Source organism: Triticum urartu, chromosome 7 (assembly GCF_003073215.2).
Source record: "Triticum urartu cultivar G1812 chromosome 7, Tu2.1, whole genome shotgun sequence".
Lineage (NCBI taxonomy): Eukaryota > Viridiplantae > Streptophyta > Magnoliopsida > Poales > Poaceae > Triticum > Triticum urartu.
The window spans coordinates 686359015-686429697 of NC_053028.1; the positions used below are offsets into that span (position 1 = coordinate 686359015).

Consider the following 70683-nt stretch of genomic DNA (forward strand, 5'->3'; position numbering starts at 1 on the left):
CAAGTCTCCTGGATCACGTTTGTTGAGAAAATCACGTTCCCGAAGGTTCCATTCCGTTTGGACTCCATTTGATATTCCTCTTCTGCGAAACACTGAAATAGGCAAAATACAACAATTTGGGCTGGGCCTCCAGTTAATAGGTTAGTCCCAAAAATAATATAAAAGTGTATACTAAAGCCCATTAACATCCAAAATAGATAATATAATAGCATGGAGCAATCAAAAATTATAGATACGTTCGAGACGTATCAGTATCCAAGGGATCTGAGCATAAATTTTCTTTTGGTCATGAAATCCTTAATACTTCTGTCTTGGGGTTGCTTCAATTAAATGCATGCCTTCTGGTTTCAATAAATGCTGAGAATTAATCATGGCCATCTTATGACGGGATCTGACTGCCCATAGGTGGTACTGATTTTGATTTATTTCTTTGGCTCGAGCATGAGATATGTACCAAAGATCTGACTGCCTTTGTCAGGAGTAATATAACGGTGTATGGAGTTATAGCCGTGTCATATCCCGAGTATTTATATCTTGAGACTGGCCTGCCAAGGGCTGATGGACAATTACTTTTTCTTGACAGACTGACCGTGTACTTGATTTCGTCGGTGAGTATACCGGGTCTGAGCTGATTGTTCGGCTTTTGAGTTTCTCATTTTGTTAGTATACCTATTTGGATTTTCCATATTAACCATTCCCAATGGGTCAGCGGGATATGATATCCTTGTAAAACAGAGTAGGCCGCTGAGAGTATGCCTTTGTGGATCCATATGGAATTATGGCCTCCAACTGATTTGGGTATCCGGACCCTGATGGTCGTGCGAAAATCATCATACCTTTGTTGTTAGTCTCACCCTTTATTGGTCATGATTTTCTTTGTTAGGATACCTTACTGAAATAACTTTGCCACACCTGTCCTTGATTCTTCGTATGACCATGGATGTGATTAGTGCAAGATTTTTGACATTATTCCTTGTGCCTATTTTCTGACTTGGGTCCGCACACATATGACATATACCCAGGGTTTGTAGCTGTACGGAGCTCATTGCTGAGTCCAATCATACAAGAAGGTGACAAGGTTTTAGGACATCCCTTTGTCAGTTGCGGGAATAATGACCTTGATAACCATTGTCAAGGCCGTTGATTCTGTGATGTCATCTCCAGATCTTGTCGATCATTGTATTATATGAAATGTATCTCTGTGTATCTTCATTTGCGTGATTCATGAGGCGGTGGGATCCGTACTTTCCTTTAGGCATATCTATTGGATCCTTGTCGTACCTCGTATGAGTGACTGATATGGTTGGGGATGCATGCTCACCATATGTATAAGAAGAATATGCCACCGAACACTCGATCCTTGCGGTAGGCATATGTTTTGACTGCATTGTACCTCTGACAAAATTATTGCAAATCTGATCCTTGCACTGCAGAGAAAAGCCATTTGTGTAGCTTTCCAAGGAAGGCTCATTAGCTTCTGTTCGAAGCTTTTGCCTGGGTAGCGTGCAGAAGAAGCCTCGATAGCTTACACACGAAGCTTGACATGAGTATTGTGCAGGAGAAGCCGGGTTTTCGTACTTGAGAAGTTTCTCCTCGGGCTGCTTGTTGAGAAAGATTCATTTTCCGTCTGTCAGAAGCTTTTACTAAGGTATCTTGCTGTGTAAGACCGGGTATCTTGGACCAGAAGTTGTGCACATATCAGGCTGAGGAAAATCAAGGAGCCTTGCATCATAAATTTCTTCCGACAGCATGTGAAAGAATACTGAGTTTCTTACATCCAAAGCTTCATACTAATATGCAGACTGAAATCTACACACACGCCCATAATATTCTATGGCTGATTATTTGCATGAGAAAATTTGTTTGACGGTCTTCCTTGAGCATATCACATTCTGACTCTATTTCGGATGATAACATATTTCAAACACCATGCATTGCTAAGCCAAAATTTTGTATATGACCCATACCTTTGACTGAAAAATATATCGTTGGTCTTGCATCTGACTTGTCTTGCTGTTGGCTGGATCATTACTGTTGTGTGGATTTTGTACTGATGTAGTCTTGAGTTTATCCGTACTTTTGTGAGGAGTGCACACTAATACAAAATTGATTATCATCCTCAAAATCAAATATTCCCCATTTCACTGTAGTCGGCTGAGAATTCCATTCTATTTAGCTGAGTTTCCAAATATTTGAACTCCCTGCTGATTCTTCGGGTTTGGTGTCGGTTGATGAGCAACTCTTTATAGGGGAGAAATAATGTAACACCGGGGCCCAAAAGAAAGAAGCAAAAGAAAACTCAACTAAACAAAAGCACACAACAACAATCAATTCACACACAATCAGTGTCACATATTACTGCTAGTCACACAATATGCATGCCTACTTAAGCACACAAATCTCGCGGAATCTCCGGTTCTACGATCTAGCATGCTGTGACGATGTGCACGAGGACAAATAAATGTGTGGAAGAATTGGTGTAAACAGTGCTACACCAAGTGCTAGCTTAGCCAATTAGCAACCTGGACTAGCTCGGAGGCGAGGACGTACTTGGTAACCATGTAGCAGGACACAAATGTCGTTGCCACATTATTATCAAGTGGACGGAAAATATCCGTACTCGTCCAAGAAATAAGGATAGCGTGGAAACTGAGTCTGCTAGCATTGCCCTTTCTTGATTACTAAGACCATTAATGGTTGCCAACACGACAAGAAAAAGGACGGTCCGGGGTAGAAGCATGTCTACCACCGAAACAAAATGGGGCTGAAGGAAGGAATTCAGCGCAATACTTGAGCACAATTTTTGCAAACAGTGTCGGGATCACTTGGCATCACTCTGCTGGGACAGAAATGACGCCAAACACCGAAGAACAAGCAAGAAAAGAAAACTGGAGAAATGCAAAGGCTGGGCTGTAGTGGATCCGAGCTGATACCAGCTACACTCACCAGATAAATCATTAGCAGAAAATCAGGCTATATGCATGTTATGCACAAACAAATGCAGCAACCAAATGCAATAAACAAGCCAGACTCTATACTACCGATTTCTACCGCTCGCGCTGACTAGGGCGTCCTACAGCCAGACCTGCTCTGATACCAAGTGCTATGGCACCCCGGCTCAGAGAAACCGGAACGCCCCGTATTCCAGCACAGAGATCGAGGAGAAGTCTCTAGAATACGACACTGCTTGACATAGAACAAATCAGCTTTTATTTGAAGAATAATAATACAAGGATCTGATGTTACAAAGAAGCACATCAGCACGGCGACACTACGCCTGCGATATGATGACCCACAAGTATAGGGGATCTATCATAGTCCTTTCGATAAGTAAGAGTGTCAAACCCAACAAGGAGCAGAAGGAAATGATAAGCGGTTTCCAGCAAGGTATTCTATGCAAGTACTGAAATAAGTGGTAACAGATAGTTTTGTGATAGGATAATTTGTAACGAGCAACAAGTAACAAAAGTAAATAAAGGGCAGCAAGGTGGCCCAATCCTTTTTGTAGCAAAGGACAAGCCTGGACAAACTCTTATATAGATAAAAGCGCTCCCGATGACACATGGGAATATCGTCAAGCTAGTTTTCATCATGTTCATATGATTCACGTTCGGTACTTTGATAATTTGGTATGTTGGTGGACCGGTGCTTGGGTACTGTCCTTACTTGGAAAAGCATCCCACTTATGGTTAACCTCTATTGCAAGCATCCTCAACTACAACAAAAGTATTAACCTAACCATAGCATGAAACATATGGATCCAAATCAGCCCCTTACGAAGCAACACATAAACTAGGGTTTAAGCTTCTGTCACTCTAGCAACCCATCATCTACTTATTACTTCCCAATGCCTCCCTCTAGGCCCAAATAAGGCTGAAGTGTTATGTAGTCGACGTTCACATAACACCACTAGAGGAGAGACAACATACATCTCATCAAAATATCGAACAAATATCAAATTCACATGACTACTAATAGCAAGACTTCTCCCATGTCCTCAGGAACAAATGTAACTACTCACAAAGCATATTCATGTTCATAATCAGAGGGGTATTAATATGCATATAGGATCCGAACATATGATCTTTCACCAAATAAACCAACTAGCATCAACTACAAGGAGTAATTAACACTACTAGCAACCCACAGGTACCAATCCCGGACTTGGAGACAAGAATTGGATACAAGAGATGAACTAGGCTGTTGAGAGGAGATGGTGCTGGTGAAGATGTTGATGGAGATTGCCCTCTCCTGATGAGAGGGGCGTTGGTGATGACGATGGCGATGATTTCCCCCTCCCGGAGGGAAGTTTCTCCGGCAGAACAGCTCCGCAGAACCCTAGATTGGTTCCGCCAAGGTTCCGCCTCATGGCGGCGGAGTTTCGTCCGAGAAGATGGCTTATGATTTTTTCCTCATCGAAAGACTCCATATAGCAGAAGATGGCCACCGGAGGGCCACCAGGGGGCCCACGAGGTAGGGGCGCGCGCCCAGGGGGGTAGAGCGCGCCCCCACCCTCGTGGGCAGGGTGTGGCCCCCTGGTGAACTTCTTGTGCTCAATATTTTTTATATATTCTAAAAACATCTTCCGTGAAGTTTCAGGACTTTTGGAGCTGTGCAGAATAGGTCTCTAACATTTGCTCCTTTTCCAGCCCAGAATCCCAGCTGCCGGCATTCTCCCTCTTTATGTAAACCTTGTAAAATAAGAGATAATAGGCATAAGTATCGTGACATAATGTGTAATAACAGCCCATAATGCAATAAATATCGATATAAAAGCATGATGCAAAATGGACGTATCAACTCCCCCGAGCTTAGACCTTGCTTGTCCTCAAGCGAAAGCCAAAATCGAAAAATATGTCCACATGTTTAGAGATAGAGGTGTTGATAAAAGTAAAATATGGACATGAGGGCATCATGATCATTCTTAGAACAACAACTTACATAATTCTTGTCATATGATTTCTTATGCTAGGGTAATAATTCAATCACAATTTCAAGTATGAATCGTAAACTTCATTGAAAACTAACAAACTATAATCTCAGTCATTGGAGAAATTGCAATTTATCATAACATAGGAAAGAGTCAATATATAAGAGCTTTTCAGCAAGTCCACATACTCAACTATCATATATTCTTTCACAATTGCTGATACTCACGCAATACTTATGGGTATGGAGTTTTAATCGGACACAGAGAAATATAGGGGCTTATAGTTTTGCCTCCCAACGTTTTACCTCAAGGGTAATGTCAACAATAATAGTTCATGAAAACTCACATCCGATTAGACATATATACCAGGATCTTTCCAACATACTGTGCTTGCCAAAGGATAAAATATAAAAAGGAAGGGTGAAGATCACCATGACTCTTATGCAAGGTAGGAGATAAAAGTAAAAGATATGCCCTTCGCAGAGGGAAGCAGAGGTTGTCATGCGCTTTTATGGTTGGATGCACAAAATCTTAATGCGAAAGAACGTCACTTTATATTGCCACTTGTGATATGGACCTTTATTATGCAGTCTGTGGCTTCCATTTCTTCCATATCACATGATCGTATAAAGCTTATTTTCTCCCACACTAGTAAGTCATACATATTTAGAGAGCAATTTTTATTGCTTGCACCGATGACAACTTACTTGGAGGATCTTACTCAATCCATAGGTAGGTATGGTGGACTCTCATGGCAAAACTGGTTTAAGGGTATTTGGAAGCACAAGTAGTATCTCTACTTGGTGCGATGAATTTGGCTAGCATGAGCGGGAAAGGCAAGCTCAACCATGTTGGATGATCCATGACAATATAATTTATCTCAGATGTAAGAAAACATAACCCATTACGTTGTCTTCCTTTTCCAATGTCAACTCTTTAGCATGTCATATTTTAATGAGTGCTCACAATCATAAAAGATGTCCAAGATAGTATATTTATATGTGAAGACCTATCTTTCTTTATTACTTCCTATTAATTGCAACGATGACCAAAACTATGTTTATCAACTCTCAACAACTTTTATTCATCATACTTTTTCTATGTGAGCTCATTACTCTCCATAAGATCCATATGATCTCTTTGTTTCTTTTTATTCTTTCTCTTTTCTTTTATTCACTCAAGGATCATGGCAAAATAATCAAGCCCTTGACTCAACACTAATCTTTATTATATATTGCTCATGGACTCTATTACATAGAGGGACCATAAAGCAAAACTCAAAACTAGATCATGCCATAAACTTTATTCTACTAGATCAAGATATTACCAAAAGGATCGAACTAAGAAAAACGGTAGAGATAAAAGTGATGGTGATACGATACCGGGGCACTCCCCCAAGCTTGGTAGTTTCCAAGGGGAGTGCCCATACCAGATACTCAATGATTCTTTGTTGGTGACGAAGGTGGAGTTGTTGATGATGGATAGTCGCACATCGAGCGTAGGAGGTCTTCTAACTTGCGGATAATGCCTTTGAGTGCGATGATATGCTCCTTCAACAAAATATTTTCACGCGTGAGATACTTATTTTGTATACGAGCTAACTCAATCATCTTGAAAGCTTCGATCTCAGTTGGGGTAAGAATATTGCGGTCAAGTAGAAGGATGTCTTCTGTTGCCGGAACTTGGTCCTCCGTGGCCTTCTTGATCCCTTCATCCTTGTTGACCTCCATGGGTTCTTCTCTCTTCAGCTCTATCTTCATTAGCCAAGCATCGTTTCCCTCATGGTTGGAGGAGGAGGGAGATGACATAATGCCTGGCCTTGATAACCCTGACAGAAAACAGCTCGAAACAAAGACAAGAGATATTTGCGTGATACGGGAGTCAAAACCCCCGGGAGATTATATAATGAATTTTTATCGACCAAAATACATAACGTGTAAGAAAACGGAGTCCGGAGAGCACACGAGGTGCCCATGAGGTAGGGGGCGCGCCTAGTAGGGTAGGGCGCGCCCTCCACCCTCGTGGAGGCCTCGTGTCCTTCCCGGACTGCTTCTTATTTTTCTATTTTTCTAAATATTCCAAAACGGAGAAATATTGCCTTAAAAACTATTTTGGAGTCGGTTTACTTACCGTACCACATACCTATTCCTTTTCGGAGTATGAAACATTCCGGAAAGTGTCCCTTATGTATTTCTCCGGGGTTACAGTTCCAATAACATTGGTTTCAACATTTATAGGATTACCTGAGATATAATGCTTGATTCTTTGACCGTTCACCACCTTCGGCTTTCTGCCTTCGAAGTTGTTGATTTTTATGGCACCGGAACAATAGACCTCCTCGATAACGTAAGGACCTTCCCATTTAGAGAGAAGTTTTCCTGCAAAAATTCTTAAATGAGAGTTGTATAGCAATACATAATCACCTACATTAAACTCACGCCTTTGTATCCTTTTATCATGCCATCTTTTAACTTTTTCTGTAAACAACTTGGCATTTTCATAGGCTTGGGTTCTCCATTCATCAAGTGAGCTAATATCAAATAACCTCTTCTCACCGGCAAGTTTAAAATCATAGTTGAGCTCTTTAATAGCCCAATATGCCTTGTGTTCTAGTTTGAGAGGTAAGTGACATGCTTTTCCATAAACCATTTCATACGGAGACATACCCATAGGATTTTTATATGCAGTTCTATAGGCCCATAATGCATCATCAAGTTTCTTGGAACAATTCTTTCTAGACGTATTGACAGTCTTTTGCAAAATTAATTTGATCTCTCTATTACTCAATTCTACTTGACCACTAGACTGAGGGTGATAAGGAGATGCAATTCTATGATTAACATCATACTTAGCAAGCATTTTACGGAAAGCACCATGGATAAAATGTGAACCACCATCAGTCATTAAATATCTAGGGACTCCAAATCTTGGAAAAATAACTTCTTTAAGCATTTTAATAGAAGTGTTATGATCAACACTAGTAGTTGGAATAGCTTCTACCCACTTAGTAACGTAATCAACAGCAACTAAAATATGTGTATATCCATTAGAGGCAGGAAAAGGTCCCATATAATGAAAGCCCCAAACATCAAATGGTTCAATAACGAGTGAATAGTTCATAGGCATTTCTTGTCGTCTACTAATATTACCAATTCTTTGACATTCATCACAAGATAAGACAAACTTACGGGCATCCTTGAAGAGAGTAGGTGATGACCCACAAGTATAGGGGATCTATCATAGTCCTTTCGATAAGTAAGAGTGTCAAAGCCAACAAGGAGCAGAAGGAAATGATAAGCGGTTTCCAGCAAGGTATTCTATGCAAGTACTGAAATAAGTGGTAACAGATAGTTTTGTGATAGGATAATTTGTAACGAGAAACAAGTAACAGAAGTAAATAAAGTGCAGCAAGGTGGCCCAATCCTTTTATAGCAACGGACAACCCGGAACAAACTCTTATAATAGGAAAAGCGCTCCCAAGGACACATGGGAATATCGTCAAGCTAGTTTTCATCACGTTCATATGATTCGCGTTCGATACTTTGATAATTTGATATGTGGGTGGACCGGTGCTTGGGTGCTGTTCTTAATTGAACAAGCATCCCACTTATGATTAACCTCTATTGCAAGCATCCGCAACTACAACAAAAGTATTAAGGTAAACCTAACCATAGCATGAAACATATGGATCCAAATCAGCCCCTTACGAAGCAACGCATAAACTAGGGTTTAAGCTTCTGTCACTCTAGCAACCCATCATCTACTTATTACTTCCCAATGCCTTCCTCTAGGACCAAATAATGGTGAAGTGTTATGTAGTCGACGTTCACATAACACCACTAGAGGCTAGACAACATACATCTTATCAAAATATCAAACGAATACCAAATTCACATGACTACTCATAGCAAGACTTCTCCCTTGTCCTCAGGAACGAACGTAATTACTCACAAAGCATATTCATGTTCATAATCAGAGGGGTAATAATATGCATATAGGATCTGAACATATGATCTTCCACCAATTAAACTAACTAGCATCAACTACAAGGAGTAATCAACACTACTAGCAACCTACTAGCACCAATCCCGGACTTCGAGACAAGAATTGGATACAAGAGATGAACTAGGGTTTGGAGATGAGATGGTGCTGGTGAAGATGTTGATGCAGATTGCCCTCTCCCGATGAGAGGAGCGTTGGTGATGACGATGGTGATGATTTCCCCCTCCCGGAGGGAAGTTTCCCCGGCAGAACAGCTCGTCCGGAGCTCTAGATTGGATCCGCCAAGGTTCCGCCTCGTGGTGGCGGAGTCTCGTCCCGAAAAGATTCTTCTTAATTTTTTTCTCATCTAAAGACTTCATATAGGAGAAGATGGACGTCGGAGAGCCACTAGGGGGGCCATGAGGTAGGGGGCCTGCCCTAGGGGGGGGGGCGCCCCCCACCCTCGTGAGAAGGGTGTGGGCCCCCTGGCCTTCATCTTTGGCGAGGATTTTTCTTTATTTATTTTAAGATGTTCCGTGGAGTTTCAGGACTTTTGGAGTTGCGCAGAATAGGTCTCTAATATTTGCTCCTTTTCCAGCCCAGAATTCCAGCTGCCGGCATTCTCCCTCCTTATGTAAACCTTGTAAAATAAGAGAGAATAGCCATAAGTATTGTGATATAAAGTGAAATAATAGTCCATAATGCGATAAATATCGATATAAAAACATGATGCAAAATGGACGTATCAGTAGGCCAATAAAAACCAGATTGCAATACCTTGTGTGCAGTTCTATCTCTAGCATGGTGTCCTCCATAAGCCTCGGAGTGACACTTGCGTAGGATCTGTTCCTGTTCATGCTCAGGTACACAACGTCTAATAATACCATCTACTCCTTTATAAAGATGTGGGTCATCCCAAAAGTAATGCCTCAAATCATAGAAGAACTTTTTCTTTTGCTGGTATGTGAAACTAGGTGGTATGAATTTGGCAACAATGTAATTAGCATAATCAGCATACCATGGAGCAGTATGAGAAGCATTTATGACACTTAATTGCTCATCAGGAAAGCTATCATCAATAGGTAGTGGGTCATCAAGCACATTTTCTAACCTAGACAAGTTGTCTGCAACGGGGTTCTCAGCTCCCTTTCTATCAACAATATGTAAATCAAATTCTTGTAGCAAGAGAACCCATCTAATAAGTCTAGGTTTAGCATCTTTCTTTTCCATAAGATATTTAATAGCAGCATGATCAGTGTGAATAGTTACTTTAGAATCAACAATATAAGGTCTGAACTTATCACAAGCAAATACAACCGCTAAGAATTCTTTTTCAGTAGTAGCATAATTTCTTTGAGCATTGTCTAGGGTTTTACTAGCATATTGAATAACGTTTAATTTCTTATCAACTCTTTGCCCTAGAACAACACCTACAACGTAATCACTAGCATCACACATAATTTCAAAGGATAAATTCCAATTAGGTGGCTGAACAATAGGTGCAGAGATCAATGCTTTCTTAAGTATTTCAAATGCTTCTACACAATCATCATCAAAGACAAATGGTATATCTTTTTGTAATAAATTAGTCAAAGGCCGAGAAATTTTTGAGAAGTCCTTAATGAACCTCCTATAAAATCCGACGTGACCAAGGAAACTTCTTATACCTTTAATGTCCTTGGGGCATGGCATCTTTTCAATAGCATCAACCTTAGCTTTATCAACTTCAATACCTCTTTCAGAAGCTTTATGCCCCAAGACAATACCTTCATTAACCATAAAGTGGCACTTTTCCCAATTCAAGACAAGATTAGTTTCTTCACATCTCTGCAAAATTCGATCAAGGTTGCTCAAGCAATCATCAAAAGAAGATCCATAGACGGAGAAATCGTCCATGAAAACCTCAAAAATCTTTTCACAAAAGTCAGAGAATATAGCCATCATGCATCTTTGAAAGGTAGCAGGTGCATTACATAAACCAAAAGGCATACGTCTATAAGCAAAAGTACCAAAAGGGCAAGTAAAAGTAGTCTTTGATTGATCATTGGCTGACACAGGTATTTGAGAGAAACCCGAATAACCATCTAGAAAGCAAAAATGTGTATGTTTGGATAATCTTTCTAGCATTTGATCGATAAAAGGTAAGGGGTAATGATCCTTTTTAGTGGCCTTATTTAATTTGCGGAAATCAATTACCATCCTATAACCTGTAATAATTCTTTGAGGAATCAATTCATCTTCATCATTAGGAATGACAGTAATGACTCCCTTCTTAGGGACACAATGGACATGACTTACCCACTGACTATCAGCAACGAGATAGATTATACCTACCTCAAGGAGCTTTAGTATTTCCTTTCTTACCACTTCTTTCATTTTAGGATTCAGCCGTTGTTGATGATCACGAACTGGTTTAGCATCTTCTTCCAAATTTATTTTCTGTTGACATAGAGTGGGACTAATGCCCTTAAGATCATCAAGAGTATACCCAATAGTAGCACGGTGCTTCTTAAGAGTTTTCAATAATCTCTCTTCCTCATGCTCTGAAAGGTTAGCACTAATAATAACAGGATATATCTTTTTCTCATCAAGATAAGCATATTTAAGAGTACCAGGCAACGGTTTAAGCTCAAACATGGGATCACCCTTGGGTGGAGGAGGATCCCCTAGGATTTCAACAGGAAAATTATGTTTCAGAATAGGTTCCTGTTTAAAGAATACTTCATATATTTCCCTTCTTTCATTCATAAACATATCATTTTCATGGTCTAGCAAATATTTTCTAAAGGATTAGTAGGAGGTACGGCGATAGAAGCAAGACCAATAATTTCATCCTTACTAGGTAATTCTTCTTCACGGTGTTGTCTACTAAATTTAGAGAAATTAAATTCATGAGACATATCATCTAAACCGATAGTAACAACATCCTTTTTGCAATCTATCTTAGCATTAACAGTGTGTCAGGACCGGTTTTTCGGGATATTAATTTCCCAAAAGCGGCCCTTGTGCTCACTAGCCCCAGGATTACTGTTAGCTGATGAGACACCAACTTGTTACAGAAACTCCAAGCAAACTACAAAATATGTAGTACAAGACCATTCTGGCCTATGGGTACAACAATTGGTTTCTAGTGGTTGATGGCGGAAGCGGTTTGTAGGTCATCAACGTCTATGGGACTCCATTTCCCACAGGAACAGCTGACCAGGATAACTCCTATCTTCGCGAGGCTGCTATCTCCATTGCGTAGGTTCCGGGGCTGTCATCGCAATGTTCCTTTCCACGCAAGAAATCTGGCCAAGACAATAGCCAGGGACAAGCCAGTGAGTACTTTGAATGTACTCGCAAACATTAAGAACACAGGTATAATATAGCCATTGATAATCCTGCTTTGAAATATTCTATGATTACTTCGTCAGTCATAAATGAAGCTCATGATGCATGCAAGTAGGTTAATCATGTCATATATGACTATGCAATCAGCGAGTAGAAACAGAATGCACCGATCAGGTGTCTGAAGCGACGCCTCGAAAGGATAACAATATAAAGTATGCCTCAGTCGGGCGTCTAAGCGACACCACATAAAGGGCTTATAAGTAAATGAAATGCCAAACATGCCACAGTTGGGCGTCTGAGCGACACCGCATAAAGGGCTTATAAGTAAATGAAATGACAAACATGCCAGAGTCGGGCGTCTGAGCGACACCGCATAAAGGGCTTGTAAGTAAATGAAATGACAAACATGCCATAGTCGGGCGTCTGAGCGACACCACATAAAGGGCTTATAAACAAATGAAATGACAAGCATGCCACAGTCGGGCGTCTGAGTGACACCACATAAAGGGCTTATATAAGAATAATCACAGTGAATATCTAGGAGGTAGAACCGTCTCAGGGATACTCATAAAATTCAAATAATAAAAATGATTAGTCCACAATAATAATAATCATAATCATCATATGTCACAGATCATAACTAATGTTCTGGTTCAGTAGTTTTTCCTCCGAAGACCGACACTAAGACCAACACTTGACCCATCCCAGACTGTAGTCCTTAACCATGGACACGGCTATTCGAATAGGTATAATATCTCTGCAGAGGGTGTACTCTTTACCCACGAGTAACGGATTTCCTTAGCCCATCGGAACTAATTCCGTCTACGGTCTTTTAATTGAAAACCCACCTAACCGTACACACCAGCCAAACTCACCGGTGTTTGGAATCACCCTTGACACCCGTTAAGCAAAACTCTAAGTGGGGAGGCTACAACCTCGACTTAGCATGGCATCACAAAATTTATACCGCGCGCAAACTGGGGGAGCTACCCCCTTCGGCTACAACCGAAAACACCCATGCCCCCGGACCAGGTGGCATGCCTACCGGATGCAGCCGGTATCTTCCACCATGGCCTCTCTGTATGGTGTGTGCTAGAAAGGGGTTGACAACTTACTGAACCATACCCTACCTACGGTAGGGACAAGTGGTAGCACGAAACAAGTATGGGGGTTACTGGAACAAGACTCGATCTACGGCCGACTCAGGAGGCCTAAGTATTTCCTACATGATTAGCTCAAGGATAATATTTCACATCCATCAGACACAACCACCACTCATCATACCTCCCCCTGCCCCACCGGTCATAACCGTCTCAACGAGGGACAAGCTCGTGTCTACCCAAGACAGAGACTTTCCCGGATCCTTCCCAGTAGGCATGAGAGGCATATGAGGGTGATTGCTACCACAAGTATGTCCATTTCCAACAGCAAAAATTTCCATTTTTGCACTCAAAGCGTATGATCATATCGTCACAAACACATAACGGATACTCTGTGTCACGGTGGTGTTGCAACTGTATCAAACAACAGACGATAATATTATGCCTGAGTTCAGAAATGCTTGCCTTCAAGGTGTGGAGAGGTGAGGTGCCCTCCAAAACTTTTGAAAGTTATATCTCCCTTCCAAATTCCTATTTTCAAAAATATTAAAATAACACATACTTCAAAAACAGTACAAAAAGTTGTCCTAATTATTTTTGAAATAAATCTTAAAATAAACTAGGTGAAATTTGAGAGAGGTAGGAAAAAGAATCAATTCATTTGGAGTTTTATTTAAAAAGATATAGCCAGTCAAAGTTTCAGTCAAACTCTGTTTAAAAAAAACAGAAGAAGAAAATGTTTTGAATACACATACGCTTTCGGGCAGAGAAAACGTACTTTAGGTTTTGCGCTTCCACTTAAAACACGTGGAGGCGGGGCTGGGTCACCGACAGTGGGTCCCTTGGGCCCACTGGTCAGGTTTGACCAGTCGTCCCCCGCCTTCCCTCTCCTTTCGCCGAACGAAGGTGGAGCTCCGGCGATCTTTGCCGGCGAACGTCGGCCCCTCGAGGGCATCCGAGGGCAGGGATGGATCCGCCACTCCTAGGCGGTCCTACCGGTGGTCGACTGGCCGGCGGGGACGGAGGGAGTCGCCGGCGGCGAGCTCCGCAGCGGAGGAAGCTTCGGGCATGATTGGGGAATTGGGCTACGTTGGGTTTTGATCGCGTTTGAGGGGTCGGGCAGCTCCGCACGGTCGAGGGGAATCGCATGGTGGCACTGGTTGGACGGGAGGGGCTCGGGTTGCTACTGAATGGACCGGAGGGCGGCGGCGGCTGTACTGGCCGGAGATGGGGAAGAAGACCTTCCCTGGTCGATTGACTGCTATGGGGGTGCTAGGTGGGGTGGCTTGAGGTCGCCTGAGGTTTCAGAGAGGCTCGGGGCTCCTTAAATAGGCGGTCGGGGTCGGTTCCGACGATGGCCGTGGATAAGAACGCCGGCGACCGTCATTCTGTTGCAGCAGGGGGACGTGGCGACGACGAGCGCTTGCGGACAAGCTTGTGGATGAGCTCGGACTGCTCTAGAGGGCAGCTGGCATGCGAGGGTGGCTTGGGCGGCGCCGTCCATGGCAGGGCGCACTGTGGCCGCTCGCTAGCTGCCGTGGCCGACCTGACGGCGGAGCTGTAGGGCGCCAGGGGCAGCTCTGTGACGTGGGAGGGGTCGGGTGCGTCGACTGGGAGAGGGGAAGGGCCAAAACGAGCGCGGGGCGTCGACAGTGGGACGCGGCGACTCGGTGCACGCGTGTGCAAAACGTGCGCTCTGGGCGCGCCCAGAGCACGCACGCTGCGTGTTCGGCAGAATGCCACGGCATGCCAGAGGGCTCCAAATCACCTAAGGTTTAGCAGGTCTAGGCTAGGGCCATCTAGGAGTTTAGTGGACAAGCTGGTTAGGTCAGGGGATCAAGTTCACAAAAGCAAACTAATAATCATGCCAAATCTGCTTATGCACTCAAGGTGTTCGACAGAATGCTAAGTGCATCTAGGCAACTCCCGGGGTGGCCTAAAAGCTCCAGACCAGTGTCTCTTTAGGTGATAGAGAGGGTGGCAGTGTTAGTTTGTCAAAAGCACATACTTGTTAGTGCAATTTTGTGAGAAAACTAATTCTGGACAGAAAGAAAAAGGCACTAATGCATGCTCTAAAAATCCTCCAATGAGTCTACTCTCTTGGACTTAAGGGTTTTGCAGGATGGGCTATAAGTAGGAAAAGGAATCATAGCTAAAAGGGCAAGTTAAATGATGGTTGTTGTACAAATCACCATGCTGGACCAGAATGAAAAATAAGTTGATTCACTCAAATATTTCGAAGAACATAGAAAGGTTTTTGCATAAAGTTGAATAATACATTCCTATTAATATCCCATAATTTTGGTGGAAGCTTTAGAGAAATATTTAAATGGGTTGTAGTGCAAAATTGCCCACTGGACCAGATTTGAAGAATTGGTGTAGAGCTCAAAATATCCAGTGAATGAAATATATTTTTGCATAAAAGTGATTTAAAAACATCACATGACATCTCCAAATTTTGGTTGGAATTTTAGATAAATATATCAAAAGGTTGCAGTGCAAAATTGGGTCCCGAAACTTAAGAAAAATCATTTTAAGGAATAAGGCTCAGAAAGGAATAATTATGCAAATAAATCCACTGATAATAGAAATGTTTTCCTTGAGGGGAGAAACAAGTCCAATAATACATTTGGAAAGTTTTTCACTTGAGGTAAAAACCCCATAATAATAAGGTAAAGAAAGGCCCTGAAACCAAAAGAAAATCCAGAAAATAAAAGTTTAAATTTCCTGGCAAAATTTTTAATCAATAAAACAAGGGTAAAATTTTGGGGACAACACTACCCCCCTTAAGAAAAATCTCGTCCTCGAGATTTGTTAAAAGTTGTTTTAAGAAAATATATGCAATAAAATGTGGCTACAGTGAGAGGGCAATAAGTGGTGTAAAACCACAGCGTGGAACACTGGCGCTGCGTGGAAAAATCTATGGCTAGGGGGAAAACGAGAGATTTCTATGCTGGATACAGTAAATTTAGAATAAATTATAAATTTAAAATACGCTGGTCGAACCCGAGAGCACAGTGCTCTCACTGGCTGATAGGTGGACCCGGGGTCCACTGTCAGTCTCTTCTTCTTCCTCCGGTTCCCTCTTCTTCCTCTCTCCCGCGCGCTTTACCGCGCTTTCTCCACCGGCGACGTTTAGCGCATAGGGCATCTAGGCCGTACCGCGGTAGTGCGCGGCGTGCTAGCTGCCGGTGCAGCGTGCACTCACCTCGCGGGCTAGCGTGCTGTCGGCACTGCTCGTGGATTCGCCTCCGAACACCGGTGATCGGGCGACGAGCGGCGCTGGTGGACTTCGCCCACCGTACACCGAGCTTGAGCTATAAAACGGCCGAGGTGCTTCTCTCTTCTTCCTCACACCTGGCCTCGCTTCTCCTTCCCCTTCATCCTCCTCCATTTCCGTTTACAGAAGCTAGAGACGAGGTTTTAATGGCGGAGGCGATGCCGGATTGGTACGTGATCCTGATGTGCGAAGGGCTGGCGGCATTGCTGGGGCTCTCCGTGCTCCTGTGTGCGATGATCCTCGATGATCATCGTGATGCTGCCGCTCGAGTGTTGGCTTTCCGCGGTGGCGGTGATCACGAGGAGTAGGTGTGGTGTTGGGTGCTAACTGTTGTTGGTATGCTGGGTAACTTGCACCCGGATGATTACCCACTAATCTCTCCTTCAGAGACTGTGGTGTACTAGGGAGATGATTAACCAGATGCAACACGGCTACATGGTGTTGTGAGAAGTGTATGTGTTCAAGTGGTCGTGGTTGTGAGCCTGCTGCCGTGGTGCTGCGTGAATAAAAATCCATGTCGTGAGGAGATATATGCTGCAGCAACTCAGGGGAAAGAAATCTCACTCCAGGATTTCTCGCGAGGAAAAATTAGTTAATCAAAATTTACAGCAGCAAAAATTAGTCACTACAATTGAAACCAAATGTTCATCTCATCGCACAAGATTTAGAATAACACGCATGAGTTACAACACTTATCTAAATCCGAGAATAAAAGAACATCGCAGTGACGTCTAGAATGAAAATGGCAACTGGACGGGGTCCCGAGAAAACGTCTCTGGTACTGGGGCGCACTCTTCTTCTATCGGTGGAAGTGGATTGACCAGTCGATGAACGCGTCTCTCTTGGTCGGGTCTCAGCGGTCTGCCGATGGCGATCTGAGGATTTAAATCAGCGAGGCTCTGGAGATAACCCATCACTCGCTGGGTCAAACGCTCTTGAGCGATGACATACTGGACAAGGTTGGCCAGTACTGGGTCTCTCTCAATTCGTCCACCGGGAAAAGATGTCACTTCCCCAGGTGCTGCACGGCTCGGAAAGTAATAATACCCTCGTTCGCTGGCATAGGGTACCGTGAATCAAAGGCGAACAATCGCTTCGTGTGCAGCCGCTTCTATGGCCATCTGCGGAGTTGGCATAGATTTCCCTAGGAAGGGGACTTCCGTTGGGTCCTGATTTGAGTTTACGGGAGGGATGTGCACTACTGCCCAATATGTCGAGGTGGAAGAGGTGATCCTCGATTTGAGCAACTCATACTGGGGTGGCTGGGTAGAACCCATGGTACTGCAGGTAAAGTCCCACAATATTTTAACAAAACTACCCGGGGATGCATCTGGGGTTCTCAGATAAATGCTAGGGCTCGACATGGCAAGAAATGGTTGTGAGGGTGGTGCACAAGACGAGGGGTACTTGGCACGGTCACGAGGTGGCCTTTTATATAGCAACTGGGCTGGGTTATTTACCGCGGTGAGGGGCACTTGTTTGCTGGTTCTGCTCTCATGGGGGTCGGGGTCAAAGCCACAGATACCGACAGCCCTCCGCCCCAACCCCGGTTGTGCTTGGGTGTGCTGGGTTGCGATTGCGCTTGGGTTGTGTTGAGTTGCGGTCACGTTATGTGTCTTGCAAAAGTGACGTGTTACTGTGGGTGCCGTCGGGGTTGGTTTTGGTAGCCACGCCCGGGATTAAAATGTAGCCGTACACCAACGCACTCATGCATGGCCACTATTCAAAATAGGGATGCACAAGCAGGTAGCATTCCAATATGGCGATACATGATCACACAATTACAGGGCATGGGGCATACTATGACTCGACACTACTCGAGTGACTTAGTCTACCTCGTTTATATCTAAGCGGGCGTGCCTTGTGGATGTCGAGGCTTCTCCATTGGCTTCACTGTCGGGGTTAGCTGGAGGGGGTTGAGGAACTGCAGGGTCGGGGTAGCGATGATGATCATCGCGGGGATTGCTGGCCACGATCCCGTTGGAGTGCGTTCCCAAAAGGCGACGAAGCACTTCTGGGGTCATCAAAGCACCTTGGTTGATGGCTGGTGCTGACCTCAAGGTCTCGATCGGCTGTCCGAACAGCACGACTGGGTTGTCGGCGTCGGGCTCATCTTCTCTTCTAGCCGGGGCTCGGCGAACCAGCTCTCCACGAGCTGCGATCAGATCAAGGGTGATTTGATCGAACAGCCCCTCTAGTGCACTTACATAGCGCACCAGATGCAATAATACAGGATCCGTCTCGTGATCTCCGTTGGCAACTTGTGGTGGTCTACTATACCCGTCACGGCTGGGGTAGTAGTAAAATGTGCAACAGTTAACCCTGGGCGACAAGTGCCAGAGTTGAACTATAGCTTCTCGGGCAGCTAGTTGGATGGCTTGTGGCTCAAAGGAAGTTGTCCTTCCGGTGAACCTGTAGGGGCGTTCTGGTGATAGACCCCTACCATAGACGTGCACAGTGGCCCAAAATTGAAGGCTCTCACCGCTCATGGATCCTTGGTACACAACATATTCTGGGAGCTCTTCTAATGCAAAGGCACGGCGGGTAAGGTTTGCTAGCACGGTCACAAAACCTCCAAGGTTGGTTGCTGTGGTCTCATTGTGAACAATGGGTCCTGGCATTTTAGCTTGCTTTGGGGTTAGAGGCTGTGCTGTGCTAGGTCGAGGCTAGCGTTCCCTTTTTATAGAAAAAGGGGGCGGAGTCTTCCTTCGCATGCTTGCGAAAAAGACTATTCAGGGGCCGGTCACTAGCGCATGATCGACAGGCTAGGCTGATAGGTTGGGCACCGACTATTCTCTCGGGTGGTGGGCGGTGGACCAGCATGGAGCGTGCTATTTGGGCTGCCTGCTGCCATGGCACGTGAGGCTAGTGGGTCCTTCATACATCGAAAACACTAATTAGAAGTACTTTTTTTAAGTATCACTCTTACCTTTTCACATTGCGACAAGTGGCGCAATGCATGCGCGTCACTTGTCGTAACCTGAGAGTTTTCCTCTTTCCCATACATCTATTTATTTAAAATGTTTTATCTCTTAAACCATACGTCCAAATTTTAAACCGTTTTCATCAGTGGATTTCTCGCATCGAGATTTTCAAAACTAGATCCAATGTTAATAGGTTTTAACAAACTTTTTTCCACAGAAAAATCGGACAAAAAAACCGTATGAAAAAACCGAACTGGGAACATGTTTTTTTCCTGTCCGAAAAAGGCACGGCCGTGCCTCTCGCGAAAGCACAATCGGGCCTCTGGCGGAACCAAAACCATGCCTCTCGCAGAAGGAAAAAAAAAGAAAACACGTTTTTCCCGTTTCTGAGAGGCACGGCGTGCCTCTCGCGGAAGCAAAACTGTGCCTTCTGCAGAAGGAAAAAAATATATTTAGAAAACACGTTTTTTTGTTTCCGAGGGGCATGACCGTGCTTCTCGCGAAAACACAACCGTGCCTCTCGCAGAAGGAAAAAAATAGAAAACACGTTTATTTTTCCGTTTCCGAGAGGCATGGCCGTGCCTCTCACGAAAGCAAAATCGTGCCTCTCGCGGAAACAAAACCGTGACTCTCGTGGAAGCAAAAAAATATGATTTTTTTGTGATTTTTTTGGAAATTTTGTTGGGTCCATAATCTAGGAAGACTGTTGAAAAACCAAAAAGTAACAAAAAAACTGTTTAAAAAGTCGAAAACACGTGCGAAAAAAAGAAAATTCAAAGGAGGCACCTAGCGCACGACATGTGGCGGCAGCTGAGACCGCGCCAAGTGGCGTGCTCTTAGCCCGTCCCCACGTGATCATGGGAAGGCTCCTGAAAGAGCTACCAACTAGTTGCTCTCTGACACTAAGTAGGCAATCCATATTTGGCTCTTCAAACGCTAGTTATTACAGTTTTTGCAAACCGGTGCCTGCAGCACCCCCCTCTCCTACGACTGGGCCGACCCATGTATCTGCTTTTTTCTGCTTAGCTCAAAAAAGGGGCGCCCGCGAGAGCTCGAACTCACGATTTGCTACTTTTACGCCAAGGACTGCAATCACTAAGCCATAGAACGGCAAGTGATTTATAACTTCTTTCCTTGTCTTTATCTCCCTCTTCAGTCGCGGGAAGCTTCCCAAACCAGTTTTTCGGTTCGCTGGCCATTTTCCGGCATGGTTTATTTGGGTTTTTATTTTTCTTTTTTCTTTCATTCTTTTTTTGGTTTTTTCTTCAAAATCAAGGATTGTTTTATTTTTGGTGTTTAAAAAAAATGATGAACTTTTTTCCAAATACGGTGAACTCTTTTTCAAATTCGATGAGCTTTTTTCAAAATTGGTGATTTTTTTCAAATTCTATGTACTATTTTCATAAACCTTTTTCAGAATGGATGAACTTTTTTCAAATTTGATGAATATTTTTCAAAATTGATGACTATTTTGAATTTGATGAACTTTTTTTTCAAATTCGATGAACTTTTTTCAACTCGATGAACTGTCTTATTAATCGATAAACTTTTTCCAAAATTTATGAACTTTTTTCCATATTCAATGAATTTTTTTTCAAATCCAATGAATTTTTTAAAAAATTGTGAGTTTTCCCAATTCGATGAACTATATTTCTAATTTAAGAAAAATCGTTTTTTCTTTTCAAATTTGATAAACTATTTTTCAAAATCGAGGAACATTTTTCAAATTCGATGAACTTTTTTAAAATTCAAGAATATTTTTTAAAATTTGTTGAATTTTATAAAATTCTGTGAGCATTTTTGAAATCACGATGATTTTCAAAATTTTGCCAATCTTTTTCCTTTTTCATTTTTTAAATCAACAGACTGGTCAACCTCGACCAATCAAACTACACTCGAAGTGACTAGGGAGTTGACCGGTGAAGCGACCGCTCACCTTACATGGGCCGGCCCAAGAGTAGACAGCCGCAAGCACCAACTACCTTTTCAGGTGCTTAAGGCGCCGAACCAGAGCTCCCCACTAAGTTGAGTTAAAGGCAGTAATATCAACGCAAAAAGAAAAACTTAAAGGCGGTAATAAAATATGAGGGTATTTTTGGTTCATTCTACTTATCGTATGCTCGTGGATTCAAAGAGGAGGAGAGAGGATTGGTTGGAAAATCAGGAGAGTTATTCTGATACAAGAGCCCAACACTATAGCTCCACCACTGACACTAAGTAGGTAATCCCTATTTGGCGCTTGGTTATTACTGTTTCTGCAAACCGGCGCCTGCAGCGTGCTGCCCTCTACTATGACTGGGCCGACCCATGTATCTGCTTTTTTCTACCTAGCACAAAAAGGTGCGCCGGCGAGAGCTCGGACTCATGATCTGCTCCTTCTACACCAAGGACCGCAACCACTAAGCCATAAAATGACTAGTTATTTATAACTTCTTCGCTTCTCTTTTTTCCTTCTTCAGTCGTGGGAGTTCCTTCGGTTTTGGGAAGCTTCGAAAAGTTGTTTTTTTCGGTTCGCTGGTCATTTTCCGGTGTGGTTTTATTTGGTTTTTCTTTTTCTTTTTTCCTTTTGTTCTTTTTTGGTTTTTTAATTCATGTTTTTTTTTCAAAATCAAGATTTTTTCTTTTTGGGGTTAAAAAAAGATGAACTTTTTTTCCAAATATGACGAACTCTTTTTCAGGTTTGATTTGTTTTTTCTCAAAATTGATGATTTTTTTCAAATTCGATGATTTTTTTTTTCAAAATCAATGAACTTTTTTTTTCAAATTCGATGAACTTTTTCCAAATTCAATGAACTTTTTTCAAAATTGATGATTTTTTCAAATTCAATAAACTTTTTTCATAATTCCTGCAGATATTGATTGAAAGCTTGTTTCAATTTTCAAAATTGATGAGAAGGGAACAAAATGGGATAAACTTTTTTCAAAGTTGATGAACTTTTTTGCAAATTCAATGAACTATTTTCATAGTCGATGAACTACTCTCAAAATTGATAAACTGTTTTTCATATTCGATGTTTTTTCAAAATTGATGACTTTTTTTTTCAAATTCGATGAACTATATTTTGAATTTAAGAAAAATGGACGTACTTTTTTCAAAATCGATGAACTATTTTTCAAAATCTATGATTGTTGAGCATTTTTGAATTCACGATTTTTTGCCATTATTTTCTCTTTTTTGTTTTTCAAGTCAACAGTTGACCAGTCAACTGATTAACCGCGACCAGTCAAACTACTCTCGAAGCGACTAGGGAGTGGACCGGTGAAGCGATCGCTCGCCTTACACGGGCCAGCCCAAGAGCAGGCGGCTATGAGCTCCAGCTACCTATTCAGGCGCTTAAGGCGGTAATATCAACGCAAAAAAGGAAACTTAAAGGCGGTAATAAAATACGTGGGTATTTTTGGTTCGTTCTACTTATCATATGCTTGTGGATTCAAAGAGGAGAGAGGATTGGTTGAAAAATCGGGGGAGTTGTTCTGATACAAGAGCTTCACAACAACATTGGCAGAAAGCTATGGAGATTGGCAAAGAATTCTATCTCGACGGAAGAATTACTAAGGCTGCGACATATTGCAGATGATGACACTTCTTTTGTGTGCAACTCGGCAGACGATTCATGGCGTCATGCCTTGATTAACCGTCGGTTGTCCAAGTGTGATTGGGCTTTGATGGATGAGGATTTACTGTAGCACAAGTTAGCATGCAATCATGAAGATGCAAAACTATGGCTGTCCATCATGCAGGATTCCGTCAGTGAGCAAGAGTTTACAAGGATCCTAGTTACTCTATTGGCAGAAGACATGAAAGGAGGATGTTGTAGTTCCAAGACCCTTTAGTTATTCATGAAGCAAGAGAAGCAAATGACCTTGCTAGGGCCTCGGTTTCTTTGGCCACTGGTCATTATTTCTGGTTATCCACCACTCCTGATGTTTTATTTGTACCGGATGTTATTGTCGTTTAAACAAAGTGTGGTGGTGACCCCTTAAAAAAAACTTAAAGGCGGGGTAATACAACAATGCCAACCTGTTTCTGGCTGAACCAAAACTCCTAATTCGTCACTTCAAAAAATATTCTAGAAAAAACCCCCTACTCCATATTAAGAGCAAGACCAACCAACGCATCCATGGTGGATCCGTCCTCTGCTTTCTTCTCACGTTGTTTCCTCATGTATCGCTCAACGTTGCATCCGGTAAAAGCGAGCCCGAAGGCTGTTATCATGTTTTGGTACTTGAAGTCGGCTCGCATGAACACCCTTACACCGTCGTCCAACGACAGCTCGCTCGCACCCCTCGCCGCGTCCACTTCTGGCCCGAGACCTACCGATTGGACTGGTGGCGGATGACCCTACAATGTTTCAAGGAAATCAGAGAGTGTTTCTTTTTATTTCCTCCGCAAAAAGGAAAAAAAGAAGAAAAGAGCTCCGGTCGGTTGAAGATCATGGCATGGGATGAGACGCGAACCTGAGGAACGTGGCTGGTGGAGAAGAGACGAGGACGAGGAGCTAGCGGGTGGCGCCGGGCGGCGGGCGAGGATCCCGCGGTGCAGGAGACGCCGGAGCACGGACGCCAACATGTTGTCTGGCGCGTGATCTCCTGAACTTCTTGTTCCGTAGGCGTGATCTTCCTTCTTGCCCTGAGGGCAAAATACGCTGCTCGAGAAATTAGATAGGGAGTGCCTGGAACTCATTCGAATGAGAAATAAAATGGTCTCAGTCGAATGACGTGGGTGATGACGTTGCACGTTATTTGTCGCAGGCCGATCACCTGGCAGACCGAGACAGGCTCCTCTCTCCCCCGCACAATTGGGTTGAAAACTTCTCCCTTGTTGGTTGTTGGTTGTGGGCCTTTGTGTTGTGGGCCTTTTTTGGGTTGTGGGAAAGGTTGTGGGCTTTTTTGGGTTGTCACGAGAAAACATAAAGAGCCCGGGATACACACAAAGAGAGAAAGCTGCTCTGCTTTTCTCGATCACTTTTTCTTCCCAGGTGATCTCCCATGTCCCTAGGGTAAACCTAGCCCCCCAACCTTTCCCCTCTAATCTATCAAAATTAAGGAGATGAACTCACTCAATTTGCTCAAAAACAGCAGAAAACTTTGAAGAACTCTGAAAAAGTTGGAGGAGAGAGAAGAAATACAGGGGAAGCTGCTCATGGATGCATGGAGAGGTCCAGGAGCAGACAACACTCACCAGGGTATGTTCCTCCTCCTCCCCCCAGATCTAGTTCTGCTTTGTGTTGATCCTTACACAGGAAATCGAGTAGAACATTCAAGACTTAGAAAAATAGGGGAAAAGAATTGATTTTCGTTGTGAATAAAATAGACAAGGGTTGTTTTTTACAGAAAAAAGTTGTGAACAGAAATGTCCATACATGACAATTTTTGCTTTGCTTGCAGCTATATTTGATGCATATGGAGCTTATCTTCATGGTTCTCAGGTTAGTGTCCTGAAAAAACAGAAAAGTGATGATTGTTATCAAACTAAAAATGAATTTTGCACTTTGCTTTGCCTAAAAAGAGTCTCTGAAACTACACAATGCAGGGCACCCATATAAGCCAGCAACAACAATGGTTAAGTTCTGCTTCTCTGAATCAAATACCATATCATGCATACCCCTGGATGCAACACCCAGTGTATGTTGCTGCTGATGACAATACAATGCATGGGAATGATCAAAACAATGTAATGCATACATCTCTCTTTTGTAGCTACAATAATGTTGACAGCACAGAGGTATTTCCACCTTGCCAAAAAAAACTGTCTTTAAATAGTCTGAAAACACTGTTGTGCGCAGGTGAGCTTTCATACAAACCTGAGGGGAGACACTTCAAAGGGAAAGTCCACTCAAATGTCTCCACCACTCCAACACCTTGTAAGTATTTTGCGAAAAAAATTCTGTCGTGACCAATAGAAGGGGGAAAAAGGCACCAAGACTTTGCTGATATTTTTCATAAAAAATGAATGAATGTGCAGGTAGATACCATGGTGCATGATGCTCCCATATCATACATGCAACTGCTCCTTGCTGCTGAACAAGAGGTTCTTTGCCCATCCACCTCCCCCTAACAGACTTGTCATATATGTTGATGTATAGTAGTAAAATTAATTCTTTTGACATAGAATCCCAAAAAATGTATAGTAATAAAATGTACTCTTTCAATGATATGTATGTGCACAAAGAATAAACTGCTGTTGTCAGCAGTACAAAATCGACAAAAAAGTAACTGAATGGTGTTTTTACTTTTCAGGGGGCTAGATACGGATCCTCACAATCGCAAGAAGATCACCTAGTCCGTACTGAGGTAGGTTTTTTGGATATATGTGTGCATGTTGGGTAGAACTATGGAAAATTCTCTGATTGTTCTTTGTTTTTCTGGAAAAAAAAACTGCAGAATGATATGTACATGATAACTGGGCGATATGGGAGATCATCCGAAGATACAGCCCGGCCTGATGCTCGTTCTGCAGATCAGTGTTTGTGTCAACTTGATACACAACATGAAGAAGAGGTGGAACCTTTTGTTGACAACCATTTTACAGAAAGCTTGAATGATTTGAACTGGGACAGAGATATGGAGATGGATGGAGGAAACAAAAACTGCTTGATAGATTCAACTGATAATCCTTCTGACAGTGATTCTGAGGATGATCTTCCTCCAACGTTGTTGCAAAGAAGCTCTGATATGACTGCTGTAACTGCTGGACAACAAGAAAATAGTGGTGCAGCTGATGAAGTTGAACAATTGACACATGAAGATATACTGATTTTCCTTGAAAATGACAGTATAGTTGCTGCCCAGAGTTCTAGTCAGGAAGTGCGTAGCCATCACGTACCCCTTGTGAACATGGTCTTTGATACGGAGGATGCAGCTTACACCTTTTACAATGAATATGCCTCAATTGCTGGATTTTCTGTGAAGAAGGCAGCCCGCTTTTGTGGCAAGAAACAAGGTGGCAGTGCATCAACTCGGCTAACTTTCAAGTGCAATCGGTCAGGAAAAGTAATTGATGAAGAAGAACAAGAGAATAGGAGGAAGAAACGACGTGAGACAAGGCAACAGAAAACAGGACAAGAGCCCTATCGGAACGCGAGGAAGAAAAAAGCAAACACCATTGCAATAACAGGGTGTAAAGCTCAGCTCATTGTCGTGAAGAAGGATGAGAAGTGGGTGATAACAACCATAAACCTAGAACACAACCATGATTTGAGTCCTCACACAGAAGTGAAATACCTTCGTTCTCATAAGCACATGACGGAGGAGGAGAAGCTCCTAATCCAAACATTCAATACTGTGAAGCTACCAACAAGAAAAATAATGGCAATCCTAAGTTACTTGAGAGGTGGAAACACTCCTTATACCAAAAAGCATGTCAGCAATGTTAGGACAGCCATTGGCAAAGAGAGCAATCAAAATGACATGATGCAGGTGCTAACATATTTCAGGAAGAGACAAGCTAAAGATCCACAATTTTACTATGCGTTCAAGACAGCTAAAGTCTCTGATGAAGCAAGTAAAGTTTTGTGCATTTTCTGGGCTGACGGGTATTCTAGGAAGATGTACGAGCTGTACGGAGACTGCCTCAGCTTTGACACAACATTTAAGACAAACAGATACAACCTTCCATTTGCTCCCTTTGTTGGAATCACAGGACATGGCCAAAACTGTTTGTTTGCTTGCTCTATCATTGAGAATGAAACAGCTGACACCTTCCAATGGTTGTTTGAGACGTTCTTGCATTGCATGGGTGGCAAATATCCATCCACAATCATCACAGATGAGGATGCTGGGATGAAGACAGCTATCCCTCTAGTTTTCCCCCATATCTGCCACAGACGTTGTTTGTTTCATATTAAAAAGAAGGCTGAGGAAAAATGTACTAGGACTTTTGCTGCAAATAAAACCCTGCATGATGATTTCAGTGACATCATACACAACTCTCTGACGGTGACTGAGTTTGAGAACTTGTGGACACAGATGCTCCAGAAATACAACATTGGGCATGTGAAGTATTTCCAAATCATGTGGAAGAAAAGGAAAAGGTTTGTCCCTGTGTATTTCAAGAAGAACTTCTTCCCCTTCATTCACTCTACTGCACTTAGTGAAGGCACCAATGCCATATTCAAGGACAACATCACGTCAACTCACAACGTGATAAGCTTCCTACAAGAGTACCAGAAGATTTCAGAAACTATACAAGATAAGGAGCGGGAGCAAGACTCTATCACTAGAACAACTTCGCCAACATTGTGGGCATGAAGTGAACTTGAGTTGCAAGCTGCAAAAATGTACAACCGAAAGATATTTTACAGATTCCAACAACAGATAAAGTTTGTGTTGAATTTGCATGTTGAAGAGGTTGAGAGAAATGTGAAATATGAAGTTTACAAGAGACCAATGCTAGCTGAAAAAGATTTCAGAACAAGAAGATTTATTGTGATTGTGAACATGCAGCAACAGGAGTTCAGTTGTATTTGTGGGAAATTTCAGAAGGATGGCATTGTGTGCAGCCATGTCTTGAGAGTACTTTCTCATCTCAACATGTCTATGCTGCTAGAGAAATATTACATAGACAGGTGGAGGCCAAAAAATACAAAGGACATACGGGACATCCGTTTCAATGTTCCTTTGGAACTGACTGCTGGAAGTCAACACTTAAGGTATACCTTGCTCTCCAACAGGCTCAATGAGATGGCCTCAGATGGTGCATCAACAAACAGAAAATATCTATATGTTGTAGCAGGAAGTGAAAGGGTGCAACAGAGGTTGGATGAGATGACTAAAGAAGATGAACTTGCAGAAGCACAACAAGCAAATATTGACAAGGACACAACAGAGTTTGATGTAGGACCGCATCCTGATGGCTATGGGGACAATCTTCAGGATCCTGATGTTGCAGTATCAAAAGGGCGTCCACAAAAAGGACGTTACAAAACTTTCATGGAAGGTTTACTATCTAAACAGAAAGTCACATGCAGTCGTTGTGGGGAGCCTGATCACTATAAAAATAGTTGTACGGCAAGACCTGAAGATATCGATTTGGCTCACAAAGAAAAAGTCAGCCGCAAACATGTCTCAGGTTTCCCAGAAAAAAACTTTTTCTTTTCAGTGTTAGCAAGTATTTTTCAGCATAAAAACTGGACTTGTACTTCATATGATTGATTTTGATGAATTGTTTATGCCCTAAAATTTTTGCAGCCTCTGCTGGGACATCTACAGAGAAGCAGCCAGCTCATGCAAAACCGAGCAAGAAGGCGAGAAAAGGAAACTGAGAAACTGGGTGCTACAAGTTCAAGAAGGCATTGGTTTGGTTTTTTGATTGTCCCTGCGAGCACTGAAAAAAATGTAAAAATGAGCCAAGTGTGGTCCTCGTTCTGCCAATGAACAGAAACCAAAGAAAAGAACTATATGATGGTTCATGGATGATAGCACTTTTGCTATACTATTTTAAGAAAAATGCTGATGTTTCTATCTTTTATTTGTACTGTGAAAAAAACTAGGGAAAAAATGTTTCCCGTGGGGGTAGCGACACTTACATTACCCCAGTTGGTTACTTAAGGTTCTTGATCCACTTTTTTGCTTGTGCTATTTAGCTAGCTTCTGTCCAGTAAGAATTTTGAAAACCTGCACAAAAGAAAGAAGGAGGAGAAGTGATAGAAACAAGAGGAGAAAAAACATGAAAGAAAATGTTCTGGTTAATATCTAGGCGGGGGAGAAAAATCAAACTTTAAAAAATAAAAAATAATCATAAAAATGCTTAAGAACCGATGTTTGATATTGATCTGAAAGCAACATTATACACATGGGATTGTTTTCTGGTTAATGACCAGTTTCTAAAACTATGCATATGACGGTAAAAAAAATCCTTGAGGCCAAAATACACGCACTGCTTTACATTTTGGATTCGCTTTCAGGTAAGAAAAGGAAAAAAAAGAAAATAGAAAAAAATTGTATCGTTCCTCCATGTACACTGGAAATTTTGTCGTCTCGTTAACTTTTGGGATTGTTTTTCATCATCTTGCTGAAGAACCTTCTAGTATTGTTCTTCCATGTATGACAGAAATATTCTAGTTGATTGACCTGCTTGCCCATGTGAGGATGTACAAAAAAATGAACTAGTTAGAAACCTTAAAATGAGAGACAAGAAAAAGGATATTTGTTTACAGTTGCAAACGCAAAAAAACATGACAGATGGGAAAAATAGGGGAAAAGATATACAGTTCTGTATCACAAGTCCTTGACAAGTGTCTTTGCTTCATCTATTTCGTTGTGAGTGCTGAATAGTAGATCAACAGCAAGTCTCACGCGCGCATCTGGAACATCTTTTGATTGGAATACTGTCTGCAGCGGGTTCCTGGCTCGATAATTTTGCATCTTGTTTATTGTGAAAATTCCACAATCATCGCTATTTCGGGGGGGGGGGGGGGGGAAAAAAGAAAAAAAAAAAAAAGAGGAGTTGAAATTTAAAAAAAAAAAAAGGATTTGGAAAAAGGGGGGGGGGGGGGGGGGGGGTGAGAAAAAGGAAAAACCAAGAGATGAGGAAAAACAACTTAAAAACATTAGAGCGAATAAAAATATAGTTGATATTTCATATGAAAAAATGGTATTGGAAAAAGTTGTTTATGATTTACCTCCCTACTTGTTTCGGTAATACTGGATATGCTGTTTGATATTGATTGAACCGCATGTTTCTCAGGTTAGCATCACGCCACGCTTTGATAAAGTTTGTTATCAGAAAAAAAATCATATAATAAGACAACGAAATCTTGGGGGAAGAGAGAAGAAAATAAAATTCTCTTGATTTTCTTTAAAAAGGAAGGATGCATAACCATCATGTTCTTGATGTTCGTGTGGTACTCGCTGTTTTCTGCGTACTTTGAGTCAAGGAATATGAACTGTCGTGCTTTCAAGTCGACGAGGAAGACGAACCAATGATCCTCATGAAGAGTAGGAAAGAACAACTATAACGAACAAGAAGAAAAAATAAAAATGTAGATGGAATTCAAGAAACCATAACTCAATGACTTCAAAAGTGTTTTGATGAGCAAAAAATGGCTTGAGACATTACTTCATTGCTCAGCTCTAGTCGTCTTGCTTTCCCTGCTCCGTGGAAGCTCCTTAGAACTTTATCTTTGAAAGATAGTCTCCCCACTTCAGTCCTCCACTTCTCCAAAAAGTACTCCTATTACAAACAAACAAAAAGAAAAGAAAGATAAAATTAAAGTTTCAACTAAAAAAGCGAGAGATAAACAAACATCAAAACAAGATTGTATTGGAACTCACTGCCGCCGTGTGGAAAAAGTAGTGCCTCTGGGATGTTCTGGGGTGGTTATCTCTGAATAATTTTCGACAATATGCATTGATGACATATGACTCCACCCACCCTGATGGTTTGAATGAATTGCCTAGTTGTTCCAATGATACCCTACATTTATCAATCTCAATTGCCCAGTAGTCCCTGCATTTTCATGATTTGTCCGCAGAAAAATGTCAGTGCAAGGGGGGAACTGCTATATACAATTCAAATGCACAAAAACAAGGAAGAAAAAAAAACACACACACGAACAACTCAACAAAAATTCGGTGGTCTGGGAGGGAAAAAAGTGTCCTAACCCTTTGTAGTAATTATTCTCGCTTAGGAGTAAGATGTTGTGATATAGATGAAGTTCGTATTCCATGATGGGCCCCCTGTCTTGGTCATAAGGCGAGCACAAAAATTTGCTTGGTTGTACTACCCTTTTAGGTGGTATATTTTCTTTGCCCCTAGAGCTGCTTGTACTCCCTAAGAAGAGTCTGGTGTTATAGTGCTCATCTGATCTATCAACTAAGTTACTGCAGGACTATTTGAAAGGACTTTGACTGAGGATTTGGACCTCTGGTGATGCCTGGAAAAATTCAACAAATAAAAAAAAATATAAGTATGAAACTATGGACATTCTGGGATCTTTTCTTTTGGACTTCAGCTTTTAAGCAAAACAACACAAAGAAGAAGAAAACACTTACACTGTTATGATCCAAGAACGTTATAGGGTTATCCTCTGTCCCATCTAAATTGCATTCAATGTTAGCTCTTTCTGGGAACAGAATTCTCCCTGTCATTGTGGCTTCTGAGAAAAAATGCTGTATCAAAAAATGAAAAAAGAAAGAAATATGAGAAAACCAAAGAAATGTGCCTAGGAAAACTGTTAATGTAGAAAAAAAATCAAAAAAATGGGGATAAAAAAAGAAAAATGTACTTTGGTGCGTGGGGGTCTGGTAGTCGTTGTCTTGTAAGTTGTGTTCCTATTCCTAGGAGAATAGCATGTATGCGGCTCGTTCCACTCATTTCGAATGCTTGTGTTTGGTGATGTCTGTATCATTTTAGAAGCAAGAGAAAATCAAAGACCATGAATAAAAAAAATGAGAAACATCTCATAAGAAAACAGAAACTGCTCAGCAGCAAAATGCAGAGAAAAAAAATAACCAGGTCAATTATTCCTCCGTCTGGTGAAGTGCATCTTTGTCCAACACTTTGTTGCTGTTGCGCGCAATGTACAGAAAACTGTTGACACAAAAAGGACACGGGATGAAGGTGTTGTTTGAAACCAACAAGGCAGAAAATTATATTTTTCTAAAAAAAGTGATTAAATAAAGAAATATTGAAAAGGTAAAAAGAAGATGAAACCTCGCAGCTCTTGATCTCTTGCTCTTGATGGTAGTTGCCTGATTCCTTTTCTTTCAATGTCTGGTGAACAATGATTTTCTTTGCATTCTGATTATTGACGCACCAAAGAAAACGAGTTAAAGACATAAAGTGTCTACACTAGTAACATATAACACATGGGGGCATATATTTTGATTTGATGAGGCTCCTTTCCTACGTTTTGCCCACCTCAATTTTTTCGTTATATTCCTTTGTTGTCATGTGCACAGGACGCCATAGCTCAGGCTCAGTTATTTCATTCCCTCAGTCATCCATATCTTCGAGTATACGACAAGTTGGCGTGTCATCATCATAGAAAAAGTACTTTTGCCTTGCTTTATCCAAGTAATCAATTCAGGATTCGTCTTCGTTTCCTATAGGATTATCTATGACATGCTTATTTGCTTCATGGTCATTTGCGTCATCCTCATCTATATTTGAGAAGCAAATGATGATCATCAGCTCCAAAAAAATGAAACAAAATTGAATAGTTGTTGCTGGTTTCTTCAGTTTTGAACAGAAAATTGATGCAAAGGAAAAAGGATCATCAAAAAAGATAAAGGTACCTGCAGCTAATGTGACATTTATGTCGAAATCTATTTTGCTGCAGGACCCTTTCTGTTGCTGGTTGATCACGTTGGTGTCGTCTTTTTGCTGTCAAGAAACAAATAACAAGGAGCATGGGATGTTAAAAAATAACAAAAGTAGTAAAAAGAAAAAGAAAGATGTTAAGTAACAAGTAGCTAGTTAAAACTTCTTACTTGGGAGATATGTTCATTACTGGATGTCTTTTGGCTCATGAAACCGGAAAAACTTGATGCATTTCCTTTCCCAGCTTCTTTGCTCTGAATTTGAGGTAACAAAGCAGTGTTGTCTGGTAGAAGTAAGTACTCAAAACTTGTCGTGCTCGCTGCTCTTGTTTCATTGATCTTCGCTTCTAGCACCTTGTCCTGCACTGTAACCTTGTTTTCTCTTCCTAGTCCATCTTCGATGCTGACTTCTTGGGGTGCTTTCACTGCCTCTGTATCATATTTGCTTGTGTTCACTTGATCTTGAATTTCTTCTTGTGTGTTTATTGTCTCTTTGTTGTTGTGTTCTTGAAATTCTTCATTACCCTTGCCCATTTGATTCTGAAAAATGTGGGAGGTAAGTAGCAAGAGTTTTAAAAACGGACAATAAAAAGGGAAAAAGAACATGGGAATATATCCTAAAAAGAGTACAGTAAAAAGATTCATGAACTTACATATGCATCTTCTAACTTTGAGCTCCCAATAACATCAACCCCTTCATCACTCTTTCCTTGGAATACTTCTTGCTCATGGCTCATTCTTTCAGTTTCAATTGAAGCAGGTGATTGTTCACTGATTTGTTTCACCCTCTTAGTCCTTCGAAGTAGAGTCGTCGTTCCTACAAAAGGGAGCATAATTATAGAAAATAAAAAAGAGAAAAAATTAAATGAGTAGAAGGCCTGTCCAAATAGAATTAAAAAACAAATAACAGTGCTTTAAACACATGGTTGTAAAAAACGGGTTTCTATTTTGCAAACAATAGGATATTTACCGTCATCTTCTTCATAATCTCCATCTGAGTTTACTTTTACAGTAGATCCTGACCAGTGTTGGTTGCTCACTGTATTATGGCTCTTCTCGGATGACTCAAGTTTCAAAGTTTTCTCTGAATTGCCATTTCTTGATGTCACTAATTCCAGGGTCTTTAAAAGCAAATTCTTTGCTTTCATGCAAGTGCTTACGTTTTCATCTTTCATGTAAAACTGGAATGATGTGTATATCTCTTCTTTCACCTGATACATGTGAAGAAACAAAAAAGTGAGAAAATGATGAAATGAAAAAAATCATAAATGCATGCAGAAAAAGAAAAAAAGATTAGGGGGGAACCTCCTCGGGAAGAGAATTCCCCGCTGTTCTGTCAATAGCAGCCCTTAAGTTTGAGTTCTTCGTTGTGCTGGCCCAACTAAATGACTCTTGAGCATAGCATGTTTCAGATTCATCTTTTATCTACATGTGTAAAAAAAGACCAAAGTAAAAGAAATTAAAGTTCTCTTAAATTGACCCTGGCCCAACAGAATATCTGCTATTCTGTTCTCTGTCGTTACATTAGAAACAGAGAATACAAACAAAGATAGAAATAAGTATAGATGAGAAAAACTTACTTTACTTGGTCTGTACATGCCATTTTGGTCTATGAGCATATCACTGAAATTTTTGACAAGACTGCCTTTCCATAGACATATCCTTGGCATGATTGATGGTACTTGTATTGCTCCAAAGTCTGTGAAGTCAAGGAAGCGGACCTTGGGAAAAGAAAAAAAAGAATAACAGATGTCAACTTGTTTTGATGAAAAAAAGGAAAAGAAAGGAAAAAGGAAGACACAAAAACTATAAAATAGAAAAAGAAAAGAAAATGTACCGCTAGTTGGTATATGCAGCCTCCTAGTGTCAATGTCAAGCGGTTTTGCTTCGTCTTCTCTTTTTGATACTTCCTAATAGCTTGCAACAGCCACATGTGAGTGAACTTGCACCAATTTAGGTTTCTGATTTTACTGACATCTATTAGTGATCCCATATACTTGGTGCTTGGTTTAGTGTTTGAAGTTGGGCACAACACGGTTGACAGGGCAACAATCAGGAAACAACGAATGAGCTGTTCGTCAGACAACTCTTCTCGTTCAATAATCTTGTTGCCAAAAAACTTTATTGTGGGCACTTCTGTGAGCCCGAAAAATGCAAGGAACTCTGACTTCCCTGCATCGTCGACCATGCTAATGTTGATGTCCCCTGCCGGAATGCCAAAAACATGCAGGACACCCAGTGCATTCAGTGGTATGCGCTTCTTGTTGATGAAAATTGCTTCATCGTCAACAATGACCTTGTCTGCTATCCACTGAGAAAATGGCCTAGGCACAAGACAATCATCTAACTCCAGCATGTAACCAAAACCAGTAGACCTGATTAAGTCCACTTTGTTCTTGCTCTTGCAAATGCTATTCGCGACCTCGGAGAAATATGGTATGCTGCACCTAGTATATGCTTTACATACTGCATCGCCAAAATCATCATGTGAAGTCGCTTCAGTTAGTCTTGGTCTCTGTGTACATCAAAAGGGGGAAATTAAAAAGTTTCACCCAAACAAAAAACAGAGTTATAAATGAATAAAATTGAAGTAGTATGTGACATAGAAATGATTACACACATGATAAATGAATTACGCGTGACAAGGATAACTAAAGTCTACCTTTTTGCTCCCCTTTCGTACAATGGTCCGTCTTTGCTTCCTTTTAAAGCTCTTCACAATCTGATATAGTGATAAAAATAAGTACAAAAAATCATTGTGAGTAAAAACAAAAATATATATATAAGAGGAACTTTGAATGTACAAAAAAAGAAAAGCTGAAGAAATGCAGGGGGTGGAGGAGGGGGGATGACTTCACCAAATTTTTTACTCCAGCATAAAGTAGGTCGTTGGACACATCGGTTTCAGTTAGGTCATCATTCCCATGGTACTGTTCGCTTTCGACATCCACTGTATCTTCGTCAATCTTGAAGGTTTGACTTGCAGTTGTGTCATTCTTCTCTTTATCAACTGTTGGGCCCTCGGGTTGATCGATGCGTCCCTTATTCTCTTCATCATCTCCTTTAACATCCTGATCATGTGTTTTACCAACACAAAAAAATAACAAAAAAAGAAAAAAGGATGATTAGGCTACATATATATATATAATAATAAAAAACACAGCTGCTCTGTCAGTGTGCCATAATGGTAGAAAAACACAGTTGCTCAGTTCATCTACTACTACCGGCTACTAGTAACACTGACGTGAGCGTAACCATCAAATTATTCCCCTTATGTCGACGCATCCCGCAGGCTCCACATGTACTCTTCTATTTTGATCGGTGTCCAAAAAACTAGCTTACATTCAGTTACTGACAAAACCCCCAAAAAAACGCAGGACCTTCTAGTGATTTTGGGCTTGTCTCCCGCGATTCTAACCTCTTCCTCAAAGCTGAATTCAGAAAAAAAGCATGTATCCTTTTGCATAGGAAAAATGATGATTAGGGTACAAAAATACAGAAACAAACAATAACTACTGCTGAAGATTTTGTGCACATCCCCTGTAGTCATGAACATTCAACGGATAAAAACTGGGCGTAAATACTGATGAACAACAAACAAACTTTGTTGAACTACCACAAATTATCTCTCTTATTTTGTCAAGAGGAAGACCGCCCCAACTTGATTATAGTTCCAAAAAGGACTCTTTATATGACTCTGTACATCCCATGGAGTGAGAGAAAAAAGTTACTGAGTTTCCCAAGCTGTTGAACACACATATGCAGCAAAGTGTGTGTCCTGCATGACTTTCGAATGCTCTGTACCCACAGAATCAAAACTGAAAAACCAAAAAATACCCATATCGATTGACTACATAGTAGGCGCATCTACCTATGCCTGATTTGAACAAGAAAAAAAAATCTAAATCTCCTGTAGACGAAAATGAACATGTGGATTAACAATGGTGATTTTGGTGCCTAACACACAACCGCGCCCCCACGCAGAACACAGGAATAATCCCCTGGGCATCCTGCTATTTTGGCAAATCTCTGTTGCGATTCAAACCTCTCAGTACATGATAGTCACCGTAACCGCAAAATTCGTGAAAGCTAGAGGCAAATCTGAGGTTATAGACGGAGGGATTTGACCTCGGCACACAGCTGTGGGCCGGATTTGGTACGGCGGCGGGGGGCTGGGGAGGAGGGGGTCGGGGGGTAGGAAGGAACCTGCTCCTCTGCGCGTGGCGACCCTGGATCCTTGCCCTCGCCGCCGGGCATCTCGACGCCGGCGATTCCGGCCGCAGCAAACCTTGGATGAGCGGGCTCCCGTGATTGAGCGCTTGGGTTCGGGCGGTTGCAACAACAACAATATCAAAACCTGACAAAAAAAGAACCGAAATCGGCGCCGACAGCCCTCCGCCCCAACCCCGGTTGCGCTTGGGCGTGCTGGGTTGCGATTGCGCTTGGGTTGGGGCAGTTCCAACTACAATAAAAAACTCTTAAAATAAGTAAAAGAAATGGAACCAATTTCATCGGCGCTGACAGCCCTCCGCCCTGACCCCCGGTTGCGCTTGGGTGTGTTGAGTTGCGATTGCGCTCGGGTTGGGGCGGTTGCAACAACAAACAAAAAGAACCCCAATCAAAAGAAAAAATGGAACCGATTTCATCAGCGCCGACAGCCCTCCCCGCCCCGACCCCCGGTTGCGGTCACGTTATATGTCTTGCAATTGCGCTTGGGTGTGTTAAGTTGCGATTGCGCTCGGGTTGGTGCGGTTGCAACAACAAACAAAAAGAACCCTAAACAAAAAGAAAAAACGGAACCAATTTCATCGGCGCTGACAGCCCTCCGCCTCAACCCCCGGTTGCGCTTGGGTGTGCTGGGTTGCGATTGCGCTTGGGTTGGGGCAGTTCCAACAACAATAAAAAAACCTAAAAATAAGTAAAAGAAATGGAACCAATTTCATCGGCGCCGACAGCCCTCCGCCCCGACCCCCGGTTGCGCTTGGGTGTGTTGAGTTGTGATTGCGCTCGGGTTGGTGCGGTTGCAATAACAAACAAAAAGAACCCTAAACAAAAAGAAAAACGTAACCGATTTCATCGGCGCCGACAGCCCTCCGCCCCGACCCCCGGTTGCGCTTGGGTGTGTTGAGTTGCGATTGCGCTTGGGTTGGGGCGGTTGCAACTAGAAACAAAAAAGAATCCCAAACAAAAGAAAAAATGGAACCGATTTCATCGGCGCCCACAGGCTTTCGCCCTGATCCCCAATTGCATTCACGTTATACGTCTTGCAATTGCGCTTGGGTGTGCTAAGTTGCGATTGCACTCGGGTCGGGGCGGTTGCAACTACAAAGAAAAAAACCAACAAATAAAAGAAATGGAACCGATCTCATCGACGCCGACAATCCCCCGCCCCGACCCCTGGTTGCGGTGACGTTATATGTCTTGCAATTGCGCTTGGGTGTGCTGACTTGCAATTGCGCTCGGGTTGGGGCAGTTGCAACTACAAAAAAAAACTCCTAAACAAAAAAAAAATGGAACCGATCCCATCGATGCCGACAGCCCTCCGCCCCGACCCCCGGTTGTGGTCACGTTATATGTCTTGCAATTGCGCTTGGGTGTGCTAAATTGCGATTGCGCTCGGGTCGGGCCGGTTGCAACTTCAAAGAAAAAAAACCAACAATAAATAAAAAAATGGAACCGATCCCATCGATGCCGACAGCCCTCCGCCCCGACCCCAGGATTTCTGACGGTTGGAAAAGTGAATGAGACCAATCTATTTCTCATTCTAATGAGTTTTAGCAAATCCGAATTAGATATACGTCTTATACTGAGTATAATAATATTTCTATCCGCGTCGATGGACTCTCGGACTCGAACCTACGTGCCGACTAGGTATCCAGGTACAGCACCTCATCAGCTAGCTACTTCATCGATGGACTCTCGGACTCGTACCTATGTGCCGACAAGGCAGTACAATTGCAATTCCAACTGAATCTAAACTATTCTACCAGAACTAAAATTTCACATCTAAACATTGAGTAAAGGTATAGGGTTCCTTTGCCTCCCGCCAGGGCGCCGCCGCCAGTTCACCTCGTCTCTAGAGGCCCTAGAGCCATGTCGGCGTGCTGGCGGGAAGGCTCTGTTTTCATAAGTGCTTTTGAGTTTAATTAAGTTTTGTGTTCCATTTAAAAAGACGAGACGGCGGCGGCTACTGGAAGATGGAATAAGATTCTTCCTGCCTAGCCCCCGTCATGGTGGCGTATCTAGCACCGTCGGTGGGCATGTCGAGGTCTGTCTCCGGCGGATCTGCCTTTGATGGATTTGCTCGGATCTAATCGTAGTTCATCTATGTTTGCGTTTCTTCCGGTTGGATCTTTGCGATCTAAGCTACTCTTCATGGCAGCGGTTACTGTTCTGCTGCGCTGGTCATATCGGGCCTTAGCCCGACGACATTCTAACTGTCTACTACAAGAAGTTTTGCCCGGCTCTAGCGAGGGAGGGGCTATGACGGTGACGCGCCTTCGGGTCACATTAGTGCTTGCACTCGTCGCTAGGTGGTCTACGGATCTGGATGTAATTTTTATTATTTCTGGTGTTCGTTGTACTGGCATGATTGAAGATAAATAGATTTAAAGTTTTCTCGTGTAAAAAAGCAAAACACTTAGTAAAGGTACATTTACCCTTTTAGATGGATCTAGAAGCATGGCACGCTAAACACTAAGTTCATTTCGACGGATCCAAGAAATAAGAAAACACAGAGGAAGGGTTTGGAGGGATGAAATATGATCGTTAGCACTAGTAGAAAAAGGGTCAAACGTGAAGCACATTAGTGCCGGTTTGTAAAAAAACCCGGCACTAATGTGATCAATAGTGCCGGTTCGAATGACTATGCATTAGTGCCGGTTCGTAATGAACCTTTAGTACCGGTTCGTGCCACGAACCGGTACTAAAGGGGTGGTGGCAGGCTGGCGTCAGACCAGGGCCCCACGAGCCCCTTTAGTGACGGTTTGTGACACAAACCGGTACTAAAGGTCTAACCTATAGTACCGGTTTGCGTCACCAACCGGCACTACAGAGTCTTAACCTATAGTCCCGGTTGAAGACACAAACCGGCACTATAGGGCAATTTTCAAACTCTACCCCCCCTGTGTATCGCCATTTCAGTTTTGAAAAAATCAAAAGAAAATGATAAAAACTTCAAAAAATAAAATCCTTCGACAAGTAGTTATATTACTACATCTACTAGTTAGGAAAATTTGAAAACTTAAAGTTGGACATGTTTTGCAAAAAGTGTAGGGAAAATGTAAAACAACTATAACTTTTGCATACGATGTAGGAAAAAAATGTATAATATATCAAAAAAATCAGCACAAAAACTGAAAACTAAAAAACCAAAAAAAATACTCAAATCGATTGACTACATAGTAGGCACATCTACCTATGCCTGATTTGAACAAGAAAAAAATCTAAATCTCCTGTCGACGAAAATGAACATGTGGATTAACAATGGGGATTTTGGTGCCTAACAAACAACCGCGCCCCCACGCAGAACACAGGAATAATCCCCTGGGCATCCTGCTATTTTGGGCATCCTGCTATTTTGGCAAATCTCTGTTGCGATTCAAACCTCTCAGTACATGATAGTCACCGTAACCACATAATTCGTGAAAGCTAGAGGCGAATCTGAGGTTATAGACGGAGGGATTTGACCTCGGCACACAGCTGCAGGCCGGATTTGGTACGGCGGCGGGGGGCTGGGGAGGAGGAGGTCGGGGGGTAGGAAGGAACCTGCTCCTCTGCGCGTGGCGACCCTAGATCCTTGCCCTTGCCGCTGGGCATCTCGACGCCGGTGACTCCGGCCGCAGCAAACCTTGGATGAGCGGGCTCCCGTGATGGACCTTCTCTCGTCCCTCCCCTGTCTTCCTCTACTTCTATCTGATTTGAAACAGTAACCACACCCACCAAAAATGAGGACGTCTCTTTGGAAAAGAGACGTTAAAGGAGGGGCCACCTGCCATAGACTTTAGGATAAAGAAAAAGGAAGAACGATATACAAGAACTAGTGGCTTTATTACTATTTTCATCCTTAGAAAATGATTACATATGTGTGTGAAAAAAACTATATAACTATGATATATGAAAAAAATATTGACTACTAACAACCATCTAAAAAACGCTAAAAACAACAGACGACCTGTAAAAAATGATTAAACATAGTTTTTGCCGTCACTGACAAAACACTGCCCTTGACCTCCCGGATGTGGTCACATTATACATCTAGCAGGTGCACTTGGTTGTGTTGAGTTGCAGTTGCGGTCGAATTGTGGTGATTGCAACTACTAAAAAAAGAACTGATTTCATCTGCGCCCATATCCGTCCACCCCGATCCTCGGTCATGGTCGCAATAGATGTTCCGCAGTTACGCTTGGGTGTGTTGAGTTTGCGATTGCACAGAGGATGGGGCGGTGATTCGCATCATCACCGACAAACCGTCCCGACCCCCGGTTGTGCTTGGGTGTGTTGAGTTGCGATTGCGCTCGGGGTGGGGAGGTTGCAACTACCAAAAAACTAACAAAAAAAATACAAAAATGAAAACAAAGAACCGAATTTGGCACCGACAGCCCTCCGCCCCAACCCCGGTTGTGCTTGGGTGTGCTGGGTTGCGATTGCGCTTGGGTTGTGTTGAGTTGCGGTCACGTTATGTGTCTTGCAAATTGCGCTTGGGGTGTGTTGAGTGGCGATTGCGCTCGGGTTGGGGCGGTTGCAACTACAAACAAAAAGAACCCTAAACAAAAGAAAAACGGAACCGATTTCATCGGCGCCGATAGCCCTCCGCCCCGACCCCGGCTGCATTTGGGTGTGCTGGGTTGCGATTGAGCGCTTGGGTTCGGGCGGTTGCAACAACAACAATATCAAAACCTGACAAAAAAAGAACCAAAATCGGCGCCGACAGCCCTCCGCCCCAACCCCGGTTGCGCTTGGGCGTGCTGGGTTGCGATTGCGCTTGGGTTGGGGCAGTTCCAACTACAAAAAAAAACCTTAAAATAAGTAAAAGAAATGGAACCAATTTCATCGGCGCCGACAGCCCTCCGCCCCGACCCCCGGTTGCGCTTGGGTGTGTTGAGTTGCGATTGCGCTCGGGTTGGGGCGGTTGCAACAACAAACAAAAAGAACCCCAATCAAAAGAAAAAATGGAACCAATTTCATCAGCGCCGACAGCCCTCCCCGCCCCGACCCCCGGTTGCGGTCACGTTATATGTCTTGCAATTGCGCTTGGGTGTGTTAAGTTGCGATTGTGCTCGGGTTGGTGCGGTTGCAACAACAAACAAAAAAAACCCTAAACAAAAAGAAAAATGGAATCGATTTCATCGGCGCCGACATCCCTCCGCCCCGACCCCCGGTTGCGCTTGGGTGTGCTGGGTTGCGATTGCGCTTGGGTTGGGGCAGTTCCAACTACAATAAAAAACCTAAAAATAAGTAAAAGAAATGGAACCAATTTCATCGGCGCCGACAGCCCTCCGCCCCGACCCCCGGTTGCGCTTGGGTGTGTTGAGTTGCGGTTGCGCTCGTGTTGGTGCGGTTGCAACAACAAACAAAAAGAACCCTAAACAAAAAGAAAAACGTAACCGATTTCATCGGCGCCGACAGCCCTCCGCCCCAACCCTCGGTTGTGCTTGGGTGTGTTGAGTTGCGATTGCGCTTGGGTTGGGGCGGTTGCAACTAGAAACAAAAAAGAATCCCAAACAAAAGGAAAAATGGAACCGATTTCATCGGCGCCCACAGCCTTTCGCCCTGATCCCCAATTGCATTCACGTTATACGTCTTACAATTGCGCTTGGGTGTGCTAAGTTGCGATTGCAGTCGGGTCGGGGCGGTTGCAACTACAAAGAAAAAAAACAACAAATAAAAAAATGGAACCGATCTCAGCGACGCCGACAATCCCCCGCCCCGACCCCTAGTTGCGGTGACGTTATATGTCTTGCAATTGCGCTTGGGTGTGGTGACTTGCAATTGCGCACGGGTTGAGGCGGTTGCAACTACAAGCAAAAAAAGTCCTAAACAAAAAAATGGAACCGATCCCATCGATGCCGACAGCCCTCCGCCCCGACCCCCGGTTGCGGTCACGTTATATGTCTTGCAATTGCGCTTGGGTGTGCTAAGTTGCGATTGCGCTCGGGTTGGGGCGGTTGCAACTTCAAAGAAAAAAAACCAACAATAAATAAAAAAAGGGAGCCGGGTCGCGAGCCGAACGGCGCACACACGTCGCTACGAAGCTCTCCATGTTGACAAACACGAATCGCTGCGCGGCTGGATCCGACGGTTGGAAAAGTGAATGAGACCAATCTATTTCTCAGTCGAATGAGTTTTAGCAAATCCGAATTAGATATACGTCTTATACTACAGACCGAGGGAGTATAATAATATTTCTATCCGCGTCGATGGACTCTCGGACTCGAACCTACGTGCCGACTAGGTATCCAGGTACACCACCTCATGAGCTAGCTACTTCGTCGATGGACTCTTGGACTCGTACCTACGTGCCGACAAGGCAGTACAGTTGCAATTCCAACTGAATCTAAACTATTCTACCAGAACTAAAATTTCACATCTAAACATTGAGTAAAGGTATAGGGTTCCTTTGCCTCCTGCCGGGGCGCCGCCGCCAGTTCGCCTCGTCTCCGGAGGCCTTAGAGCCATGTCCGCATGCCGACGGGAAGGCTCCGTTTTCAAAAGTGCTTTTGAGTTTAATTAAGGTTTGTGTTCCGTTTAAAAAGATGAGACGGCGGCGACTACTTGAAGATGGAATAAGATTCTTCCTGCCTAGCCCCCGTCATGGTGGCGTATCTAGCACCGTCGGTGGGCATGTCGAGGTCTGTCTCCGGCGGATTTGCCTTTGATGGATTTGCTCAGATCTAATCGTAATTCGTCTACGTTTGCGTTTCTTCCGGTTGGATCTTTGCGATCTAAGCTACTCTTCATGGCAACGGTTACTATTCTGCTGTGCTGGTCATATGGGGCCTTAGCCCGACGACATTCTAACTGTCTACTACAAGAAGTTTTGCCCGGCTCTAGCGAGGGAGGGGCTATGACGGCGACGCGCCTTCGGGTCACATTAGTGCTTGCACTCGTCGCTAGGTGGTCTACGGATCTGGATGTAATTTTTATTATTTCTGGTGTTCGTTGTACTGGCATGATTGAAGATAAATAGATTGAAAGTTTTCTTGCGCAAAAAAACAAAACACTTAGTAAAGGTACATTTACCCTTTTAGATGGATCTAGAAGCATGGCACGCTAAACGCTAAGATCATTTCGACGGATCCAAGAAATAAGAAAACACAGAGGAAGGGTTTGGAGGGATGAAATATGATCGTTAGCACTAGTAGAAAAAGGGTCAAACGTGAAACACATTGGTGCCGGTTTGTAAAAAAACCGGCACTAATGTGATCAATAGTGCCGGTTCGAATGGCTATGCATTAGTGCCGGTTCGTAATGAACCTTTAGTACTGGTTCGTGCCACGAACCGGTACTAAAGGGGTGGTGGCAGGCTGGCATCAGGCCAGGGCCCCACGAGCCCCTTTAGTGACGGTTTGTGACACAAACCGGTACTAAAGGTCTAACCTATAGTACCGGTTTGCGTCACCAACTGGCACTATAGAGTCTTAACCTATAGCCCCGGTTGAAGACACAAACCGGCACTATAGGGCAATTTTCAAACTCTACCCCACCCGTGTATCGTCATTTCAGTTTTGAAAAAATCAAAAGAAAATGATAAAAACTTCAAAAAATAAAATCCTTCGAGAGGTAGTTATATTACTACATCTACTAGTTAGGAAAATTTGAAAACTTAAATTTGGACATGTTTTCCAAAAAGTGTAGGAAAATGTAAAATGGCTATAACTTTTGCATACGATGTCGGAAAAAAACGTATAATATATCAAAAAATTCAGCACGAAAACTGAAAACTAAAAAACGAAAAAATACCCAAATCGATTGACTACATAGTAGGCGCATCTACCTATGCCTGATTTGAACAAGAAAAAAAATCTAAATCTCCTGTAGACGAAAATGAACATGTGGATTAACAATGGGGATTTTGGTGCCTAACACACAACCGCGCCCCCACGCAGAACACAGGAATAATCCCCTGGGCATCCTGCTATTTTGGCAAATCTCTGTTGCGATTCAAACCTCTCAGTACATGATAGTCACCGTAACCACAAAATTCGTGAAAGCTAGAGGCGAATCTGAGGTTATAGACGGAGGGATTTGACCTCGGCACACAGCTGCGGGCCGGATTTGGTACGGCGGCGGGGGGCTGGGGAGGAGGGGGTCGGGGGGTAGGAAGGAACCTGCTCGTCTGCGCATGGTGACCCTGGATCCTTGCCCTCGCCGCCGGGCATCTCGAGGCCGGCGACTCCGGCCGCAGCAAACCTTGGATGAGCGGGCTCCCGTGATGGACCTTCTCTCGTCACTCCCCTGTCTTCCTCTTCTTCTATCTGATTTGAAACAGTAACCACACCCACCAAAAATGAGGACGGCTCTTTGGAAAAGAGACGTTAAAGGAGGGGCCACCTGCCATAGACTTTAGGATAAAGAAAAAGGAAGAACGATATACAAGAACTAGTGGCTTTATTACTATATTCATCCATAGAAAATGATTACATATGTGTGTGAAAAAAACAGTGGCGTCCTCCTTTCCTTATTTCACCGGAGAAGAAAGGGAAGGGGGAAGAGAGAAAGGAAGGGGGGGGGGTGAACCGCCTTTTTCCTTCTCCCAATTCGGCCTCCTGCCATAGGGGGGGCGCGCCACCCATTGTGGGCTGGTGTGCTCCCCTCTCTTGGCCCATATGGCCCATATATTCTCCCCGGGGTTCCGGTAACCCCTCCGGTACTCCGATAAATACCTGATACACTCCGGAACACTTCCGGTGTCCGAATACTATCATCCTATATATCAATCTTTACCTCTCGACCATTTCAAGACTCCTCGTCATGTCGTGATCTCACCCGGGACTCCGAACAACATCGGTCACCAAATCACATAACTCATATAATACTATATCGTCATCGAACGTTAAGCGTGCAGACCCTACGGGTTCGAGAACTATGTAGACATGACCGAGACACCTCTCCGGTCAATAACCAATAGCGGAACATGGATGCTCATATTGGCTCCTACATATTCTACGAAGATCTTTATCGGTCGAACCGTCATGACAACATATGTTATTCCCTTTGTCCATCGGTATGTTACTTGCCCGAGATTCGATTGTCGGTATCTTCATACCTAGTTCAATCTCATTACCGGCAAGTCACTTTACTTGTTCCATAATACATCATCCTACAACTAACTCATTAGTCACTTTGCTTGCAAGGCTTCTTATGATGTGTATTACCGAGAGGGCCCAGAGATATCTCTCCGATATTCGGAGTGACAAATCCTAATCTCGATCTATGCCAAATCAACAAACACCTTCGGAGATACTTGTAGAGCATCTTTATAATCACCCAGTTACGTTGTGACGTTTGATAGCACACAAGGCATTCCGCCGGTATCCGGGAGTTGCATAATCTCATAGTCGAAGGAATATGTATTTGACATGAAGAAAGCAATAGCAATAATACTGAACGATCAATATTCCAAGCTAATGGATGGGTCTTGTCCATCACGAATGATGTGATCTCGTTATCAAATGACAACTCATGTCCATGGTTAGGAATCGTTAACATCTTTGATAAACGAGCTAGTCAAGTAGAGGCTCACTAGGGACACATTGTTTGTCTATGTATTCACACATGTATTTAGGTTTTCGATCAATACAATTCTAGGATGAACAATAAACATTTATCACGTATAAGGAAATATAAAATAACAACTTTATTATTGCCTCTAGGGCATATTTCTTCCAGTCTCCCATTTGCACTAGAGCCAATAATATAGATTACATTGTAATGATTCTAACACCCATGGAGACTTGGTGCCGATCATGTTTTGCTCATGGGAGAGACTTAGTTAACGGGTCTGCTACATTCAGATCCGTATGTATTTTGCAAATCTCTATGTCTCCCTCCTTGACTTGATCACAGATGGAGTTGAAGCGTCTCTTGATGTGTTTGGTTATTTTGTGAAATCTGGATTCCTTCTCTAAGGAAATTGCTCCAGTATTGTCACAAAAGATTTTCATTGGACCCGATGCACTAGGTATTTGTTGGAAATATGCCCTAGAGGCAATAATAAAGTGGTTATTATTATATTTCCTTGTTCATGATAATCATTTATTATCCATGCTACAATTGTATTGACCGGAAACTCAAATACATGTGTGGGTACATAGACAACAACATGTCCCTAGGGAGCCTCTACCGGACTAGCTTGTTGATCAAAGATGGCTATGGTTTCCTAGTCATAGACATGAGTTGTCATTTGATAACGGGATCACATCATTAGGAGAATGATGTGATGGACAAGGCCCAAACTATGAACGTAGCATATGATCATATCAAGTTTATTGCTATCATTTTTCTGCATGTCAAGTATATGTTCCTATGACCATGAGATCATGCAACTCACTGACACCGAAGGAGTGCCTTGTGTGTACCAAACATCACAAAGTAACTAGGTGACTATAAAGGTGCTCTACAGGTATCTCCGAGGGTGTCTGTTGAGTTGGAATGGATCAAGACTGGGATTTGTCACTCCGTATGACGGAGAGGTATCTCAGGGCCCATTCGGTAATACAACATCACAATAAGCTTGCAAGCAATGTGACCAATGAGTTAGTCATGGGATCTTATATTACTGAACGAGTAAAGAGACTTGCCGGTAACGAGATTGAACTAGGTATGGAGATACCGACGATCGAATCTCGGGCAAAGTAACATACCGATAGACAAAGGGAACTACATACGGGATTAGCTGTCCTTGACATCGAGGTTCGACCGATAAGATCTTCGTAGAATATGTGGGAACCAATATGGGCATCCAGGTCCCGTATTGGTTATTGACCGTAGAGGTGTCTCGGTCATGTCTGCATAGTTCTCGAACCCGCAGGTCTACACACTTAACGTTTGGTGACGATATAAGTATAGTTGAGTCATTATGGTGGTTCCCGAAGTTTTTTCGGAGTCCCAGATGAGATCTGGATGTGACAAGGATCTCCGGAATGGTCCGGAGGTGAAGGTTGATATATTGGACGAAGGGCATTGGAGTCTGGAATTATTCCGGGGGTACCGGGTGATGACCAATGTCACCGAAAGGGGTTTCGGGGGCCCCTGGTAAGTGTTGGGGGGACCCATGGGACAAGGGGAGGGGGCAAACCAGCCCACTAAGGGTCTGAGCGCCCCCTCACCCCCATCTCACATAACCAGGAGGGTTGGGGGGCGCCCCCCTATGGCTTCCCACCTCCCGGCTTGGGGGGCAAGTCACCCTAGGGGAGATCCCATCTGCCCACCCCCTAGGGGAAACCCTAGGGGCGCCGCCCCTCCTCCCTTCCCCTATATATAGAGAGGTAGAGAGAGGGCAGCTGCACCCCAAGAGCACATCTCCACGCCACAGCGCTGCTTCTCCTCTCCCTCGCATCCCTCTTCCTCTCCGTAGTGCTTAGCGAAGCTCTGCTGAGATATCGCCACCACGCCGTCGTGCTGCCGGAGGACTCGAGCTACTACTGACCATCGCTCGCTGGGTCAAGGAGGTGAAGGCGTCATCAAGCCTTACATGTGTTGAACACGGAGGGTGCCGTCGTTCGGCACTTGGATCGGGAGTTCGCGAGACGAATCGTGATTGGATAGCGAAGACGTTCGACTACATCAACCGCGGTTCTTAACACTTCCGCTTAGCGATCTATAAGGGTATGTAGATCCAATCTCTCCTCTCCTAGATGGTCATCTCCTAGATTGGATATTGGTGAGCGTAGAATTTTTTTGTTTCCCATGCAACATTCCCCAACAGTATTACACCTGGATCGGATATGAACTCCTTCATTTGCTGCTTCCGAAGTAGCTATGTACTCCGCTTCACACGTAGATCCTGCCACGATGCTCTGCTTGGAACTGCACCAACTGACAGCTCCACCATTCAATATAAATATGTATCCGGTTTGTGACTTAGAGTCATCCGTATCAGTGTCAAAGCTAGCATCGACGTAACCATTCGACGAGCTCTTTGTCACCTCCATAAATGAGAAACATATCCTTGGTCCTTTCTAGGTACTTTAGGATGTTCTTGACCGATGTCTAGTGATCCACTCCTGGATATTACTTTGGTACCTCCCTGCCATACTTATGGCAAGGCACACATCAGGTCTTCGTACACAACATAGCATACATGATAGAACCTATGGCTGAGGCATAGGGAATGACTTTCATTTTCTCTCTATCTTCTGTCAGTGGTCGGGCATTGAGTCTGAACTCATTTCACACCTTGCAACACAGAAAGAACCCTTTCTTTGACTGATCCATTTTGAACTTCTTCAAAACTTTATTCAAGGTATGTGCTTTGTGAAAGTCCTATTAAGCATCTTGATTATATCTCTATTGATCTTGATGCCCAATATATAAGCTGCTTCACCGAGGTCTTTCATTAAAAAACTTGTGGCACCTCGGCTTAGATAAACCGGAACGCCCTGCTACCTCTTGAGCACTGCGTTGGTTTTCCCTTGAAGAGTAAAGGGTGATGCAGTAAAGTAGCGTAAGTATTTCCCTCAGTTTTTGAGAACTAGGGTATCAATCCAGTAGGAGATCACACTCGAGTCCCACACACCTACACAAACAAATAAGAACCTCGCAACCAACGCGATAAAGGGGTTGTCAATCCCTTCACGGTCACTTACGAGAGTGAGATCTGATAGATATGATAAGATAATATTTTTGGTATTTTTATGATAAAGAGAAATAAAGATGCAAAGTAAAATAAGAAGCAATAGAAATAGCTAAGTGTTGGAAGATTAATATGATGGAAGATAGACCCCGGGGCCATAGGTTTCACTAGTGGCTTCTCTCAAGAGCATAAGTATCACGGTGGGTAAACGAATTACTGTCGAGCAATTGATAGAATTGAGCATAGTTATGAGAATATCTAGGTATGATCATGTATATAGGCATCACGTCTGAGACAAGTAGACCGAAACAATTCTGCATCTACTACTATTACTCGACACATCGACCGCTATCCAGCATGCATCTAGAGTATTAAGTTCATAAGAACAGAGTAATGCTTTAAGTAAGATGACATGATGTAGAGGGATAAACTCATGCAATATGATATAAACCCCATCTTTTTATCCTCGATGGCAACAATACAATACGTGCCTTGCTGCCCTACTGTCACTGGGAAAGGACACCGTAAGATTGAACCCAAAGCTAAGCACTTCTCCCATTGCAAGAAAGATCAACCTAGTAGGCCAAACCGAACAAGATAATTCGAAGAGACTTGCAAATATAACCAATCATACATAAAAGAATTCCGAGGTGATTCAAATATTGTTCATAGATAAACTTGATCATAAACCCACAATTCATCGGATCTCGACAAACACACTGCAAAAGAAGATTACATCGAATAGATCTCCAAGAAGATAGAGGAGAACTTTGTATTGAGATCCAAAAGAGAGAAGAAGCCATCTAGCTAATAACTATGGACCCGAAGGTCTGAAGTAAACTACTCACATATCATCGGAGAGGCAATGGTGTTCATTTAGAAGCCCTCCGTGATCAATGCCTCCCCCGGCGAAGCGCCGGAAAAGGCCCCAAGATGGGATCTCATGGGTACAGACGGTTGCAGCGGCGGAAATAGGATTTTGGCTCTGTATCTGATGTTTCCAGGGTATATGGGTATATATAGGAGGAAGAAGTACGTCGGTGGAGCAACGAGGGGCCCACGAGGGTGGAGGGCGCGCCTGGGGGAGGTGGGCGCGCCCCCTGCCTCGTGCCTTCCTCGTTGATTGCTTTACGTAGACTCCAAGTTCTCTGGATCACGTTTGTTCCGAAAATCACGTCCCCGAAGGTTTCATTCCGTTTGGACCCCGTTTGATATCCTTTTCCTTCGAAACACTGAAATAGGAAAAAAACAGCAATTTGGGCTGTGCCTCCGGTTAATAGGTTAGTCCCAAAAATAATATAAAAGTGTATAATAAAGCCCAATAAACATCTAAAACAGAATATAACATGAGTCCCAAAAATAATATAAAAGTGTATAATAAAGCCCAATAAACATCTAAAAATAGAATATAATAGCATGGAACAATAAAAAATTATAGATACGTTGGAGACGTATCAAGCATCCCCAAGCTTAATTCCTTCGTCCTCGAGTAGGTAAATGATAAAAACAGAATTTTTGATGTGGAATGCTACTTGGCATAATTTTCAATGTAACCCTCTTAATTGTGGTATGAATATTCAGATCCGAAAGATTCAAGATAAAAGTTTAATATTGACATAAAATAATAATACTTCAAGCATACTAACTAAGCAATTATGTCTTCTCAAAATAACATGGCCAAAGAAAGTTCATCCCTACAAAATCATATAGTTTGGTCATGCTCCATTTTCGTCACACAAGAATGCTCTCATCATGCACAACCCCGATGACAAGCCAAGCAATTGTTTCATACTTTAGTAATCTCAAACTTTTTTCAACTTTCACGCAATACATGAGCGTGAGCCATGGATATAGCACTATGGGTGGAATAGAATATAATGATGGGGGTTATGTGGAGAAGACAAAAAGGAGAAGAATCAATCAAAATCAACGGGCTATGGAGATGCCCATCAATTGATGTTAATGTGAGGAGTAGGGATTGCCATGCAACAGGATGCACTAGAGCTATAAATGTATGAAAGCTCAACAAAAGAAACTAAGTGGGTGTGCATCCAACTTGCTTGCTCACGAAGACCTAGGGCATTTGAGGAGCCCATTGTTGGAATATACAAGCCAAGTTCTAAACGAAAATTCCCACTAGTATATGAAAGTGACAAAACAAGAGACTCTCTATCATAAAGATCATGGTGCTACTTTGAAGCACAAGTTATGAAAAGAATATAGTAGCATTGCCCTTTTTTTTTCTTTTTTGGGCCTTTTTTTCTTTTGGCCTTTCTCTTTTTTGGGACAATGCTCTATGAATGATGATCATCACACTTCTATTCGTTTACAACTCAATGATTACAACTCGATACTAGAACAAGGTATGACTCTATATGAATGCCTCCGGCGGTGTACCGGGATGGGCAATGAATCAAGAGTGACATGTATGAAATAATATGCATGGTGGCTTTGCCACAAATACGATGTCAACTACATGATCATGCAAGGCAATATGACAATGATGAACGTGTCATGATAAACGGAACGGTGGAAAGTTGCATGGCAATATATCTCGGAATGGCTATGGAAATGCCATAATAGGTAGGTATGGTGGCTGTTTTGAGGAAGATATAAGGAGGCTTATGTGTGATAGAGCATATCATATCACGGGGTTTGGATGCACCGGCGAAGTTTGCACCAACTCTCAAGGTGAGAAAGGGCAATGCACGGTACCGAAGAGGCTAGCAATGATGGAAGGGTGAGAGTGCGTATAATCCATGGACTCAACATTAGTCATAAAGAACTCACATACTTATTGCAAAAATCTACAAGTCATCAAAAACCAAGCACTACGCGCATGCTCCTAGGGGGATAGATTGGTAGGAAAAGACCATCGCTCGTCCCCGACCGCCACTCATAAGGAGACAATCAAAAACACCTCATGTTTGCAAATTTGTTACACAACGTTTACCATATGCATGCTATAGGACTTGCAAACTTCACACAAGTGTATTCTCAAATTCACAACTACTCAACAAGCACAACTTTAATATCACTACCTCCATATTCTCAAAACAATTATCAAGCATCAAACTTTTCTTAGAGTATTCAACACACTCATTAGGAAAGTTTTTTACTAATCTTGAATACCTAGCATATTAGGACTCATTCACAATTAAAGCAAATTTACCATGCTGTTTTGTAGGACTCTCAAAAATAATATAAGTGAAGCATGAGAGAACAATATTTCTATTAAAACAAATCCACCACCGTGCTTCTAAAAAGATTGTATGTGAAGTACTAGAGCAAAAAACTATATAGCTCAAAAGATATAGTGAAGCACATTAGAGTATTCTAATAATTCCAAATCATGTGTTTTCTCTCTCAAAAGTGTGTACAGCAAGGATGATTGTGGTAAACTAAAAAGCAAAGACTCAAATTATAAGACGCTCCAAGAAAAACACATATCATGTGGTTGAATAAAAAATAGCTCCAAGTAAAGTTACGATGTGGACCAAGACGAAAGAGGGGATGCTTCCGGGCATTCCCAAGCTTTGGCTTTTTTGGTGTCCTGGATTATTGGGGTGCCATGGGAATCCCAATATTATGCTCTTGCCACTCCTTGGTTCCATAATCCATCAAAATCTTTACCCAAAACTTGAAAACTTCACAACACAAACTTAACAGAAAATCTCGTGAGCTCCGTTAGCGAAAGAAAACAAAAACACCACCTCAAGTACTGTATTGAACTAATTCTTGATTTATATTGGTGTTAACCTACTGTATTCAAATTCTCTATGGTTTATACACTCTTTTTACTAGCCATAGATTCATGAAATAGTAAACACACGAATAACAGAATCTGTCAAAAACAGAACAGTCTGTAGTATCTGTAGCTAAGCAAACTTCTGGAACCCCAAAAATTCTAAATAAATTTCTGGACGTGAGGAATTTATCTATTAATTAATCTGGCAAAAATAATTAACTAAATAGCACTCTCCAAATTAAAAAATTGAAGCAATTCTCGTGAGCGCTAAAGTTTCTGTTTTTTACAGCAAGATCAAAAGACTTTCCCCAAGTCTTCCCAACGGTTTCTACTTGGCACAACACTAATTTAAACACCAAAAACACAACCAAAACAGAGCTAGATAATTATTTATTACTAAAAGGAGGAAAATAAGGAATTAAAATAAAATTGGTTGCCTCCCAACATGCGCTATCGTTTTACGCCCTAAGCTAGGCATGAAAGGCAATGATATCTAGGGTATTTGCCATCTTTGGTTTTAGGGAAGAAAAGAGCAAACTTATTATCTATGGCATTAGATATTTCTATTTTTATAAAGCACATGGTTAATGTAGAAGAAATATTAAGAATTTTACGGAAATTTGCATCTAAGCTAGCTTTCATCTCTTTGATAGATTCGTTTTGTAGGAGAGCAAAAAGAGATGTAGATTAAACCTTCTCATTCATGGGGTGCCCCAAATTATGTTTTCATATTTCATAAGTATCGACGACATCCCCTTCAAGAAAACCTTCTTCAATTATAGAATCTAAGACATGCTTAAATGAAGAGGTAGGGCAGCATAAAAGCTCTTTAAGTAAATTTCAATTTGTATTGGGGCGCATAGCTGGCCGGATCTATAGTCTTATCCCAAGCATTCTTTCAAAGATTCATCGAGTAAAAATAATGAAAAATTTCCGAATCATCTCATCAAAATTATAAGATTCTCATTGATACTCGGTAGGTCTTTCATAGCATCATTATTTATTGAGTTTAGAGAGAATAGAAGGATTGTCCAAAGACTAAAACTCGGGGGAGATAACCCCCAACCCTTTTTGATTCTGACATGGAAGAAAGAAAGCTGAGAAAAAAAGAGAGGGCGAATAAAACGTCAAGGGTGAAGTGGGGAGAGGAAAACGAGAGGCAAATGGCATAATGTAATGCGAGATAAGAGTTTGTGATGGGTACTTGGTATGTCTTTGACTGTGCGTTAGATCCCGGCAACGGCGCCAGAAATGGCTCGTTGTCGGGTGTGTCAAATCTTGACTTGACTTGGCGCGAATCTCCCTGGCAACGGCGCCAGAAATCCTTCTTGCTACCTCTTGAGCACTGCGTTGGTTTTCCCTTGAAGAGGAAAGGGTGATGCGGTAAAGTTGCGTAAGTATTTCCCTCAGTTTTTGAGAACCAAGGTATCAATCCAGTAGGAGATCACGCTCGATTCCCATGCACCTACACAAACAAATAAGAACCTCACAACCAACGTGATAAAGGGGTTGTCAATCCCTTCACAGTCACTTACGAGAGTGAGATCTGATAGATATGATAAGATAATATTTTTGGTATTTTTATGATAAAGAGAAATAAAGATGCAAAGTAAAATAAACGGCAATAGAAATAGCTAAGTGTTGGAAGATTAATATGATGGAAGATAGACCCCGGGGCCATAGGTTTCACTAGTGGCTTCTCTCAAGAGCATAAGTATCACGGTGGGTAAACGAATTACTGTCGAGCAATTGATAGAATTGAGCATAGTTATGAGAATATCTAGGTATGATCATGTATATAGGCATCACGTCTGAGACAAGTAGACCGAAACAATTCTGCATCTACTACTATTACTCCACACATCGACCGCTATCCAGCATGCATCTAGAGTATTAAGTTCATAAGAACAGAGTAATGCTTTAAGTAAGATGACATGATGTAGAGGGATAAACTCATGCAATATGATATAAACCCCATCTTTTTATCCTCGATGGCAACAATACAATACGTGCCTTGCTGCCCCTACTGTCACTGGGAAAGGACACCGTAAGATTGATCCCAAAGCTAAGCACTTCTCCCATTGTAAGAAAGATCAACCTAGTAGGCCAAACCAAACAAGATAATTCAAAGAGACTTGCAAAGATAACCAATCATACATAAAAGAATTCCGAGGTGATTCAAATATTGTTCATAGATAAACTTGATCATAAACCCACAATTCATCGGATCTCGACAAACACACTGCAAAAGAAGATTACATCGAATAGATCTCCAAGAAGATAGAGGAGAACTTTGTATTGAGATCCAAAAGAGAGAAGAAGCCATCTAGCTAATAACTATGGACCCGAAGGTCTGAAGTAAACTACTCACATATCATCGGAGAGGCAATGGTGTTCATTTAGAAGCCCTCCGTGATCAATGCCTCCCCCGGCGAAGCGCCGGAAAAGGCCCCAAGATGGGATCTCATGGGTACAGACGGTTGCAGCGGCGGAAATAGGATTTTGGCTCTGTATCTGATGTTTCCAGGGTATATGGGTATATATAGGAGGAAGAAGTATGTCGGTGGAGCAACGAGGGGCCCACGAGGGTGGATGGCGCGCCTGGGGGAGGTGGGCATGCCCCTGCCTCGTGCCTTCCTTGTTGATTGCTTTACGTAGACTCCAAGTCCTCTGGATCACGTTTGTTCCGAAAATCACGTCCCCGAAGGTTTCATTCCGTTTGGACCCCGTTTGATATCCTTTTCCTTCGAAACACTGAAATAGGAAAAAAACAGCAATTTGGGCTGTGCCTCCGGTTAATAGGTTAGTCCCAAAAATAATATAAAAGTGTATAATAAAGCCCAATAAACATCTAAAACAGAATATAACATGAGTCCCAAAAATAATATAAAAATTGTATAATAAAGCCCAATAAACATCTAAAACAGAATAAAATATAGCATGGAACAATAAAAAATTATAGATACGTTGGAGACGTATCAAGCATCCCCAAGCTTAATTCCTCCTCGTCCTCGAGTAGGTAAATGATAAAAACAGAATTTTTGATGTGGAATGCTAGTTGGCATAATTTTCAATGTAACCCTCTTAATTGTGGTATGAATATTCAGATCCGAAAGATTCAAGATAAAAGTTTAATATTGACATAAAAGTAATAATACTTAAATTATACTAACTAAGCAATTATGTCTTCTCAAAATAAGATGGCCAAAGAAAGTTCATCCCTACAAAATTGTATAGTTTGGTCATGCTCCATTTTCGTCACACAAGAATGCTCTCATCATGCACAACCCCCAACCCTTTTTGATTCCGACATGGCTAAAGAAAGCTAAGCAGAAAAGAGAGGGCGAATAAAATAGCAAGAGCGAAGTGGGAGAGAGGAAAACGAGAGGCAAATGGCAAATAATGTCTTGACTTATGCGTAGACTCCCCGGAAACGGCGCCAGAAGTGGCTCATTGTCGGGAGTCAAATCTTGACTTGACTTGGCACGAATCTCCCCGGCAACGGCGCCAGAAATCCTTCTTGCTACCTCTTGAGCACTGCGTTGGTTATCCCTTGAAGAGGAAAGGGTGATGCAGTAAAGTAGCGTAAGTATTTCCCTCAGTTTTTGAGAACCAAGGTATTAATCCAGTAGGAGATCACGCTCAAGTCCCACGCACCTACACAAACAAATAAGAACCTCGCAACCAACATGATAAAGGGGTTGTGAATCCCTTCATGGTCACTTACGAGAGTGAGATCTGATAGAGATGATAAGATAATATTTTTGGTATTTTTATGATAAAGAGAAATAAAGATGCAAAGTAAAATAAACGGCAATAGAAATAGCTAAGTGTTGGAAGATTAATATGATGGAAGATAGACCCCGGGGCCATAGGTTTCACTAGTGGCTTCTCTCAAGAGCATAAGTATTACGGTGGGTAAACGAATTACTGTCGAGCAAGTGATAGAATTGAGCATACTTATGAGAATATCTAGGTATGATCATGTATATAGGCATCACGTCTGAGACAAGTAGACCGAAATGATTCTGCATCTACTACTATTACTCCACACATTGACCGCTATCCAGCATGCATCTAGAGTATTAAGTTCATAAGAACAGAGTAATGCTTTAAGTAAGATGACATGATGTAGAGGGATAAACTCATGCAATATGATATAAACGCCATCTTTTTACACTACAAGGATACCCTCTATAAAGCAACATATATTCTACAACATTTTAGCTGTATGTTGTAAAATTCACAGTAGATACGGATATAAGCATTGTAGCATATGCGTTGTACCAGTACTCGTACTAGACTGCAACCGGCCATAACTCCAAATAAAGGCCAACGCACTAACCCAGCCCAGCCCAAGTTGGCTTTAATCTAGGTCATCCCCTGTCCCCCAGTCTCTCTATTCTTCTCGATCCTATAGGCTCCCATGCCGGCCACCGCCCCTCGACCTATCTGCACCCCGGAGCGCAGCACCTCACACTCCCCTGCGATCCTCCGTCCCAGCAGGCCGCCCCTCACCACTCCGCTGCGACTCTCCATCCCAGTGCGCCGTCCCTCGTCAACAGTCCCCTGCTTCTCATCGCGTCGCCCCACATCACTATTCCCCTACGAACATTTGCGCCTACTACCTCCGCACGGGGGCCTGTGGCTATGGGGAGAGTTGCTGCTACAACCACCCTCGCGATCAAGCTGCCGTGGTGAGCCGGACCACTTCTTTTCTTCCAATTTTATTTCCCCCATCTTGTTCTGCTTCACTTCAGTATAGTTGGGAATTGGTACTTACGACTTGTCAGTCCCAGATGTTGACCTACAGGTTGAAGTATAGCTGGTTTGTGCGGAGGGGGGATTCCAATTGAAGCCTTTTGCTGTGAACGAATTGATATTCTAGTTATGGCTTAGGAGACTATCATGAACCCATGGAAGTGAAACTTGCTTGTGCAGTCGTTGATTATGTGATTGACTAATTGTATAGTAAGTCTTGTTATCTTACTCTCGTGGTTGATGTTGATGATTCAAAGATCCACTTTCTGCTTACGTGCAAAGTTGTAGGCCTGATCAGTCACTCCGTCATTTGGTCGTATTTCTATTGGGAAAATCCTTCTTTTTACTTTATTATTACAGCTCAAGTAGGTAGCAGTGCTCACTTGTTCTAGTGAGTTGTCGTAGAAGTGAGAACTTTACGCAGAGTAGTTGTAGAATTGAGAACATCCGCGAGTGTTGTATCACCTATCATGGCCATCTACTCAGGTCTGACCACCATAACTTCGATGTTTGTTAGTTGTTACACAGTGGGCTCTCTTCTTTCTCATCAAATCTGCTTGGTGGACTAATTGGTCGCATCACCCTGCCTCCACCCATGGTATAAGCACTAGGTCTATTAAACTGCATGCATAACAGTAGCCTAATTAACTTTGAACGTGTGATGCTTGACTTTGTATGCCAATTCCTGCATGTCTACAGGTCCACGATTAGTTTAATATCAGCATGGTAGCTATTTTTTATACTCAGCAGTTAATATAATTATATACATCTAGTCAGTCTGTGTGATTCATGTGCAAAAGCATAAGCTCACAGTATAAAAATTATGATGGTCCAGTTTGGTAGATTTTTATGTATCTTTCTTAATATTTTGAGGTACACCTCAAATTATAATTACTTGTGCGATTTGTAAAAATGATGTCACTATGTATTAGAGAAAACACATGTTGTTCTATTGTATTTGCAGCACAAAAATTATCACGGTTTCTTTTCAGTTCCGAAGAAAACAAATGTTTACTTGAGCTAATTAGCATTGTGTACTAGTGCAGGTATGTGGCATGCAAGCATAGGACAAAATGAACTTAACAATTACCAATTCTACATCATATTTGATCTGACAAGGTTAGTCTCTTCATAGTTTGTTTCATTGCATCTGAAAATATATATGCCATCAGGCATACTTAGTGTTTTCTTTGATCATATTGACGCTTTATATCTTAGACCTAATTTATTGCAATTTCTCATGACATATGACTCTTTGTGCATATGGTCTGTACATCCTAGAAATTCCCCATTAATCTTTTTTGGTCTCTTCTCCTAACTACATCAGACCATGGCCACCGTCATGACAATGAGTGTGCCAATGTAGCAGCTGGTGGATATGGTCCTTGCATAAATGATTTCTCTCTAATTTCATCTTTTTTCTTAAAGAGAAATAGCATAAGGAGAAACCATTACCGATGTCATATCTGATCTCACAATTTTAGATCACCATAGTAGTTATTTCTAGCTAACAATGTGAAACACAAAAATGTTAGGCCGTGCATGGGTTGATGACTAGTAGTCCTGGCCATCTCAGGGCCGGCCCTGTCGGCCCACCCAGGCCTGGCCCTAAAATCCAGGGCCTAGGCCCGATGGGCTTGTTTGTGGGTCGGGCTTGGGCCTGAGTTTTGAGCCCATCAGCAGGGCCTGGACGGGCTTGGGCTTGGCATATTGGGATTTTAAGGAAGAGGCCCGACCCACGGCCCTAAGCCCTAAGGGCTTTTCAGGGCTTTTTACGAGATGGGCCGGGCTTGGGCTTGAAAACTAGGCCCGATGGTAGGGCCTGGGCCTCAGTTTTCTGCCATGGGCTTTTTTAGGCCCGGCCCAAGCCTGGCCCGGCCCGGCCCATGGCCAAATATAATGACTAGTGTGCATGGTAGAATAACCTTACTAGCCTTTTTTTACAATGTTTGAAGAAAATTCTGCCTGGTATGTTGGAAAGGCTGGGAGGAGGATCCTTGCATTGTCGAAAAACAATACAATTGTGAAATTTTTGTTGTACGACGATAGGAACTTAAATCACAAACCAGATATTTACAAATTAAGCTAGTGCAGTTTATTCATGGTTACAACTACTGTAATATTTGTTATTTTTATGCAGTGTGCAATGGATTTAGAATTCGCCAAATTACTATTGCGATTTCCTAGAGAAAGTCCACATTACTCAGCTGTTGTAGATGAATTTCTGGAGTTCGCATATAGAGATATACCAACAGATACAATGGCTAATATCCTGCCTCTGTCACTTCTTGCATCATGTCAATGCATTGTGTGTTAATAGTTCATTTGTGTATTTTTGTCTGTAGATTCAAAATTTAAATAGATGACTATATGGGCGCGTGGCAAGTGTACTGCAGTGATGATGATGATGTTCCTGTTCATGATGATGATGATGATGGAGGTTTTCAGTTTTGGTTAAGTTGTAGGGATGTTGTTCCCCGGTTCAGTTTTAGATAAGTTGTATGGATGTTGATGTATGCTTTCAGTTTAAGTTTCAGTGTCAACAAAATACTTTTAGTTTAAGTTTCAGTGTCAAGAAAATATTTATATTACGCATCACATTTGGATGATGTTCCTCGTCTAATATCAACTATTGTAATCAAATAGTTTTATCTAATATATAATTTCTTCCTCTTGTGAGTATATTCTTTTGTCTTCTATTCACTTGAAATACATAATTATCACTATTACATGGAGAGTTAATTTAATTGTTGGCAATATATTCACATTATATATACTAACACATGAAGCGTCGCAAATTCTTCCTTGCCAAGCAATTGGATCTTGATTCCAAATTCTTCGTTGCCAAGCAATTGGATCTTGATTCCTATGCATTAAGCACCAACATATATAAGTGTTGCGCAAGTATGTCTTATGTGTTGCATTCTTGCAACGGTCCCTTTTACCAACGGCAGTATAAGCGTTGCACTATGCGCTAGCAACACTGGATAAGGCTTCGCATCCCAAACCGTTGGTAAATGCATTAACAATGGATATATGGACATTTAGATACGGAAAAAAGCATTGCTATAGGGGGATTCATGTTGTAGTGTTATCCTCGATGGCAACAATACAATACGTGCCTTGCTGCCCCTACTGTCACTGGGAAAGGACACCGTAAGATTGAACCCAAAGCTAAGCACTTCTCCAATTGCAAGAAAGATCAATCTAGTGGGCCAAACCAAACTGATAATTCGAAGAGACTTGCAAAGATAACCAATCATACATAAAAGAATTCCGAGGAGATTCAAATATTGTTCATAAATAAACTTGATCATAAACCCACAATTCATCGGATCTCGACAAACACACTGCAAAAGAAGATTACATCGAATAGATCTCCAAGAAGATAGAGGAGAACTTTGTATTGAGATCCAAAGAGATAGAAGAGGCCATCTAGCTAATAACTATGGACCCGAAGGTTTGAAGTAAACTACTCACACATCATCGGAGAGGCAATGGTGTTCATGTAGAAGCCCTCCATGATCAATGCCCCTTGCGGCGGAGCGCTAGAAAAGGCCCCAAGATGGGATCTCACGGGTACAGAAGGTTGTGGCGGTGGAAATAGGATTTTGGCTCCGTATATGATGTTTCCAGGGTATATGGGTATATATAGGAGGAAGAAGTACGTCGATGGAGCAACGAGGGGCCCATGAGGGTGGAGGGCGCGTCTGGGGGAGGTGGGCGTGCCCCCTGCCTCGTGCCTTCCTCGTTGATTGCTTTACATAGACTCCAAGTCCTCTAGATCACGTTTGTTCCGATAATCTTGTTCCCAAAGGTTTCATTCCATTTGGACTCCGTTTGATATCCTTTTCCTTCGAAACACTAAAATATGCAAAAAACAACAATTTGGGCTGGGCCTCCGGTTAATAGGTTAGTCCCAAAAATAATATAAAAGTGTATAATAAAGCACAATAAACATCTAAACAGAATATAACATAGCATGGAACAATAAAAAATTATAGATACGTTGGAGACATATTGTGACGCCCCCGATTTGACCGTACACTAATCATACACGCAAACGTGTACGATCAAGATCAGGGACTCACGGGAAGATATCACAACACAACTCTACAAATAAAATAAGTCATACAAGCATCATATTACAAGCCAGGGGCCTCGAGGGCTCGAATACAAGAGCTCGATCATAGACGAGTCAGCGGAAGCAACAATATCTGAGTACATACATAAGTTAAACAAGTTTGCCTTAAGAAGGCTAGCACAAACTGGGATACAGATCGAAAGAGGCGCATGCCTCCTGCCTGGGATCCTCCTAAACTACTCCTGGTCGTGGTCAGCGGGCAGCACGTAGTAGTAGGCACCTCCGGTGTAGTAGGAGTCGTCATCGACGGTGGCGTCTGGCTCTTGGGCTCCAACATCTGGTTGCGACAACCAGGTAGAAGGGATAGAGGGAAAAGAAGGAGAAAGCAACCGTGAGTACTCATCCAAAGTACTCGCAAGCAAGGAGCTACACTACATATGTATGCATTGGTATCAACTTGAATAAGGCTATTATATGTGGACTGAACTGCAGAAAGCCGGGATAAGGGGGGATAGCTAGTCCTTTCGAAGACTGTGCTTCTGGCAGCCTCCGTCTTGCAGCATGTAGAAGAGAGTAGACTAAAGACCTCCATGTAGCATTGTATAGCATAATCCTAACCGATGATACTCCCCTCGTCGCCCTGTGAGAGAGCGATCACCGGTTGTATCTGGCACTTGGAAGGGTGTGTTTTATTAAGTATCCGGTTCTAGCTGTCATAAGGTCAAGGTACAACTTCGGGTCGTCCTTTTACCGAGGGACACGGCTATTCGAGTAGATCAACTTCCCTACAGGGGTGCACCACATAACCCAACACGCTCGATCCCATTTGGCCGGACACACTTTCCTGGGTCATGCCCGGCCTTGGAAGATCAACACGTCGCAGCCCTACCTAGGCACAACAGAGAGGTCAGCACGCCAGTCTAAATCCTATGGCGCAGGGGTCTGGGCCCATCGCCCATTGCACACCTGCACATTGCGTACGCGGCCGGTGAGCAGACCTAGCAACCTCCATTACAAAGGAAGTTGCGTTACGCGGTCCAACCCGGCGCGCGCCACTCAGTCGCTGACGTCACGAAGGCTTCGGCTGGTACCACGACGTCGAGTGCCCATAACTGTCCCCGCATAGATGGTTAATGCGTATAGGCCAGTAGCCAGACTCAGATCAAATACCAAGATCTCGTTAAACGTGTTCAGTATCCGCGAACACCGATCAGGGCCAGGCCCACCTCTCTCCTAGGTGGTCTCAACCTGCCCTGTCGCTCCGCCACAAAGTAACAGTCGGGGCCGTCGGGAACCCAGGCCCACCTCTACCGGGATGGAGCCACCTGCCCCTTCAGCCCCCAACTCCGAACAGTACCACAGGTAATGTAACTATGTAAAGTATATAGTATATGCCCGTGATCACCTCCCAAAGTGATCACGGCCCAGTAGTATAGCATGGCAGACGGACAAAAGTGTAGGGCCACTGATGGAACACTAGCATTCTATACTAAGCAGTAGGATAGCAGGTAATGGTAACAACAGTAGTAGCAAAGACAGGCTATGCATCAGGATAGGAATAACGGAAAGCAGTAACATGCTACACTACTCTAATGCAAGCAGTATAGAGAAGAGTAGGCGATATCTGGTGATCAAAGGGGGGGGGGCTTGCCTGGTTGCTCTGGCAAGAGAGAGTGGTCGTCAACACGGTAGTCGAACTGGGTAGCAGCGGTGTCGGTCTCGGTGTCTAGCGAGAGAAGAGGGGGACGAAACAATAAATATAATGCAAACAAATGCAAGACGATGCATGACATGACAAAGCGTGATGCTAGGTGTACCATAACGCGGTACGAGGTGGTACCGGTGAAGGAGGGAAACATCCGGGAATGTATTCTCGGTGTTTCGCGTTTTCTGATAGATGGGTTGGAGGAGGAAAGTTGCGTGTTTGCTATGCTAGGGATGCGTGGCGGACGAACGGGATGCGCATCCGGATTTGTCTTGTCGTTCTAAGCGACTTTCATGTATAAAGTATTTGCATCCGAGTTACGGTTTATTTTCTATGATTTATCAAAGTTTTATGCATTTTTTACATTTATTTAATTAATTAACTCGAACATTATCCAGAACAGTGAAAGGTGATGTCAGCATGACATCACCATGGCATCAGCAGGTCAAACCCAGCTGACCAAAGTCAAACCTGGCCTGTGGGTCCAGTGGGACCCACCTATCATAGACTAACATGTTAATTAGGGTTTAATTAAGCAGGATTAATTAAACTAGATTAATTAAGTTAATTAACTTATTAATTATTATTATCTTATTATTATTTATTTATTTTATTCCTTTTCTTCTTTTCTTTTTCATTCTAAAAAGGGGTTGGGCCCCAGTTGTCAGTGACACACGCCACTGCTGGGCGCCCCGTAACGGGATAATGGGCGCGGGTGATCCCCCGGTTGGCCCCGGGCACCGGTCGGGGTGGAGGAGAGCACCGGCCAGGGTGGACAGGGAGCGTCGGGCGTAGCTGGGGGAGGTAGCGGGCAGCAGGGGGAGTGACGACGTGGCCGACGCGGTTGTGGCACACGCGGACCATGGTCGGGAGGTGCAGGTTGCTTGGCCGGGGCACGGCCTCGTGCGAAGTGGTGCAGCGGGAGCGGGAGGGGGGGGCCGGGCGGCCATGGCAGGTGCGTAGCTGGCGCTGGCGGTGCGAGCCACGACGGCGGGGGGAGGACACGACGATGACGGCGCGCGGCGATAGCCGCAGCACAAGCAGAGAAGGAGCGAGGCCGGAGCCCGGGGGGGTCACCCACGTTGCAGGGACGAGGGGCGGCGAGGCTCATTAGAGCTGTTGAGGAGGAAGACGGGGACGAGTAGGCGACGAAGAGGACGACGGGGAGACAGTCCGGCGATGGCGTCCGGCGAGGTCCAAGCAGGGCGGCGGTGGCCGTGGCGTCTGCGGCCTTCGGGCGCGACCTTGGGCGAGGAAGAGATGATGGGACGGCGCGGACGGGGTCCGGCGAGCGCCAGGCGACGGGGGAACGGCGGGGTAGGCAGCGGGGCGCCGAGCACCGAGGTTGTTCCCCCGATCCAGAAGGGGATCAGGGAGCGAGGAGAGTTGGGAGTGGGGTTTCGTCACCGATCCAGATCGGATCGGGACGGGGAGAGGGAGTGGGGCGAGTGGGGGGGTTAGGGTTACGGGGGTGGGAAGTTAGTAGGGGAGGTGGACCGGGGTGGGCCGGCCCGTTCGAGCGGCTGAGGCCAGCTGGGCCACTTGGCCTAGCGGCGGGGGGGTTTCCTTTTCTCTTTTTTTTTGTATTTGCTTTGTCTTCTGTTTTTATTCTTTTATTTATTTTCTGTTACTTTTAGTTTCACTTTTATTTTAGATTTATGACTTATAAAAGTAGTCCCTAATTTGGTATAAATAATTATACTACGGCCACATAAGTTTGGGCAACTAGATAGAATAGTTTAATAATTTATTAATTGTAAAAAGCATTTGATTAATTGTTTTGCTACTATTTTATTTACTTTAGGAATCAAACACTTTCAAAGAGGTTGGTTTCTTCACCAATATTACTTATGCATTATTTGGCTCTCTCCAAACATTTTAGTTTTAAGATTGGAAAACTTCTATTATTTGTTTGATTTTGAATTTGGATTTGAATCGGTTTCGAACTAACGCGAGGTTAGTAACCGTAATGGAGGTGACGTGGCATCGTTAGTAGAGGGTTACTATAGCTTGATTATCCGGGCGTCACAATTCTCCTCTACTACAAGAAATCTTGTCCCAAGATTTAAGAGGCGGAGTAAAGGGGTAAGCTTCGGGACATGAAATTCCAGCGAGTGTTCTTGGTCTTGGTTGCTCTTCTCGAAGAGATCAATCCATTACGTTGATGTCTTCATTTCTCTGCTTCAGGTCATCATGATGAAGTCTTTTCATCCTTTCGTCAGGAGTCCCATCGTACTTATGAAAAATGATAAGGGGTATCTTCAGAAGAACTGACCTCTACAAGGTCGCCTATCTAGTAGAGAACACATCAGGGAGGGTGGCGGATAGTAACTCTCGAATTGAAACTTGAGAAAATATCGAGAGTAAAGTAAGAAGGTGCAAAATTGAAGTTTCAAGCGCATAGGCAATCGTTCGTTGCCTGAAACGAAGTGTGAAAGGGGTTCAGAGCAATGGGAATAAGTATTGCGTCGGATCCCATAATAGATCACTAGGCAGGTGGCCCATGAATTACATACGAAGTCAAGCACGAGGAATAACTTTGACAAAAGGTTGTACAGGAGAGTCAGGTTTCGATCCTGTGGAACTGTGGGTTATGGGCCCACCATGAGGGTTTAAAGTAGGAATGGCGCTGACATCTTGTACGGTTATAATAGCAAGGCTGGTCAGAGGATAGCCTGTCGATTATGTCGGCAACAACATCGGTACCAAGGTCGAGGGACGAAGAGAACCATTTTCCTGCTCGTTGAATGAGGCAGACCAATAGGCAAAGTTCTCGTCCATCGGTGGATACCGGAATGTCATCAACAATAGTAATAGGTTCTTACTGACAGAGTTGTACACGAGGTGCTTACCTAAGCAGGGAATTACCACTGCTCAGTTAAGTAGATTATAAGAAAGTTTGAACAAAACAACGAAAAGGAAAATGTGTTTAAACACATATATCAGGGGTATATCCTCCCTAAAGTCAAGCAGAGGATGATATCCAACACAGGATATAAAGTAGAAAACCCTTTAGATAAGAGGAGAGAAATTTCATGACATTACCCATACAATGGTGTTTGGGTAATTTCAACAAGAAACATTTAGCATGGTGCTTCAAATGTTCTTATTGATAATCGGAGTACCATAGACATGCTTCGAGATAGCGCTGACATGTTCTTCAAGCAAAGGTCAAACTTTGGATACGAAGGATCCATCGAAAACAACTTATTGAATAAGTCTTACAGTTTCCTAATGGAAGAATGGATAACCTTGCTGAAAAGGAATCTATAATAATAGGGCCTCCGGCCAGGTGTGCTAGGCACGACAACACCTTACCGGGTCACGTAAAGACCATTGTTATAACTCTTGGAAATATGTTCCAACCATCATATCTATCCGAGATTCAGATCTGATTGGTGTCAGGATAACTCAGACTCAAGATGCCTGAGAAGGAAAGGTGGAACACAATTTGACGAGATGGTGCTGCCAGATTCTCGGAAAATGAACTATGGAAGCAAGTCCCGAATCATGAGTTCATCATTAAACCAAGGAGATGAGGAGGAGGTGGCTGGTGGACTTGGCGACAACTCATCGAGATCCCCAAAATGATGGATTTCCACAATTATGTGAACAAGGAGATAACATTTGTCAGATCAAATGATATAATGATGTATGCCCGAGGAGAACATCCACAATTAAACATTGATCAAAACGTGTACCTGGAAGGATGGACTAAGTAGCCCGATCGATGTTAGGATGGTGATTCATTAACCAATAGACTAAGAATCAAGCTATCAACCATTAACTTCAAGAAATAGGGTTGTTAGAATTTTTGAAACTACACATAAAAGTTAAATGGCTCGTATCCTAGTTAGAAACAACACGGGGGACCAAGATATGAACGGAGATGACGGGAAGTATTACTATATCAAGAGTTCTTAAGAGGTGGTGAAATTCTAACAAAATTCTTGACATAAAAGATGGTAATACTTCATGGTAGAACATAATACGTGCTGGATTGCAAGTTGCATCCATAGCATGTATAAGTTTGTGTTGGGGGAAGGCAAGAATGTTGTCGATGATAACACAATCATCGAGGGGCAATGATGGTATTTCCCATCGTGAATTTGATTGATATCCTGGAAGAACTCAAAATGTTGATGATGATCACGACAATTTTGTCGAGAGGCTCCACAAAGAAGCAATCGAACAACAACTGCTCAAGCAGAAGGACTGTTGCAGCAAAAGATTATTAGAACTACGGATACAACACCAACTAGGAATCAAGCTTGCCGTTCGAGGTGAAACGATAAGACAAGGATGATCGACATAAGCTTAGCTCATCGTCGAAAGTTGTGCCCCGGGAAGAAGGACCAGGTAACATAGTTAAAAGTTTGCCGATGATGATATAGCCGATAAGGCTAGGAATGACTTGAAGGATTATTAAACTCGTAAGCAACAAGAATTACTTAGAGTTATTGAATCAGAGTGCGGAATCGATTCATTTATCGGTGTCCTCGAGTGACTAATAACTCAGAACCTGGGGGGATCTGAGATCGATGAGAAGCAATACTAGATGAAGACTCGCGGGAAGTAGCACAGTTCTCGAGATACCAACGGGTAATACTCGAAGGTAGAACATGATAGAAGTAGAACCGGGCCATTGACCTATGACAGTAGATACTTCAACCTTGCCAAAAATTAGACGAGGCACTAGAATGAATTCCCATCAGATATATCAGATCAGGACAGCATGGTCGGAACCATAACTGTAAGGAATCAATTTCAAGAATACCGAAAGACTCATACATCTGGATAATCATTTTGCAAGAAGCTTCCGAGACGGTCTACATCATTTTCATGGGCATGAACACAAAGTTCAAGGTCGACTCCCACTTCTCCAATGCATAACCTATCATTCACTTCTCACTTCGAGGAAGTTGTAGTGTTGAAATTTATCTGGCAAATTACCAGAGTGTATGACTCGTGAAAACTTTCGAGTTCAAACATATTAAGGAAGGCATAGGTTCAACCCATCAGGGTATCATGGAAATATATACCACAATCTTCAATAGTAAATACCACCAGCTCGAAAGCTGAGCATGGTTGAGAAAGCAGAGGATACAATTTACCAAAGGCATTATGTATCTGAGGGAAGGCTCACAAGGTTATTGAATATGAAGGACTCTGTTGGATAAATTCCAACAAAGGATCTGCCGGTCTATAATGGAGCTGATGTGAGCATCGGCACACGGTCAGAGGACAAAACAAAGCAAGGGCTTTGGATTATAGAAACAACTGACTAATTCAAAGCTCAAGGCAAAGGAATTAAGATTTCCAAATCAAATGATTAGAAGCAAACGCTCTGATTAATGATGGATAAGTTGAGTAAGCGTAGGGGTAAAATCGACAAAATTTTGATTGGTCGAGATCCAGCTCATGTTTAAGACAAGGTCTAAGCCGAACGGATGAACTCTAGGATCTGATTGAGGATTGCGAGCATTCGCAACATATTGAATCAATGTACTCAAGATGTTAGTGACAAAGGCTGCCAATAAGGTTACTATACTTATGGGGTTAACCATAATGCAAGCAAGCAAGAATTTCAAGAGCAATATGCTGCCAAGGATTTTTGGAATATCGAATATTAATTCGAAGAACTTAGTGAAACACATAAACAACTGGGGATGGGCGGATACTCGGTAAGTGCGAGGAATTATCCGTTGGGGTGTTCATGTGGGTAATGAACTGCAAGGAAGTAGGTACAAAGTATTCTCGGAACAATAGAGAGAATTTTCGGGGTATCTTGTAATAACAAGATCAATGGGATTGAAAGGACAAGTGTATGTAGTTATCCATAATAATATAACAGTGGTAGGGAATTTGCAAAGGCGGTGGGCACAACATCGGAGATTATCTTTGGAATCTTCTGGTGCAGCAAACGATCATCTATAATGAAGGGACTCTCCGGCAGGAAGTGGTAACGAGAACCTAGAGTTAGATTTTAGCAAAATCATTTAACCCGAATAGAAGAGAGATCAGAGTCCCAGAGTATAGGTCGAGGAATAAAGATCCTAATACCACCCAATGGCGACGTGGGCCCATGGGCCACACAGCCATGTTAGTAAAACAATTTTCATCGACTAGACTCAACTTCGGCCAAGGAGTTTGGAAGGGGGATTCCTACAGGCAGTCGGCTCTGATACCAACTTGTGACGCCCCCGATTTGACCGTACACTAATCATACACGCAAACGTGTACGATCAAGATCAGGGACTCACGGGAAGATATCACAACACAACTCTGCAAATAAAATAAGTCATACAAGCATCATATTACAAGCCAGGGGCCTCGAGGGCTCGAATACAAGAGCTCGATCATAGATGAGTCAGCGGAAGCAACAATATCTGAGTACAGACATAAGTTAAACAAGTTTGCCTTAAGAAGGCTAGCACAAACTGGGATATAGATCGAAAGAGGCGCAGGCCTCCTGCCTGGATCCTCCTAAACTACTCCTGGTCGTCGTCAGCGGGCATCACGTAGTAGTAGGCACCTCCGGTGTAGTAGGAGTCGTCGTCGACGGTGGCGTCTGGCTCCTGGGCTCCAACATCTGGTTGCGACAACCAGGTAGAAGGGATAGAGGGAAAAGAAGGAGAAAGCAACCGTGAGTACTCATCCAAAGTACTCACAAGCAAGGAGCTACACTACATATGTATGCATTGGTATCAACTGGAATAAGGCTATTATATGTGGACTGAACTACAGAAAGCCGGGATAAGGGGTGATAGCTAGTCCTT

At 42.9% G+C, this 70683-nt stretch overlaps 6 protein-coding genes and 1 long non-coding RNA gene across 10 annotated transcripts; 4 read left to right on the forward strand and 3 right to left on the reverse strand.

The window, feature by feature from the left end:
- Window positions 1-23449: 23449 nt before the first annotated feature.
- On the reverse strand, window positions 23450-24054 carry LOC125523798. Its single transcript, XR_007290424.1, has 2 exons — window positions 24007-24054; window positions 23450-23890 (listed from the first exon to the last, which is right to left on the reverse strand). It is a non-coding gene; the product is annotated as an uncharacterized LOC125523798 (long non-coding RNA).
- Window positions 24055-24600: 546 nt separating this feature from the next.
- Window positions 24601-25468, forward strand: LOC125523799. The gene is made up of 4 exons (XM_048688871.1): window positions 24601-24734; window positions 24937-24977; window positions 25082-25222; window positions 25335-25468. Exons 1-4 carry the CDS (start codon window positions 24692-24694, stop codon window positions 25449-25451), a joined length of 342 nt encoding a protein of 113 aa, XP_048544828.1. The 5' UTR covers window positions 24601-24691; the 3' UTR covers window positions 25452-25468.
- A 51-nt stretch (window positions 25469-25519) lies between these two features.
- Window positions 25520-26857, forward strand: LOC125519414. The gene is made up of 4 exons (XM_048684227.1): window positions 25520-25579; window positions 25789-25842; window positions 25933-26807; window positions 26839-26857. The coding sequence occupies exons 1-4, from the start codon at window positions 25523-25525 to the stop codon at window positions 26855-26857; spliced, it is 1005 nt and encodes a 334-aa protein (XP_048540184.1). The 5' UTR covers window positions 25520-25522.
- On the forward strand, window positions 26857-27798 carry LOC125522853 (protein FAR1-RELATED SEQUENCE 5-like). Its single transcript, XM_048687892.1, has one exon. It carries the CDS (start codon window positions 26857-26859, stop codon window positions 27796-27798), a length of 942 nt encoding a protein of 313 aa, XP_048543849.1.
- A 24-nt stretch (window positions 27799-27822) lies between these two features.
- Window positions 27823-28905, forward strand: LOC125522854 (protein FAR1-RELATED SEQUENCE 5-like). The gene is made up of 2 exons (XM_048687894.1): window positions 27823-28618; window positions 28738-28905. Exons 1-2 carry the CDS (start codon window positions 27826-27828, stop codon window positions 28809-28811), a joined length of 867 nt encoding a protein of 288 aa, XP_048543851.1. The 5' UTR covers window positions 27823-27825; the 3' UTR covers window positions 28812-28905.
- A 414-nt stretch (window positions 28906-29319) lies between these two features.
- Window positions 29320-31638, reverse strand: LOC125519415. The gene is made up of 7 exons (XM_048684228.1): window positions 31562-31638; window positions 30823-30997; window positions 30608-30721; window positions 30369-30500; window positions 30171-30271; window positions 29758-29944; window positions 29320-29619 (listed from the first exon to the last, which is right to left on the reverse strand). The coding sequence occupies exons 1-6, from the start codon at window positions 31636-31638 to the stop codon at window positions 29767-29769; spliced, it is 777 nt and encodes a 258-aa protein (XP_048540185.1). The 3' UTR covers window positions 29320-29619; window positions 29758-29766.
- LOC125524667 lies at window positions 30968-40597 on the reverse strand. 4 transcript variants are annotated; one of them, XM_048689702.1, is made up of 17 exons: window positions 40579-40597; window positions 35670-35882; window positions 35474-35533; window positions 34649-35326; window positions 34392-34532; window positions 34117-34236; window positions 33782-34022; window positions 33465-33628; window positions 32983-33351; window positions 32788-32875; window positions 32411-32652; window positions 32204-32290; window positions 32003-32080; window positions 31776-31889; window positions 31543-31659; window positions 31153-31424; window positions 30968-30997 (listed from the first exon to the last, which is right to left on the reverse strand). In XM_048689702.1, the coding sequence occupies exons 4-11, from the start codon at window positions 35165-35167 to the stop codon at window positions 32576-32578; spliced, it is 1719 nt and encodes a 572-aa protein (XP_048545659.1). In that variant the 5' UTR covers window positions 35168-35326; window positions 35474-35533; window positions 35670-35882; window positions 40579-40597; the 3' UTR covers window positions 30968-30997; window positions 31153-31424; window positions 31543-31659; window positions 31776-31889; window positions 32003-32080; window positions 32204-32290; window positions 32411-32575. The 4 variants fall into 4 exon arrangements, with proteins under 4 accessions (XP_048545659.1, XP_048545656.1, XP_048545655.1 ...); XM_048689699.1 differs by lacking the exon at window positions 40579-40597 and adding an exon at window positions 37018-37274 and having other exon boundaries at window positions 31543-31646; XM_048689698.1 differs by lacking the exon at window positions 40579-40597 and adding an exon at window positions 37018-37274.
- Between the last annotated feature and the right edge of the window lie 30086 nt (window positions 40598-70683).

Excerpts from the sequence above, each read along its gene's own strand:
- LOC125519414 (XM_048684227.1), top strand. The coding sequence starts at position 25,523 with ATGGTGCATGATGCTCCCATATCATACATGCAACTGCTCCTTGCTGCT. Across the intron at positions 25,580-25,788 it reads TCCTTGCTGCTGAACAAGAG|GGGGCTAGATACGGATCCTC; the intron begins GTTCTTTGCCCA and ends TTTACTTTTCAG. Across the intron at positions 25,843-25,932 it reads ATCACCTAGTCCGTACTGAG|AATGATATGTACATGATAAC; the intron begins GTAGGTTTTTTG and ends AAAAAACTGCAG.
- LOC125519415 (XM_048684228.1), bottom strand. The coding sequence starts at position 31,638 with ATGACAGGGAGAATTCTGTTCCCAGAAAGAGCTAACATTGAATGCAAT. Across the intron at positions 30,722-30,822 it reads ACTTTTTCCACACGGCGGCA|GAGTACTTTTTGGAGAAGTG; the intron begins GTGAGTTCCAAT and ends TGTTTGTAATAG. Across the intron at positions 30,272-30,368 it reads CGAACATCAAGAACATGATG|ATAACAAACTTTATCAAAGC; the intron begins GTTATGCATCCT and ends ATTTTTTTTCTG.
- LOC125523799 (XM_048688871.1), top strand. The coding sequence starts at position 24,692 with ATGGATGCATGGAGAGGTCCAGGAGCAGACAACACTCACCAGG. Across the intron at positions 24,735-24,936 it reads AGCAGACAACACTCACCAGG|CTATATTTGATGCATATGGA; the intron begins GTATGTTCCTCC and ends CTTTGCTTGCAG. Across the intron at positions 24,978-25,081 it reads CTTATCTTCATGGTTCTCAG|GGCACCCATATAAGCCAGCA; the intron begins GTTAGTGTCCTG and ends TACACAATGCAG.
- LOC125522853 (XM_048687892.1), top strand. The coding sequence starts at position 26,857 with ATGGCAATCCTAAGTTACTTGAGAGGTGGAAACACTCCTTATACCAAA.
- LOC125524667 (XM_048689699.1), bottom strand. The coding sequence starts at position 37,068 with ATGCCCGGCGGCGAGGGCAAGGATCCAGGGTCGCCACGCGCAGAGGAG. Across the intron at positions 34,023-34,116 it reads GGAATTCTCTTCCCGAGGAG|GTGAAAGAAGAGATATACAC; the intron begins GTTCCCCCCTAA and ends CACATGTATCAG. Across the intron at positions 32,653-32,787 it reads AAATGTCACATTAGCTGCAG|ATGAGGATGACGCAAATGAC; the intron begins GTACCTTTATCT and ends TCTCAAATATAG.
- LOC125522854 (XM_048687894.1), top strand. The coding sequence starts at position 27,826 with ATGTACAACCGAAAGATATTTTACAGATTCCAACAACAGATAAAGTTT. Across the intron at positions 28,619-28,737 it reads CAGCCGCAAACATGTCTCAG|CCTCTGCTGGGACATCTACA; the intron begins GTTTCCCAGAAA and ends AAATTTTTGCAG.